The sequence below is a fragment of the Rutidosis leptorrhynchoides genome, chromosome 8 (genome assembly GCF_046630445.1).
Source record: "Rutidosis leptorrhynchoides isolate AG116_Rl617_1_P2 chromosome 8, CSIRO_AGI_Rlap_v1, whole genome shotgun sequence".
In the NCBI taxonomy this organism is placed as follows: Eukaryota; Viridiplantae; Streptophyta; class Magnoliopsida; order Asterales; family Asteraceae; genus Rutidosis; species Rutidosis leptorrhynchoides.
The window spans coordinates 364,958,580-365,030,668 of record NC_092340.1 but is presented as its reverse complement, the minus strand read 5'-3'; the positions used below and the strand labels follow the sequence as shown (position 1 = coordinate 365,030,668).

Below are 72,089 nucleotides of genomic sequence, written 5' to 3'. Positions count from 1 at the left end.
CAGCTTTATAAATGTTTTACAAAATAGATACAAGTACGCAAAATTACATTCTATGGTTGGATTATTAAACCGAATATCGACCTTTAAGTCTGGTAGCCTAAGAATTAGGAAAATGGCCCCTAATTAACGCGAATCCTAAAGATAGATCTATTAGGCTTAACAACCCCCATTCAGGTTATAGACGGTTTAGTACTTCGAGATTATTATACAGACGAGAGGTTCTGTTTTGAGGATATTCTATGCATTAAGTTAACGTCGGTTACCAGGTGTTCAACATATGAATGATTTTTATCTCTATGCAGTTTGCGAAATGCCTGATAAGAGATGTGTTATAAAAATGAAATCTTGTGGTCTATTATTATGATTTAATAATATGTAGGTTAAACCTATAACTCACCAACAATTTTGTTGACGTTTTAAGCATGTTTATTCTCAGGTGATTATTAAGAGCTTCTGCTGTTGCATACTAAATTAAGGACAAGATTTGGAGTCCATGCTTGTATAATATTGTTTAAAAAATGCATTCGAAGACTTATGTTGACGTGTAATATTATTGTAAACCATTATTTAATGGTCGTGTAAAAAACGTTATATTTTAGATTATCATTATTTGATAATCGTCGTAATATTTTAAAGGTTATGGTTTGTTTTAAAATCGAATGCAGTCTTTGAAAAACGTCTCACATAGAGGTCAAAACCTCGCGACGAAATCAATTAATATGGAACGTTTATAATCAATATGAACGGGATATTTCAGGGCTATCACCGGTGTACCTTCACGCCTTTATGCTGCCTGCTTGGCAAGATTTTGGTATACTGCTACCACTGCCACCACTCCTCAGAATGTTCCATGTATTCGTGGCATGGTAACCGAAACCCTAACTTGCTCCGTCACCGCTGAAGCCATCCGCCGTGCCCTTCACTTACCAGATGGACCGTTTGTCGATTCTCCAACCAGTGATGTATTCAGAAGGGAGGTGCTAGAAATCATTGGGTTTACTCAACCAATTGCTCATACACCTTTGAGGAAGCATATGCCACCTCTTTGGTACTACTTCTTTGGGCTGCTGACCTAGTGCATCAGCCAAAAATCTGGAAGCTTTGTCCAGTGCTCAGATTTTGAGCTTAAAATTGGTCATGGTTTGTTGTTCAATAGGAACATTGATTATGACAGGGAAATTTATTTGAGGCTAAGGGAGATGGTGCAAGCACCTAAACGAACACATTTAATCCCCTTTCCAAGGTTCTTAAGCCTGGTTTTTGAAAGTGAGCTGGGTGAAGCTTACCAGCAGATTGCTGATCAATCATACGACCTACCTCTAAAACAAGGGGGTATGCCAAAAGATGCACCTGCTGCTCCATATACTGGTTTGACACCAGGCATGCTAGAGTATCTTACTGCTCGGGGTGGATCTAACCAATCGACTGCCTCTGGTTCTGCTCTAGCTGAGGGGGAGGGTCCTCAGCGTAAGCAAACTACGCGTAGGAAGCAGCCAACTACCTCAACTAGAATAGCCACCATCTCACATACTGGTAAAGCAGTAGTTATATTAGAATCTAGTGCTCTCTGATAATAAAGAACAGCCCTAGTCTTATATACTGACTGCCCAATTCTAGTATTGGAATCCGTTGCTTATCTATTTCTTGGTAACAAGCAAATCCAAACGTGCAAAGGCTGGCTCCAAGCAAACCACAGGGGAGATTGCACCAGTCTCAACTGCTGCTCCTGCAAAGGATGTGGCTATGGAACCTGGTGCGTTTCTAGACCATACAGCAGAAAATTCTAACTTAATTGAAAACATTTTAACTGCTGACTTGAAAAATGAAAGTGGAGTTAAAGTATAACCATGGCTCCCAAGCTGACTGGTTTTAAAACTAGTGTTAAGAAGAGTAGCAACCCATACTCTTCTAGCCAGACACTTCCACATTATTCTAAATTGAACTTAATGCTATATCCTCTGATAACAGTACAACCAGCAGAGCACATAACTGACCCCCAAAGCAAACTTGAGTTGGGTCCTCAACATGTTGAACCAGCTTAGGATACTGCACAGCCAATATGTTACTTGGATCATGATAAGAGTCTCACTCCTACATCATTACCAGCCAGAACTCTTACACTATCTGGGTCAACATGTGTTGCCAATGAGTCAGCAGAGTCACAGCTGCACTTACAGACACCTAACTCTGTCTCAATCAAAGGGCTGACTAAACCACCAGTCTGTCCCCAGAGACCAACAACAGATGCAATTGTTGAGTCAAATTTATTTGGTTCTACAGTTGTTAACATAAAATGTTCTTTTGTTTCAGTTCTTAGCAGGGTAGATGAACAGGCAGAGGGGGAGCAATAAAAGGATATTAATGTTTCTACTAATGAGCTCTCTGCTTCTGCTACTGGTGTTGGTGCTACTGATTTACCTACTGGTAGTGCTAACATTAGTACTGTTGCCTCTACTGATGCTGGCTCTACTGGAGACAATGTGGTTGCAAGTTCCATTGATCTTACTGCTAATAAGGAGGTAGCTACTGCTGATATATCTGCTACTCCTCTTACTGTCTCTAGTATTGCTACTTCAACCACTAATTCTGAAGTGGTTGATGAGATGATAATGGAACCTCCTCCGGTACTTGAAAAGGTTATTGATAACATTGTTAAGGAGGTTCTTGATATTGATGATGCTGCCACTACCACTATTACTACAACTGCTGTTACTGCTGAAGTGGTTACTAGTGGTGGCTTGCATGCTGATGATGATTCCTGACCTTCGTTTCTTCAGGATGTTGGTTATGTTTCCAAAGAACCAAAGGTGGATACTGCTGCTTCTTCACGTACTGCACAGTCACCTACTGCTGCTACTGGTTCTGCGAAACCCATTATGGATGCTGGTACCTCTGCTACTGCCACTACTGACTCATCTCCGGCTACTGCTTCTGCTGAGCAGTAGCCATATGTGTGCCAGGTACCAGATCCTGATGAAGTTGTACCTAACTTCATCTATAGGGGAGAATCCATCACTCCCAGAGTTGCCTTATTGGTGGATCAGCTGACTATTGATCCCCAAAGTGCTCTGGTGCCAGCCAGTAAACTACCTAGGGAAGAGGTGACTGAAATTTTGTCTCAGCTTGATCGACCAGCAAGAGAAGAGATATGAGAGGCTGGCTACTTTAGAACAGATCAACGAGCAGCCAAACTATCACTATTTTGGTATAGCTCCAGCTGCTTCCCCATGGCCTGGTACATGGAGGCCGCTCAAGTTCATCAGAGATCCCACTACTGGTAAGTTTATCATGCAACAACTTCCTGATTCGCCAGTACCTTCTGATTCATCAGCTTCTTCCTCATCATCTTCTTCATCTGATGGTGATACTGATAAAGGTACTGGTAAGGAAGAGCCAATCATTCATGATAATGTGACTGGCTCCAAAGATAAACCAGTGGATCTCACTGATGATGCTGATAATGATGCTGACAAGGATACCAGTGGTTCTAAACCTTCAGGTGAAGGTAAAAATGGTGGTGATCATGGTGATGAGGCAGATTCTGACCTTCCACCTCCACCACCCCACGGAGGTACTCATGTGTTAGCTGTAACATCCGTGTTACATCCGTCCCACATCGGTTGGAGAGGGGAACGAAGCATGCCTTATAAGGGTGTGGAGACCTTTCCTAGCATGACGCGTTTTGGGACCACAAGCATAGCAGATCTCATGAGAACTCTGCAGTTAAGCGTGCTCAGGCGAGAGCACTACCAGGATGGGTGACCTACTGGGAAAGTGCTCGTCGTGTTTGGTCACCAAGAAAAATCCGTGAGCAACCTACGGGGGAGACAAGGGTACGTCCCTATCTCTGCAAAGCGGACAATATCATGCTACGGGGAACGTTTTACCTGGGGTGTTACAGAATGGTATCAGAGCCAGGCCCCGGACCAAACGTGCACAGCGAGGACGCTGTGTCCCATTAGGGGGGAGGATTGTAACATCCGTGTTACATCCGTCCCACATCGGTTGGAGAGGGGAACGAAGCATGCCTTATAAGGGTGTGGAGACCTTTCCTAGCATGATGCGTTTTGGGACCACAAGCGCAGCAGATCCCATGAGAACTCTGCAGTTAAGCGTGCTCAGGCGAGAGCACTACCAGGATGGGTGACCTACTGGGAAAGTGCTCGTCGTGTTTGGTCGCCAAGAAAAATCCGTGAGCAACCTACGGGGGAGACAAGGGTACGTCCCTATCTCTGCAAAGTGGACAATATCATGCTACGGGGAACGTTTTACCTGGGGTGTTACATTAGCTGCTAGTGATCGCCCCTCAACCAGCTATACTAAGTTTAATGCTGATGAGGTGGCTGCCATCTCCACTTTGGTTGTCTATAAAGCTGAAGTCACACCGGATCTACAGAACACCATTCGATCTGCTATTATTGATAAAGTGTCTGAAGCAGTATGCACAGCTGGGGAGGTTACCACTTCTTCGATTGAGAACAAGCTCAAACAAGTGTGTGCCTTTGCAGATCTAGCTGTGGAAGCCATTGTCAAACAACATGAAGAGGAGGAGGATTTAAAGAAGCGAATCATCTCTCACAATGAGTATACTGAGGACATTGCCCGTCTTCAAGCTGATTTGGATGCTGCTAATCGCAGAATTCTTTTCCTTGATGAAGAAAACAGGGTGTTAGAAGAGAGATCGAATTTGCAGGAACAACAAATGGCTACTATGATTCCTGCCTCAGCTTATGTTCAAATGGTGGAGGTAATGCAACGCATGGCTGATCTTCAAGCTGGTGTTAGGGCTGATGTCCAAAACATGGCCATGGGTGTTGCTCGAAATGAAGTTCGTACTTCTAACCTCTGCCTAAGACAATATGGCGTAGATCCTGGTGCCCATCTTTCTCCTGCTGATGATGACTGGAACAATTTTGCTTTCTCTGTTCCTCAGTCCGATAGTGACCTTGATGCACAGGTCTCCCCTGCTCACCCTTCTGCCACTGCTGATGACAAAAAGGGGGAGAAGAAGTCTAAGAAAAAGTCTAAAAAGAGAAAACAATCTGAGGGGGAGCATGAGCATGAAAAGGCTCCTAAACAGCAAAGGAGAGATGGTGATGATGGTGGTGATGGTACTGGCACTAAGCCCAGCAACGCTCATACTGAAGCTGGTGTACAGGCAACTAGTGAATCTCAACCCAGTGTGTCTACCACATCAGTGGATGATATTGGTTCTGGTAGTAAGCCCAGTGATGTTTCTGAATTAGCTGTTGCTGAATCTTTTGCTGTCTCTCAAACCATTGAACGTAAATTGAAAAGAAAAATGGAGAGACATCAGAAGAGACAGCAGGAATTAGATGCTACTTTCAACGCTAAGTTTGGGGCCTATGCTGCTCTAAGAAGACTTAAAATGGAGTGTAGGTGAACCCTCACTCCTGATAAGCGTGAAATTGATGATGATCTGATCAGCATTGAAGAACATAAAAGGGCTACACTGAAAAGAAATGCTAATTTCATGATCAAGTATGATAAAAAGAAAGTCAAGCTGTATGCTGAGCGAGCAGATAGAATAAAGAAGATGACTCCTGAAGAGATGAAAGATTACTTAGCTTCTACTGGGTCAGGAGGAGTTAGAGCTGATGTATTTATGAAATGGCTGGATGCAATGTTAGAAACCAGCTCATCTTCTCGACTAGTATCATCTACTCAGCCAGCTACACAACAACAGCCAGCAGATGTTGATATTCAGGGAGATCATCTTGCTATTGTTCCCTATCTGCCACCATAAGAACCAGTATCAACACAAGAACCATCAGCTGAACCCATGCCAATTGACAAACAAAGGGTGAAATCTGCTCCTAGGGATAACCAGCCCCTAAGAAAAGGACCCCTATTTGAGGCAGCTGATGAAGATACTGAGGCAGTTGTGCCACCTGATACTAATCAGTCAGCTGGTACTGAAGACACAGCAAGGAGTGCTGTGAATGAGGACCCAGCCAGTAGTGTGCTGATGGGTGAAACAAGTGTTGAAGACCCAGCAAAGGTGGATGTGCTGGGTGATAATCAAGATGATGATACGGTTAATCCTGCTGACTTTACAGTCTGGGGTAGTGGAGATCACTTATTTCTTCAATCACTTATCTCTCCCCGGACCCTCACTTATTTTAACAAAACACAGGATAATTGTGTTAATCAGTTTCCAGTGAGTTCATCTGGCATAGGTGAATCAATCATGTATCCTCCATCTTCCCCAAAATGTCATGGTAAACACATAACTTGGGAAGATGATTCAGTTGCCTGTGGTGAGCCAGACTTATTTAAAATGAATCCAGATGAAAGAGATGCTTACAGGCTGGAGATCACTGTCCCAGAATTGCTTGAGCAAAGACAAGCTGCTATTAATAAAAGGATACGCCAAGTTAGATTGCTGCATCATCCTCTTGATCAGCCACTCTACATCACTGCCTTGACTTATGGCATTGAAATTGGTGTATACTTAAACAACAGTGGTCAAAGGCTCTCTACTGATGAGGAGAAAGCTCAATTTCAAGATGCTCGCCAGATGGGTATGGATCTAAGGAAGTATTGTGCTGTCCTTAGAACTGAAGAGGGTAAAAAGATGATTGAAACAGCAAAGTCCCTGAAAATTACTGCCGATGATTATTTGTTGGGCTAACAAGCTGAAATTCAAAGAAGGGAGGCTGCTGATGCTGAACTCGCTGAGAGGGTAAGGCTTCAGGAGATAGAAGACAAATTGGCTGCTGATAGAAAGCGAGAGGCTGAGTCCCTCAAATTAGCTAAAGCCATTGTCAAGGAACATGATAAGGCCATTGATGAACTAGAAGCTGCTGAGAAAGCACCTGCTATTGCTCCTATGGAAACTGCCCGAACCATAGAACTATCTGATCATTATTATAGGAGCAAGTATGGGGATGTCATGAACAGAAGATCAAATCCCAGCAAGATCATCAAGGTGCACAGAGGCTCAAAAAGAGCTTTCAATATCAGCAGGGAGAATAATGTTCAAGAAAGGATAAATTATGATGAGTTGCGATCTTTAGGATTCAGTGAATGGATGAAGATATTGGAGTATTTCATTGGTAAAGCTGAAAGTGGTATTAAAAGGTCATTAAAGCCAGAACTCTAAGATCTCTTCAACAAAGCTACAAAATTTGGGAATGCACCAGTAGTAAACGTAGAAGAGGTACTTTCTCAAAAACCTAAAGGGAAGAAATCTACTGGTGAAGGCCCACAAAGAAGAGATCGCATCATTCTACCTCCTCATATTCCTGTATTTGATCCTGCTGATATACCTATCCTGTTTCCTGAAGCCTGGAGAATCAAACAAGAGGAGCTATCTGAAGAGGAATTAGATAAAGATAAAGATAGATAGCCCTCTAGTGCTTAAATTGTATCTTTTGTTTATTTTATTTTTTCATTATGATGTTCTTGTAATTACTGTATATACTTTGTTGTAATGAAAGTGAAATGAAAGTGAAATGAGTTTATCTTCAAAATCATATCAAATTATAAGATATGGATAACTCAGCAAAAGATCCCAAAAACAAACTTAAAAAGGGACAAATTTACTGCCTATTATTTAGGTCCTTCGGTGATGGCTTTAGTGTTTTCTCTATATGTCATATGTTTTGTCATCATCAAATAGGGGGAGATTTTTGAGTTCCCAAAATAATTAAGGATTTAATTATGACAAAACTGTAATTTATTTGCACTAAAATGTTATGTGCAGTCAGCACAAGTTTGTTTATGTATAGACAGCAGATATTGCTATGTCGAGTGTTTAGTTAGCTGCTCAGTCTATCAGCACAAGGTAGACAGTGTTCTTCAATCAGCACAGGATGTGTACTCATCAATTCAAGAATATCAAGTGACTCAGCAATGAAGAACCAGCACAGCTGGAATGCAGCTTACTACACATGACAGCTATGCTCCATTATAAGCATAGTAGTTTTCCCAAGTGGTCTACATCAATAGTACCATTCAACAGAATTCAAAGATAAAGTTGAACAGAAAAGGACACGCGTCGGCGGCTGACAAGTGACCTTACAAGACCACGTGGGAATGCAGAAGTTTAACGTATGTGCAGACATGGGTTATACTTTATCAACACCTAGGGAACACAACATTCTATTTGTTTAATCAAATAGTGGTGCCAAATCAAATTGGGGTGTTCCTGCAAATAGCTACCAAAGAGGAAAGAGGAGAGCATGCTCTCTGATGCAGTTGTCCCCACAAGTACAGACATCCTATGTACCAGTGGACAATAGAACCATTACACGGTTAATAGGACTACTATAAATTGTTGTATCCACTATTGTAACAACTAGTGGTGTGGGTTTATTTTTCTAGAGTCAAAACGTGTAATAGCTTTTAGTTTACCTCTTAGCTATAATCTAGGTAATCTGTATCAACCAACTATCATTCTGCCAAGGATAGTTGTGATTCTTTGTGATTCAATCAATAAAGAATAATAGTTGAAAATTACCTGTGACTCTATTTAATCTTCATGTTTGAATACTAATCGTGTTTAACTGTTAAGTTAATTAAAAGAAATTGTATTCACCCCCCTCTACAATACTCCTGTTGTTATTAAGGGACCAACAATACATGACATAAGTTTCGATACAAAACGGGCGTACACCCGGGACCCGTTTGACTTATCCAAAAGACACTAATCAATTTCCGGCAAAAGACCGAGCATGATGATTAGGAACGAACTACCCAATCCTATATATGTAACGACCCGTCAAAATCGCTATTGACGCGGCACGTTAATCATTGATTCCACAGTGAGGTTTTGACCTCTATATGATACGTTTTGATAAAATATTGCATTCATTAAAATAAGTGACTTTCTAAACATAGGAAGTTATAAACATGTGGGCGAGTGCTTAGGTATAAGCAAAATCCCGAAATACATAAGTCTTTAATTTACAGGTTGACATCACAGTCCAATTATTTATTACACAACGCAGTTTTATTTTGAATGCAATAAACTTTGTACAAAGCATGAGAGACTCCATGCAGGCAACAAGCACATCACAGCGGAAGCATTCTAAGGACCTGAGAATAAAACATGCTAAAAAGTCAACACGAATGTTGGTGAGTTATAGGTTTAATTGCTCGAGTCATAAACATGTATAAAGATAGACCACAAGATTTCATCAAAAGTTTATCAATAGATTCTACGTAACAGAGCACCCTGGTAACTAAACTTAATGCTATAGTGATAATTACCCCATTCATTTTAATACACACAAACCAACGTGTCTTAAACTCAAATAACATACGTCCGTTAAAAGGCTAGCGCTCTAGCTCGGACGGGGATGTCAAGCCCTATGGATCCATATACAATTATTCGCGCACACCAGTCCATATCCTATGTACTGGTAGCTACTAATTACCAAAGCTAAGGGATTTCCGGTTTAACTCAGTGTAGAATTTAGTATGGACTTGTGTCTTATCGCGTTTAAAATAAATTGCATGTATTCTCAGCCCAAAAATATTTAAAGTATTTAAAAAGGGATCTATAACTCACAGTTCAATATTGAGACTCAATATTGTTGGCAAATTGCGTAGACGTAATGATGGTAGACGACTGTATGGTTGGCCTTGGATTCAAGAACAATACCCCGAACAATACCCAATATTTCCTTAGCTTAAAGCGGTTTGAAACCCGAATTAAAACACCCTCGAATATACTTTATTATTATTAAACTTAAATTATAATTATAATTATAAATATAAATTAAAATTTAAGTTACAGAAATAATTATAAAAATTTCGTCGAGCAAAACTGACCTTTTATAGTACTTTTCGATTTACTGTAGCTCATGCGATCGCATGAGTTTTCAGTGTTTTTGCCATGCGATCGCATGACCGCCTTTTCTATTTTTGTTTGCTAGTTCGTCGACATCAAATAGTGTTCACTGTAGCAAATAGTGTTACTGTAGCAAATAGTGTTTTACTGTAGCAAATAGTGTTTACTGTAGCAAAATAGTGTTTCACTGTAGCAAACTCGTTTTCACTGTAGCACTGTAGCAAAATACGGTTTCACTGTAGTAAACAGTGTTTTACTGTAGCAAATTGTGTTTTACTGTAGCAAAGTAATTTTTACTGTAGCAAATAGGGTTTTACTGTAGGAAAGTCGTTTTTACTTGTACATATATATATACATACATATAATTGTTCATGAATCGTCGAGAGTAATCAAAGGTAATTGTATATATGAAACAGTTCTAAAATTTTGAGACTCAATCTAACAGACTTTGTTTAGCGTGTTAAAATAATAAATCGTATAGAGAATTGGTTTAAATAAGTCAAAAATTTTCGGGTCATCACAGTACCTCCCCCTTAAAGAAAATTTCGTCCCGAAATTTTGAGTAGTACCTGTTTCATGAGCGATATCAGTGAACAAATGTGGATACTTTTGCTTCATCTGATCTTCACGTTCCCAAGTAAACTCGAGTCCTCGTCTTGCGTTCCAACGAACCCTAACTATCGGTATTTTGCTTTGTTTTAATTGTTTGACCTCACGGTCCATGATTTCAACAGGTTCTTTGATAAAATGGAGTTTATCATTGATTCGTATTTCGTCAAGAGGAATTACGACATCCTCTTCAGCTAAACATTTCTTCAAATTTGACACGTGAAATGTGTTGTGAACACTACTAAGTTCTTGCGGTAGCTTTAATCGATAAGCAACTGTTCCAATTCTTTCGGTGATTTCAAAGGGTCCTACGTACCTAGGACTTAGCTTTCCTCGTTGACCGAATCGTACAACTCCTTTCCAGGGTGACACTTTCAACATGACTTTGTCGACCACTTGAAATTCTAGCGGTTTTCTTCTTACATCAGCATAACTCTTTTGGCGACTCATGGCCGTTTTCAATCGCTGTTGTATTTGAATGATCTTTTCGGTGGTTTCCTGAATAATTTCTGGTCCAGTAAGTTGTCTTTCTCCTACTTCACTCCAACATATAGGAGATATGCACTTTCTACCGTAAAGTGCTTCAAATGGTGCTGCGTTGATGCTCGTATGATAGTTGTTATTGTATGAAAATTCTGCCAACGGTAAGTGTCGATCCCAACTGGTTCCAAAGTCAATCACGCATGCCCGTAACATGTCTTCCAATGTTTGTATTGTTCTTTCACTTTGACCATCTGTCTGTGGGTGATAAGCGGTGCTCATATCTAATCGAGTTCCCAATGCTTTTTGTAATGACTGCCAGAAACGTGATGTGAATCGGGTGTTGCGATCAGATATGATAGAGATGGGTACACCATGCCTGGAAACTACTTCCTTCAAATATAGGCGTGCTAATTTCTCCATACTGTCTGTCTTCTTTATTGGTAGAAAGTGAGCTGATTTAGTTAGACGATCAACTATCACCCAAATAGTATCATGACTACTTGCAGTCCTTGGCAATTTCATAATGAAATCCATAGTTATTCTTTCCCATTTCCACTGCAGAATTTCTGGTTGTTGCAGTAATCCTGACGGCTTTTGGTGCTCAGCTTTGACCTTTGCACACGTCAAACATTTGCTTACATAAGTAGCAATTTCTGTCTTCATATTAGGCCACCAATAAAACTTCTTGAGATAGTGGTACATTTTCCCGTTTCCTGGGTGAATTGAGTACCTCGTTTTGTGTGCTTCATCTAGTACTAGTTGCCTTAGATTACCATGTTTTGGTACCCATATCCTATCAGCAAAATACAGGGTTCCATCGGCTTTTACTTCAAGCTGTTTTTCTAACCCTCTGCTCATTTCGCCTTTTTGTAACACCCGCGTTTTGGGTCTAGATGAAATGACCATTGTACCCTGGGAAATGGCGTAATTAGTGATTTTTATAATTATATGTTTATAATTATTTGGTTGTTTAGTTGAGACCAGTTTGTGACAAGGGTAACAGAATAGGTTCGTTTGTTTAATTTGGACTCCGTTAGGGCAGTCAAATTAAGTACGAAAGATACCAGATAACTGGTAAATACCCGTGTGTTATGGGGTATGGTTTTATAACCCAATATAAATAGCTTGAATATGGATTATTCCATTATTTTCCCCAAATTAGAAATATTACTCCCGTACCTAACTCCTTCAATCTTGAAATCCTAATTGATCTAAACTTGAAATTGGATTAAGAGACTTTAGAGACTGATTTCTAGCATCATTTTGAGCATCATCTCAGGTTTGTCTTGTTGAATCCATGCTTTGATTGTTAGAAATTGGGTTTTTGTGTTCTTGAATAAAAAGTGTGAATATGAACTTGAATCTTCATGAAATATGTTTATTATGCTTAATTGATGTTAGAAATAGGTTGTATATATGTTTAGTAACTTTCCTGTGCTTAAAATTTGGTCAAAAACACTTAGAAATCGAGTTTTTGGGGAAGAAATCACAAAATCAGCGAAATTGGTTCGAAACCCAGTTGCTACAGTACCCGAGTTGCTACAGTACCTCGAGTTGCTACAGTACCGAGTTGCTACAGTGTCACTATTTGCTACATTGTCACTATTTGCTACAGTATCACTATTTTCTACAGTGCCGAGTAGCTGCAGTACCCGAGTTGCTACAGTGTCACTATTTGCTACAATGTCACTATTGCTACAGTACCTTTTATGAAATTGAAACGGGCGTAACTTTCAAAAAGTAACTCCATTTTTGATGAATAAACTATCGTTAGAATCGTAATAAAGAATACTTTTCAATGGTGAACTTTTAAGAAACTAGATCAAACTGTTTTTGGGTCAGAAAAGGAGTTTTAGTATGTATGTCGTGTTTTGCACGCACCTGTATGCCATTATTGAATGGAGTCATGATGTAGACTCATAAAATTATGAATATATGGTGTTATGACCTAGTTTATAGTATGATTTGATTATACTATTGATTGAGATATGTATATTGACTTCGTTGTGTTGTTCTCAGGTGATAAGAACAAGGAAGAAGCTCAAAAGTAAGATAACTGAGCTGTAGCTGGTAATCGGTGAGTGGGATTATCTCCGGGTGTAGTATAGAGTAGCAAGTTGTGCTACTATGTTATACTGTTATAGTTGCTATGCTTAGTAGATATGTTGTAATAATGATCATCGTAGAGTTACCATGCTAGTCGTAGGAACAGTTGTTCATAGTGGTAGTTGCTTAACAGTTGTGTGCACAAATTGTAGTTGCCTGTTGGAACCTATTGTTGTTAGGTTCAGCTCAGGGAGGTCAACCTTGTTGTGGTTGGGTCCAGTTGGCTACTGTTTGTTGAGTATAGTGCTGAATGACGCATCACCTGCGTGTGGATTTACTATACTGGGGATTCAGTACTAAGGACTTTCGGTAGATGCTAGACTGATCAGCTAGTGTTCGTGTGCTCGTACAAGCCGCCGAGTCTCTAGTTGGAGCATAGTTGCTAGTTGATTGTTGCCAGTTGATAGTTACTAGTTATTAGTTGTCAGCTGCCTGTTATTGATTGTTGTAGTTGCTGTAGTTGTACAAGTTGGTACTGTATGCTAGATCTGTTAGATGATTCCATTCACTTAGCCTCGTGCTAACCCCCCTCACCTCCTCCCTTGCAGGTTTTGGATATTAGTGCTAGTAGGGACGGGCGTCGGGTTGACGATATGTTTGACAAGACGAACTCTGATGTCTTAACTTTTATAAATATGTAACTAGTTGTTTAACATAACACCGGTGGTTTGTAATAAGTAACTACATAATGATTTGTGATAATCATGTTTGTAATTAACTAAGGGTATTTATGTGAATTAAGTCTTCCGCTGTGTTTTAAAAAAAAAAAATCAGGGTGTTACACTTTTTCATTTTCTTCTTTTAAAGCCTCTAACTGTGCTGCTTGAATTTGCTTTGTGAGATCAGTACGAATTGTAATATTCAAAGCTCGGACCCTAAGAGGTTTTACTCTTTCTTTTCGACTTAGGGCATCAGCTACAACATTAGCCTTTCCGGGGTGGTAACGGATTTCACAATCGTAATCGTTTAACAACTCTACCCAGCGACGTTGCCTCATATTGAGTTGTTTTTGAACAAAAATATGCTGAAGACTCTTATGGTCGGTGTACACTGTACACTTGGTGCCATATAGATAGTGTCTCCATATTTTGAGTGCAAAAACTACTGCTCCAAGTTCCAAATCGTGCGTCGTATAGTTCTTTTCATGAATTTTTAGTAGTCGTGAGGCGTATGCGATGACTTTTGTGCGTTGCATTAATACACATCCTAAACCTTGGCGTGAAGCATCACAATAGATCACGAAATCATCATTTCCTTCCGGTAATGACAAAATGGGTGCAGACGTTAACTTCTTCTTTAATAACTGGAATGAGGATTCCTGTTCTGTGGACCAATCATACTTCTTTCCCTTTTGAGTCAATGCAGTTAAGGGTTTGGCGATTCTAGAGAAATCTTGAATGAATCTTCGGTAGTAACCAGCAAGACCTAAGAATTGGCGGATTTGTGTTGGAGTCTTCGGTGTTTTCCATTTACTAATGGCTTCGATCTTGGCGGGGTCAACTTTAATTCCATGTTTACTGACAACATGGCCCAAAAATTGTACTTCTTGTAACCAGAAATCACACTTCGAAAATTTTGCATACAATTCTTCTTTCTTGAGTATCTCCAGTACCAGTCTTAAGTGTTGCTCATGTTCTTCCTTGTTCTTCGAGTAAATCAATATGTCGTCGATAAAAACAATGACAAATTTGTCTAAATACGGTCTACAGATGCGATTCATTAGATCCATGAATACTGCTGGAGCATTAGTTAATCCAAAAGGCATGACTAGAAACTCATAGTGACCGTAACGGGTTCTGAACGCGGTTTTAGGAACATCTTCTTCCTTCACTCTCAGTTGATGATATCCGGAGCGTAGATCAATCTTAGAATAAACACTTGATCCTTGCAATTGATCAAACAAATCATCAATCCTCGGTAATGGGTACCGATTCTTGATCGTTAATTTGTTTAATTCTCGGTAATCTATGCACATTCTCATAGATCCATCCTTCTTCTTGACGAACAGAATAGGAGCAACCCCAAGGTGAAAAACTAGGACGAATAAATCCACGGTCCGATAATTCTTGCAACTGGTCTTGTAATTCTTGCATTTCTGAAGGTGCAAGCCTATATGGAGATCGGGCTACAGGTGCAGCTCCTGGTATGAGATCAATCTGGAATTCTACACATCTGTGTGGAGGTAGCCCCGGTAATTCTTCTGGAAATACTCCGGGATATTCTCTTACAACCGGCATGTCATTAATGCTTCTTTCTTCAGTATCGATCTTCTTTACATGTGCCAGAATAGCATAACAACCTTTTCTTATAAGTTTCTAGGCCTTCATACAGCTGATAAAGTTCAGCTTTGAGTTGCTCTTCTCCCCATAAATCATTAATGACGTTTCATCCTTACGAGGGATGCGAATTGCTTTCTCAGCGCAAACAACTTCCGCTCTTGTTTTGGACATCCAGTCCATGCCAACGATTACGTCAAAACTTCCTAATTCTACGGGTATCAAATCGATTTTGAAGGTTTCACCAGCGAGATTCATTTCGCAACCATGGCAAATTTTATCGGCTTTTATCAGTTTACCATTAGCTAATTCAATAGTATATTTATCATCTAGAGGTAATGATGCACATTTTAGTTTAAAACTAAAGTCTTTACACATATAACTTCTATCAGCACCCGTATCAAACATAATAGAAGCTAGTTGGTTATTAACGGTAAACGTACCCGTGACAAGATTAGGATCCTCACGTGCTTTACTGGCACTAACATTAAATGCCCTCCCACGTACGGTTTCTTTGTTCTTATCCTTATCAGGGCATTGATTTATAAAGTGACCAGACTTCCCGCATCCAAAACATTTCTTGACATCGGTCAGTTTTGTCTTTACTTCAGAAACGGTGGCATAACAATCTTTCGCCACATGTCCTTTCTTGTTGCACTTATCACAGAACACTTGACAATAACCTGCATGATGTGTGTAACATCTTTTGCAAAACGGATGGGGTCCCTTATAGTTTGGACTTGCAGTTGCCCCATCTTGTTTACCTTTAAAAGTTTCTTGTTTCTTCAGGTGAGTACTTTTGCCCTTATAGTCTTCCCATTTCCTCTTTCCTTCAGTTGTCTTGACTTTGGTAATTGGTGCCTTAATCGAACTCTCTGTGATCTGGTCCATGAGTTGGTGTGCCATTGTCATGGCTTCCTGCATCGTATTCGGTTTGGACGATGTAACATTTCCTTTGATATTGATCGATAAACCGTCAATATACATTTCTATCTTTCGTTTCTCGTTTGGCACCAATTCGGGACACAACAAGGCTAGTTCCATGAAACACTTTTCATAGTTATTGAGATTCGTGTCGATAACCTTCAGATTACGTAACTCAGATTCCATTTTTCTGATCTCGTTTCGAGGACAGTACTCCTCGATTAGCATCTTTTTCAGTTCTTCTCAAGAGATATCATATGCCGTATCTATTCCTTCTGCTTTAGCATAATTGTTCCACCAGGTAAGTGCACCATCTTGCAACGTGCACGAAGCATACTTTGACATGTCTCCGTTCGTACAATTACTGATTTTGAAAACGGACTCCATCTTTTCAAACCATCGGGTTAGACCGACTGGTCCCTCGGTTCCACTAAACGTCTGTGGTTTGCATCCTTGAAAAGTTTTGTATGAGCATCCGTTTCGTGAGTTTGTGTTTACGGCAGCTGCTTTGGCTGCTGCTTCGGCTGTTGCTTTTGCTGCTTCGGTTGCAGCAATTCTTTCATTCACACATTTCTCGACTAGTTGCTCAAACTCAGCATCCGACATTTGAGACATGTTTCTTCAATAAACACAAAAGATATAATTTAATCATATAGAATATTATAGGTAAAATGAGTTGTCAATAGTTAATCGTAGCATATTAATAATATGAACCAATTATTATAAAAGCCTTTTCTTCTTATTAGCATTTTATAATTATTTCTAGGGTATTACCTACCCGTTAAGTTCATACATAATAGCTAGTACAAGGAATTAACTACTAAAATCCTAATAATATTCCACTATGAAAAATTATAGCGAGTTACTACATTATTATGTAATAATAATAATAAGAAGTAGTAATAATACAAATAATCATTCCATGCATTTATTATTAATAAACCAAAATAATACAATACCATACAATACTGATATTTTACATATGCTTATTTTACATAACAAGATAGAGTAGCACACATAAGCAATAAAATAGCGCATGGAAGATTTATGGTTGTGAGGTCGTTTATTCAGAACTATCAGAAACTTCTTCCCATTTGGTTCTCTCTGCCAATTGTTTGTGTGCACATGGTCCGACAGACATTCTGGCAGTGTATTTTATTTTTAGTTGGGGTTTTGAGGTACCCGTTGCCTCAGTGGGTTTAATACAATAAGGGTGGTTACGGATCGAGTGGTCCTGTTCTTTTTTAATAATTAAGGACATTTTATTATTGTGGTTGTTTTTATTATCTATAGCAAGTTGGAATTTCTCCTTAGTGATCTCTTTTATTTCATTAGCGAAATCCTCCTCTTTACTGATCTCGTCTGATGACGAACTGTCTGAGTCATGTGTAGGAGAATATGATGACGAACTGCAAGAATATGTACCGGTGGTCATGAACCGAAATCTGCCAGGCGTAATCGGCACAACCCGCCCGTCGGCGGTATATCTGGACCAATGTCCATATTTGTTTAGAAATGGACGATCCTCGTTTACTCCAGAGATCATGGGTCCATGCCAACGATACTGTGGCTCCGGAAAACTAAAGCTGGGTGGAGCTGGAACCTCCTCTGGGTTTACCGGGAGTTGAGATTCCCCGGCTAACACAATTTCTTCTTTAATAGGTATTGAAACGCCCTTTTCAGTTGTGGATAGAATAGATTCAGTGTCCGATTCCGAGTCGTACAAAATGATAGGATTAGAGGAAGTCATCTATCACATAATTGAAACAACAATTACGTTAGCATATAAATATATCACATATAATGTTTTTGACCAAATAATAAGCAAAAATCAGTAAAAACAGATATGGTCATAGTCCAGACTCACTAATGCATCATAACAATTACCAGTTAAACACACTAATATAATTTCTGGTTCCCTATGACCTCAAGCTCGGATACCAACTGTAACGACCCGTCAAAATCGCTATTGACGCGGCACGTTAATCATTGATTCCACAGTGAGGTTTTGACCTCTATATGATACGTTTTGATAAAATATTGCATTCATTAAAATAAGTGACTTTCTAAACATAGAAAGTTATAAACATGTGGGCGAGTGCTTAGGTATAAGCAAAATCCCGAAATACATAAGTCTTTAATTTACAGGTTGACATCACAGTCCAATTATTTATTACACAACGCAGTTTTATTTTGAATGCAATAAACTTTGTACAAAGCATGAGAGACTCCATGCAGGCAACAAGCACATCACAGCGGAAGCATTCTAAGGACCTGAGAATAAAACATGCTAAAAAGTCAACACGAATGTTGGTGAGTTATAGGTTTAATTGCTCGAGTCATAAACATGTATAAAGATAGACCACAAGATTTCATCAAAAGTTTATCAATAGATTCTACGTAACAGAGCACCCTGGTAACTAAACTTAACGCTATAGTGATAATTACCCCATTCGTTTTAATACACGCAAACCAACGTGTCTTAAACTCAAATAACATACGTCCGTTAAAAGGCTAGCGCTCTAGCTCGGACGGGGATGTCAAGCCCTATGGATCCATATACAATTATTCGCGCCCACCAGTCCATATCCTATGTACTGGCAGCTACTAATTACCAAAGCTAAGGGATTTCCGGTTTAACTCAGTGTAGAATTTAGTATGGAGTTGTGTCTTATCGCGTTTAAAATAAATTGCATGTATTCTCAGCCCAAAAATATTTAAAGTATTTAAAAAGGGATCTATAACTCATAGTTCAATATTGAGACTCAATATTGTTGGCAAATTGCGTAGACGTAATGATGGTAGACGACTGTATGGTTGACCTTGGATTCAAGAACAATACCCCGAACAATACCCAATATTTCCTTAGCTTAAAGCGGTTTGAAACCCGAATTAAAACACCCTCGAATATACTTTATTATTATTAAACTTAAATTATAATTATAATTATAAATTAAAATTTAAGTTACAGAAATAATTATAAAAATTTCGTCGAGCAAAACTGACCTTTTATAGTACTTTTCGATTTACTGTAGCTCATGCGATCGCATGAGTTTTCAGTGTTTTTGCCATGCGGTCGCATGGCCGCCTTTTCTGTTTTTGTTTGCTAGTTCGTTGACATCAAATAGTGTCACTGTAGCAAATAGTGTTTTACTGTAGCAAATAGTGTTTTACTGTAGCAAACTCGTTTTCACTGTAGCACTGTAGCAAAATACGGTTTCACTGTAGTAAACAGTGTTTTACTGTAACAAATTGTGTTTTACTGTAGCAAAGTAATTTTTACTGTAGCAAATAGGGTTTTACTGTAGGAAAGTCGTTTTTACTTGTACATATATATATACATACATATAATTGTTCATGAATCGTCGAGAGTAATCAAAGGTAATTGTATATATGAAACAGTTCTAAAATTTTGAGACTCAATCTAACAGACTTTGTTTAGCGTGTTAAAATAATAAATCGTATAGAGAATTGGTTTAAATAAGTCAAAAATTTTCGGGTCATCACAATATAACTCAAAAGCCAAGTCTTCTAAGCATCACAAGCTAGTTCACTAGTCCCCACGCTTACCCTTGCCACGTCCGCCTTGCAAATCTATAAAAATGTAAACAACGAGAGGGTAAGCTAACGCTTAGTGAGTGAAAGTATACTACATACATATATATGCATAAAATGGACACGCCACACGATAATAAACAAATAGCACATACCGGAGCATCCAAGCATAAAGGCAAGCTAATCTAAGCATACCGCATAATTGCTATACAACAAGCTAATAAAATCAACAATATAAGTACACCAACGACGACGTGTACAACGCCAATAAGCTACACCCGGAGGGTTAGCTACATCACCACAATACATCAATATATACATATATATAACAAAGCGTAAACCGCCCAAGGTTAACCCCTTAACCCAATACCGAAAGTCAATTACCAAAATGAAGATTGGCCGAACTACACGAGCCTTAGTAAATCCGCATCCACACGCGACTACTATCTTCATTACCAACAACGCATCGAGGTTGGCCGAACTACACGAGCCTTAGTGAATCCGCACCACACGAGACCACTACCTCAATAAGATGACCGAAACTACACGCGTCATAGTGAATCCGCATTCACACGTGATTCGCTTCCCAAATCAAAACCCACATCATCGGGGTTACACAACCATAACTCAATACCAATCCCACTACATCGGGATTATATAACTCCACATCACAAGTCCATGTGATAACGTACACACGAAGTGTGCACCTCGCCAAAGGTGGTCAACCAAAATGCACAACCGTGCTCATTGGACCTATACACAAGTCCATCAAATCCACCTATATGTGAAGTGAGCTCTATAGCCGAGAATCACTTCACTTGACCCGCACCCATCCTATACATACATATGCACATAGTATATTAACACTCACCTTGAAGTCTTGATGGATGCCAAACCAAAATCCGCAAACGCCAATGGAACGTACCTATTCCATTATCACATAACAAATAACACAATTAGGGTGGATTACAAATCAACCCATATTGACAACTAGTGCAAATTCGACCCAAATGCACTTCCAAGCTCAAACCACGCCCAAACTAACCAATAATCACTAACACAAGTGAGAATGATCCTAATACACCAATCAAACCTAATTATAAGTGTTAAACACCTATCTCGCCCAAATTGATACATAAACCCTAATTGTGTCCCATTTCAAAAGTAATCAACCCAAATACACCCAAATGGTTTCCAATACTTCCATAATCACTAACACTAGTGATTATACACCAATTACAAGCCTTAAATATGGTTAAATCAACAACTAACCCAAAACCCGCCAAGTATCAAAAATAACAAGTTTCCATAAACCCTCTTCATCATCTAAACGGGTTTTACAACTAACAAGCTCAAAACCCTAACATTGAACCTCAAATCAAATAATGAAACTCGGAGTTAGAACTTACCAATACCGCCAAAATGATGCCGTTGACGAGTGGAACAACTTTAACACTTGAGGTTTGACCCGAAACACCCTTCTTCTTCTCCAAATGGAGCTCTCTCTTTCTAAACTCTCTCCCCTCTCTCTCTAGGGTTTGAAGGTGAGAGTGTTGGTGGGTGAAAATGGGGATAAGATAAGCCTTGAATCAGTCTTATGACTCTAAAACTGGCCATAGGTGAAATTACTAAAATACCCCCAAAAGATTCCATTAAAATGGGTTAAAATGTCATTACAGCGACTTTTGTCGCGTTTCGCGACACCATGTCGCGTTTCGCGACACCAATATGCGATATCCATTTTTTAAACGCGATAAAAGAAGAGAAGTCAGGTTTCAGAAGCTGTCACGTTTTGGCTCATCCTGTCGTGATCCGCGACAGTCCCAGACTCGATATTCACCACTTAAATGCGATACAGTACCTGATGTACTCCAATTTCACTTTTAATAACCTCCAAGGTCGAACATGGTCAATTCATTACATCCAAACTATCAAGTACTCATTCTTGAACTCCGTATGACGCCCCGAGCATCATGTTTAGAAAAACGGGGCGTTACGTTACGTTTTTCATCATTTGCACTTGAAAACGCCTTAACAAATGATGCCCACCAGGGATATATACTGTCGGCTAGATAATATCGTCTTTTTTACTCAACCCCATTTACAGTAAAAGGAATGTCTTCTATTTCTTCATTAAGCATTGAGTTGAAGAGATTACTAGCGTTCAAGACGTTTAAGTCGTTGTTTGAACCCGCAACCCCAAAGAAAGCATGCCAAATCCAGTTATCATATGAGGCTATAGCTTCTAGCATAACAGTTGGAACTTTGTGATTGCCTCGAGTAAATTGACTTTTCCATGCAACGGGACATTTTCCCCATGTCCATTGCATACAATCTATGCTTTCCATCATTCCAGGTAAATGTGAAGATCTTCGTGAGCTTCATACAATCGTTTGATATCATCCGTGGTAGGCTCTCACATATATTCATCTTTATATAAATCAATAATACACTTACAAAAGTTCATTAGAGATTCACGACATGTTCATTCCGACAATTGCAAGTACTCGTCAAAAAGATCGGGTGTATCACCATAAGCTAATTGTCGTAGAGCGGTAATTATTTTTAAGTATGTACAAATACTCAACTTGCCGCGCGCATCAACTCGTAAATAAAAAAACCTAAAATATTCAGGTAGCGGATATTTATGGTAGTTGAGAATATCTTCCATAATTCAGAGAAATACGCGACGCCGCATCCGAAACCTCCTTTTAAAATTTTCGTCGGAGTATTTGCAACCTTCAACAAAATAGTCGGTAATAAGACGTACATGTACGGCTTCATGTTCACGGTCTATGTAACGACGTGTGTTTGAACTTTCCGCCTCACTTTCACTTTCTAATGCCTCGCTATTGATTATACCGAGCACTTGCATCAAAAACTCTTCGTTATACGATGATGTTGAAGACATTTTATGAAAGAAATAAGTTTATTTGGAAAAGGGAAGTTAATTTGGAGAAGTATGAAGAAATATTGTTGTTGTTGTGAAAATGAGTATACAATGTAGAAGTATATATAGAAGGAAAAAAATAATATTTAATGAATATATCCGTTGAATAACGGATATATTTCAAACAAACACACCGTTACCAGAGCAATGGTGGTGCCCGACTGAAATGACCCAAATCCGTTTACCAAAAACGAAGCACAATTTTTTTTTTTTATAAGTTAGGTCCAGTTAATACATAATATTTCAAACTCTGTTTTAACCCATTACATAATAACATAATGACACGTTTAACAATTTATAACGACCCTTGGTACACAAATGACACATTACAAAAGAATTTGTAATAATGAACCAATCATACGAATTATGGGTTAATACTCAATAACCCAACCCGATACCAAGAGCATAATCCCGAGGACTACCAAATCTCCCAATCCGCGTCCAAATATTCAAAAGCTACCACATCGAGCCCAAGCGCTCCTACGCAACTAGTCTAACAACTAGCTAGCTTCACAAACACAATACCTGTAAAAAGGTAAACAACGAGAGGGGTAAGCATAAAGCTTAGTGAATGCACTAATTATATATATATATATATATATATATAATCTACTTATTTGCAAACACTTACACAAATACCGCATACGAGCTAGCAATTCAACAACCATGCAATCACAATGCATAAATTAAATATCCGCAATTCACAATAAGCTAGCACCGTCAATAGCATATAGTTCACAATTTAATATGCTAAAACTACAACACATAACCATGGTTAACCAATCATACAAGGGAATGGTACTCGCGAAGGACCATCGGAGTTCACAACATCCATTAGTGTACTTAAAACTGCGTATCACTAACCCCAGGGTGGCATATTAACACCTCGATACTTCACCCCCGGGTGGCATCTTAACACATCGATACTTCACCCATCAAACTTCCCGGAATGGTGTCTTAACACTTCGGCACTTCACTGGTCATGCATTCCAAAGTGGTGTCTTAACGCTTCGACACTTCACTCGTCACGTTAAATGTGGTGTCTTAACACTTTGACACTTCACATCTCACGCTACACAAATAATACATCACATACATACACATATAATTATTACACTCACCTCATGAACTCGAGCATTACAAACCATGCGCGAAAACTCCACTAAACACAACCGAGCAAGATTTTACCTATAATACGCATATAGGTATACGCATAATCAACATACATTCTCTACAAGAGAATTCGACGCCAACACCCTTAACCAAGGGTTTATACCTACCTCCACAATCCGCCCATTTAGACACCTAAAGTGTACTTCACAATTACCACTATGGGTGGTAATTTCGACCCATTCAAAAAGGTAAAAACTAACACTTATTGCACTTGACCTTACAAAACCAACCCATAAGTGCAACTTGACCCAAATTGTACTTAACCACCAAAACAAGTCAAGTTTGACCCAATATCACCATTACTAGTGATTACGTCATAAATTCACCAATTTAACACTTAACACTTAACACAAAAGTTAACTTCCAATTGAACAAATTAGGTTTAACTCACTTCGACTTGTCGATTTACACCCAAAATCACAACACGTGCAATGTTGACTCATATTGCGTTTTACCACGTTTGACTTGTGTTTAAATATCACTTTGACTCAAAATCACTTCTCATGAGCGGTTACTTCCAAAATCGTCATTTAACACTTAACATAAGTGTTTAAACATCCATTTGACCAAAACTAGTGTCATTACCAATTTGACCCATTTCAATTTACCCGTTTTGACACAATTTACAAAAACATCCTTAACCACTAACGATTAGTGATTAACTTCCTAAAACACCATTTAACACTTGAATCAAACATTTATATGTTTGGTTCATCACATCTTGACCCATAACTTAGTTTGACACCAAATCAATGTTAACACCCATTTTGACCAACAACATGTTCTTATGAACATCTAAATCACCAACACACTTACAATCTAGTGATTAACACCCAAACCCATGACAAATCTAGTCAATTTCATCATTAAACCCTAAACCCACAATAATCGGGTTCACTTACACTAACAATACAATAAAACCCCCAATTTCATGAGAAATTAGGTTTATAACCCTAACTAGCACAAACTCTAACATACTTCAAATTAAACAATGAAATTCGGAGTTAGAACTCACCACCACTACCAAAATGTAGCTAGGAACGAGATGAACAACTTTAACACTAGCACTTGGTGAGATTTCCACTTTTTCTTCTCCAAACCAAGCTTTCTTACTCTAAAAGTCACCCTCTCTCTTTGAAATAAGTTTTGAGTATTTTGTGTGGGTGAAAATGAGGCTTGAAAGAGCCTTGGATCAGTTTTAATGATCCCAAACAGACCCCAAAGTGAAAAGACACAATTGCCCCCAATTTAAACTCAAAACGAGTTCAAAATGGTCATTCAGCACTTCTGTCACGTTTCGCGACATCCTGTCGCGTCTCGCGACACCCCAAACGCGATACACCTGACCAAATCGCGATGAATTGACCAGGACCAGGTTTTTAAGGCTGTCGCATTTTGACCATGTTTGTCGCGTTCCGCGACGTACCAGGACGCGACACATGTGCTCCAAACGCGATACCTGCAGCTCTTCAACCGAATTTCAGTTTTCAGCTTCAATTTAAAAGTTCATGGAGCGAGGTTGACAGATTCTGATTCTGATGTGATTCTGACTTTTAGTGGCGCTTTCTGGTGCACACATTTACTGACACTTTCAGGAACATTTTCTGATGCACAAAATTTAGGGTGTTACACCGACGGTGGGATTTAACGGTGGGAGGGAGTGAGATTTTCCACCGTTCCCACCGTTAACATTGGATAACGGCGAAAATTTTTGTCAACTGCTGGTGCTCTAATCCTTAAGGATCTTCATCGATTCTTTACGTTGTCCCTATTTCTCCGTATTAATATTACTCCGTATTATTTACCGTATCTAATATTTAATTTCTTTTTTTTTCTTTAAAAAAAGCAACCCTTAACACACCTTTGCTATTAACCCTAACTATGACGTTAGAAGTAAATAATGTACCTTTTGGTGAAATAGTGAGTTTTTGACTGCGACTTTATATGACATTCAATAACTCAAAAGGTCATTTCTATTTATCAAATATTCGCAGGGTGATGTGATATAATCCAATTGAAAATTGTGCTAGAAAAATATATTAATAATGAAATATATTAATATTAAATCAGTGGTTTTTGTGTGACATACTGTCTTTCCATCAGTTCTGACGCCGCTTTAAAGGCGTTTTATTCCGTCAGAAATTGTCCACCTCACCTGACGCGATTTGTTGACGCGGATTTAATAAATGTCTAACTCACATCACGAATTTATGAGCTATAACCATTTTTTGGGCGAAAAAAAGAAATATATTAATTAAACCTTCATCGGAACGATGAAGAAACAACATATTACATTGCAAGAGGCTTTTGAGCCTAAAAGAAATGACATAAAGTTGAACGAACAACGAAAAACTAAAGAAAAGCCCAAGTTAAGTGGGCTTAAAGCCCACTCGATATAGCCTCCCTTGAAAGCTTTAAATCAACATCTATCTTGAAAGTAATCCCAACGTTTATTGGGCTCAGGAGCCCAAAACAAAAACATAGAAACAAACGTATCATCCGAACTTGCTGCAGACACGTCTTCACCAAAAAGAATTGAGATTAAACCTAAGGACTCAACAATTGCGAGAAAGAAACAACAACTATCATCCGTAACACTCCAATTCAATCGAAACCCTTCACTTGAGAAAGAAAGTAGATGTTTTCGTTGATTAGATGAAAAACACCAAGAGAATGGAAAGGAAACAAAAGTGGTGGCTGAAGGAACACGACAAGAACCCAAGCAAACAACTTGAAAAATTGATTGAGGGCATGGAATTGGAAACGACTTCTTGTAAACACCAAGTTTTGAAGTGGAAGGTTTGTTTTGATTAGCCTCTTTAACATTGAAGGAGAAATCCGTCTGATTCTGAACACGAATTCTGTTACGAATTTTGTCACATGAAGATTTGTACGAAGCCTCATTGTTTGGGTGAATTGACGAGAAGCTCGTCATCCGCCATGTTGGACATTAAAACATCAAAGTTTTGCAATTCCTCTTTATAAGTGAGTTTTTTAGCTCCAAATATTTTTCCATTGATTTTGCTCTTCTTGGAATTTGCTTCTTGTCCGACTACATGATTAATTTTACTCTCCGTGTCAAAACAATCTGAAAGTGCAGGGGCCTGCTCGACCCATTTGCTGTGTGACTATTTAGATTTAGTATCTTTGATATCAGTTTTGTGGTTGTGCACATGAACTTGTGCTGCTTCTTTGCCAAGGCATTGAGCTTTTATTTTCTCACAAGAAGCCTTGCACCTATCATTTAAACATTGCTCAAAATCAAGGTTAAGGTTGGCAGTTGTTAACTTTAAAGCAAAGGTATCACCATTGTTTTTGTTAAAGGAAAAGGTGTGTGCAATTTTCACTCCCTTCGACGAATTGGAATGGTTTTTTGGGGATGATTGACTAAGGGTATGGCAGTCTTTTACATTTAGATTAAAAGGCAAGTGTTGGGGTGTGGATTGGCTTGTAGAAGCCGACTTTTGTCCAAATACAACTTTCAGTTGTACTTTAACCTTATTTTTTGGAGAAAATAAAGATCTTTTTATATCCTCTGCAGCTTTAGCCTTTTCACTTAAGAATGCCTTTGTAACTTTTTCCACTGAGTTGTGGACCACCCTTGATTCCATTACCTTATCAAGTTTTTCTAGTTTGGTTGGAGTCTTAAACCTGGTTTCCAAACCGTCATCTGTAACGGCTATTTCCCCATCCTCCGGCCAAAATTTCGGTGAAGATTCCGGCACCAAATTCACATAAACAGTAGGATTTTCTTCTTTTTCTGTTGTTTGTAGCATGAGTCTAATAGCATCATTATATTCTTCAATGAGTGCATCGCTAACAGTCACAATAAGTTCATCGTGACCCACTTCTTCTACCCATATGTTACTTGTTGATAAATTAGCAACATTACATTTAGAGTAACCTTTAATAGGCCCCGGATCATAAACTTCGATTAAGGCTTGCATAACATCGGATCATAAACGTAGCACTCTACCAAAGCTCTTTGCAACTTTAATTTTACAATTTGAAGAAACACAATCGAAAGGGATCCCTTCTATCCTTCCTTTTTTTATTCTAAAAAAAAGAGTTTTCCTTTTGAACCATTGGTATGACCTCCGTGAATTCTACCTCGTTCATAATAGGTCCCAATGTCATTATTTGAAAGCTTTGTTTGTCACTACATTCAACAATATAGCCGTAAGGGCCCTAAGCAGAGATCGATACGATGGAGATGAACCTGCTTTTCAACCACTTAAATAACTTAAAGGTATCGATTGGATCTTTGTTAAGAATGAATGCGGTTAAATCTAGACGATCACATGTTTCTTGATTGGGTGAAAGATTAATTTTCACAAAAGGTGGATTTGGTTTTTTGATATTGTTCATGTGTTGATTTTTTGAGGATTGTGAAGTATTTACCTTGTTTTTCGCATATCTACCATTGATCACCTTGTCGTTATCTTTGTTATAACATTGTTAGCTTGGGATGCATTCTCAAATCTGATGAAGGCAAATGAACGATTTTGTTTCCATGAAATGCCTTTGATCGAGCCGAATCTTTGAAATAAGTTGTAAATAGTTGCTTGATCGGTGAACCTTGATAACCCACCCAAATATAAGGTCGATTTTTTGGGGAATGAAGGGTGTTGTCGATTTTGAGAGAATTGTTGTTTAATCGGTATCGAATTAGGGTAAGTTGGTTTGAATTTTTGTTGAAAGTTGTTTTGTGTTGAAGGAATGGTTTTTTGAAAAAAGTTGGGAGGATTCATGTTTTTTGGAGAGTTTTTCTAGTTTAGAACAGTTATAACCATTTTTTACTTTTTATTTTTCAATTTTTTTACCACCTATATCTATCTCTCTTGAGCCTTTTTAATTACCACTTAATGCACTTTTTAGGAAAGACTTATATATATATATATATATATATATATATATATATATATATATATATATATATATATATATATATATATATATATATATATATATATATATATATATATATATATATATATATATATAAGTTTTTAACATTTTTTATACATTTTTCTTTTAATAAAGTCATTATAAGTTTTTAACATCGAATAGTTACATTTATTATTAGATTTTTTTTCTCTCTCTTTATTTCGTTTCTTCCTAGTCATTTAATAAAATACCACATAAAATTAAAAAAAACTAAATTTTTAGTTACTAGTCCGTCACGATCACCTTTTCTTTACATAAAATACACATTTTGAAAGTTTATTACCTACAATGAAATTATATTTATTTTTAAGGTTATAAACTTTCATTTAATATTCATGTCATATGTGAAGAAAAATACAAAAATATCACATAAGTATTTTAAATGGTCCATCCATATAGTGTTTTGTTTACATAGTTATATGATTTCAAAGTTCAATGACATATATTATCTTTTTAGGTAAATAATCTATAATAGAACAAAAATAAAAGTATATATACTATTTGTAGCTTTAACTCGACTTAAAGATCCAACTTATATACAATCTGTCAATTCACATGATGTCATAAAACAGACATGCCAAATTCTAAGACCACTTGTATCGGGGTCAAGTGACGGGGTCACTTGCCCATGTGAACGGGGGCGGAAGATTGAAGGGACAAAGGAGGGCAATAGCCCTCCCAAATATTTGGGGTATTAGTGTAATTAGTTAGTATTTTAGAGGTAATTATATGCTTGTACGTGTGATTGTTTTACTCCGTATGTTCCAGCTCATATGCCACCACTTTACGTTTTAATTCCTTATACTATTTCTATTTCTATAATTTCTTATATTTTGTCTAATGATTTTCTTTCTTCTAAGGATTTTTCTATCACGATTTTCTACACATTAAAATATTGTTTTTTTAAGCAAGGAAACTCTCCTATGAACGAGCGCATTGGCTCCTCCATATAAGGTAAAACCTCGGGTAATCAAGCCCCCGAGCGCGAGACCTGGTACCGGGTAAATTACACATTATGCACACCCTCTATTCACACTCCTTTTTGTGAACAATTTGGCATAGCCAGGAATTAAACCCGGAAGGTGTGCTTCATTGGACAACTCGGTGGCCACTCAGGCAAGTCTGCGTGGTTACATTAAAATATTGTTTCGGCCCTCCTAAATTTTTTTTCCAATTTCCGCCACTGCATGTGAACACCAAGAAACGCCTCCCTCCTCCCGTATTTGTGTGTCACTTTAGGCGTTTCTTAGGCGTCAGTTAGAAAGTGACACCAAAAGAAACGTGTGTCACTTGTTTATTTTATTTTTTATTAATTGAAAAATATTATTTTTTATCCTCTTTTAATACTTAACCCAATTATATTTTAACACATCATCACAATACTCCTAACTAACACCAAAAAGAAACACCACCACTACTCCACTCAAAAAATAAACACGTCATACTCATCCAGAAAGTGCAAAAAAACAAGTGACACGAACAAGAAACGCCTTAACCAATATAAGTGGTCTAAGGTAGCGAATGTGCCCGTGTGCCAATTTTGTATGTATGTGGGTGACATCATGAGGTTAATGACACTGGGAAATTTGTACTCCGTATTAAAATAATGAAAATGGGAAAACGAATTTGACCTATCTCATAAATCAAGTTTCACTTTTCTTCTTCTTCATTTCTATTACTAATAACAACACAAGGCAGTGTTGTTTATTTTTCAAAGAAATTGGGGCTTTTTGACGTTTGACGTTGGGCTGGGTTAATGGGCCAATTGGCCTCTTCCACTTTCTGATTTGTTTAGTGGGGCACGTGTATGCTTAGGGTTTAATTACGTGTTATTTTTGTTAATTGTATTTGTTAATCGACTTCTAAATCAAGTAAATCATAGAAATTGGGCATGCAGATTACCTTTATCTCTTCTTCTTCATCAAGGAGAATTTGGTGTCTTTCTGGTGTGTTTGCAGTTTACTTTTAAAAGAAATTGGGGCTTTTTGTCGTTTGGCATTAGGCCGGGTTAATGAGTCAATAAGTAGGATTTTTTTTTTTTTGAAAAAATAGTAAATTAAAATTAAAAATAAAATTGAAACTTTATGAAAAAGGTAGAATAAATTTTCATGGTTTTTAAATCATGAATGAAATTTAATTTAGGCTCTAAACGGCAGTCAATACGTAAATTGACAGTTGCTGTTGAATAAAAAATAGAGCCGAGTTGAATTAGAAGATAGAGTTCTATGAAAAAAGTTCAGGGTAGAGAGTGAAACGTATCACAATGGATATAGAGGACTTACAGTACGTATTGCCACTTACATACTAGCCAGGAAAGTGTTAATAACTCTTCTAACAACAAGAAGTTTGGTGAATTAGAGATTGAAAAGTCTACTTTTACATAAATAGTACATCGAAGATGAGTTAATTCTACGTAATGTAAATAATTTTTTTTTTTTTTTTTTTTTTTTTTTTTTTTTTTTTTTTTGCAGAAAACATAGAATCTTAAATAATGTAAATAATTGTAATTTGTAATTGTAATGATAGTAAATCTTTTGAGATTGATAAATTCTGGCATACGGGTCTTACTTTTATACACAGGTACCCGAGTACTATAGTACGGTATATATATATATATATATATATATATATATATATATATATATATATATATATATATATACACTCTCTACTATGTACATCGGAAATCGGAAATCGAAAATATACATAAAAATGTAAATCTTGTTTTTACACACAATGTAAAAATCTATCTAAAGTAACATAGAACATGAGTCCAACAGTTGGTGGCCTGCTCTTTTAGAAGAGGTCAGAAGTTCGACCTCCGTTGACTACATACTTAAAAACACAATTTTATCCATGTCATGAAGTATCAACTCATGACACCTTTCCCATGTCGTTTGGGGTTAAAGGGGAGGGGGGTTTTACTTTGCTCTGCCCTTGAATCGATTTCAAAGTTTCCTCCCGGGCAGCAATGTGGGCGGGGTTATTATCGTTGCATCGGCATAGTCGAAACGGGAGATGATCGCAACTGGTGGTTTAGTCCCCCTCGGGTGATCACAATCACTTAAAAAAAAAAAAACGTAGCACATGATTACATTACAATAATTAGAATTATTTGAACCGAGTCTATTTATTTATAACGTGTGAAAATGGCCCTTTAATGACATCACAATAAATGAAAAATCTATTTTTTAAATACATAATAAAAAAAAGTATCAATCACAAAATATAAAAAAATGATGATACCGATTTTTTGCAACCAGTGAGTGGTGGTGACATGGTAAGACCCGACCTTTCAATGTGGAGGTCAATGGTTCAATTTCATGAAATTACATAGATATTCTTCCTCATGGTCATAGATGTGTTGCCTACAGTGACTCTGGGGTACTTGAGATTAGTCAGTTTTAAAAAAAAAATTGGATAAACAAGTTTAGAAAGATACAAATATTTTGCCTTGGTATAGTAATACTAAAAAAAAAAAATGGATAAACAAGTTTAAAAAGATACAAATATTTTGCCTTGGTATAGTAATACTAAAAGTAATGTAAATGTAAATATAATTGTATACTCCCTCCGTCCCACCACAAGTGTCCACATTTCTATTTTGGGATGTTCCATTACAAGTGTCCATATTGTACTTTCAACCAATGAGAAGAGGTTATTCTGGAGAGAGAAAATTTCTGATTGGTGGAGAATGAAGTTAGTGGGATTTCCTAAAACTGTGTGCAAAAAGTAAGTGGACACTTATAATGGGACGAAGGGAGTAATAGGGAGTAGTATTGTAATGATAGTAAATCTTTTGAGATAGGGTGATGATATGTACACAACCAATTTTTACACATACACAACCAAACATGCTTTACAGTATTGTACAGTGCAACACTATAAAGCATATTTGGTTGTGTATGTGTAAAAGTTGGTTGTGTACATATTACTCCCCTTTGAGATACGGTAATTCTGAAAACACCCCTAGCTTTGCATATCTGACACTTGATTCTTTTCATTATGACCCCATTGCCGTGATGTTTTTATTTTTTTTTCCATTTATATTTACGATTTCGATTCTTTTCATTATTACCCCGTGAAAGTCAAGAGTTCGATTCCTTGCACTCACAAAGTTATTCTCCTCATGACCATAAAGTTTCGCCTGCAATGACTTCGGGTTGCTCGTAGTTATAACGACCCTCATTTTTCCATTCTATATTTTTTCAATATTAAATGCCCAAACAATATAATTAAAACTTAATGATCAAACTTTAATCAACAATTGTTAAGTGTTAAGAGTTAGAAAACATATTAATTAACTTTGTGCAATAATTGACAAGTTAATAAAAGATGAAAATAATAAACTGTTAGTCGACACTCACTGCTAATTAAAATTTATGCATTTATGTAATATTATAACTAATAACCTATAAGTAATAAATAAAAATTGACATTTATATAAATAATAAAACAATTGGGAACTAAATATATACAAGTCATGAATTAGTAAAAAGAAATAATACTTATCATGTAGTAAATGTAAAAATAATAATAGTAATAATAGTAATAATAATGAGACTAAAGAATCTTAAACAATTACATCCTTATGTTGACTAAAAATTAAAATAAAATATATATATAAACTAGTACCACCTATTGTTGACTAAAAATTATAAAACAAAATAAAATCATTAATTAGAACATCCTTATGTTGACTAACACTCTAATACTTGCACTATATAAACTCCTAGTTTCTCATTCACAAATCACACCAAAATCCTCTCAAAAACAATCTCTCCCTCTCCCTCTCTTGTGGTATTCGGATCTTCAAGCTTGTTCTTCGTGTTCTTCAAGAATCTTCAAGGAGTTCTTCAAGATTTTTAAGGCTTTGATCTTCCATCTTCATCGTGTTCATCTTTTCTTTGTTAATTATCTTGAATCTTCAAAGGTATAACATAAACCCTAAACTATTTACATAAACTTTAATCTTTGTTAATTCATATTTATATTATAAACTTGTTATTCATAAGTATATACATAAACACTCCTAGATTTATATATACATATATACATGTAAAAAAATATATATTTTTATGTATATATACGAATTATATATACATATACATATTAAAACCTTAAACCCTAATACTACTTATACTAGTACTTAACATGTATACACTATTACTATTACTATTACTAGCACCTATAACCTACTACTTATATTGTAGCACAAAAACATTTTGGGATATGTATTAGAGATGTATAGATCTTCGAACTTTCTTGACGAATGGTTTCTACGAGATTCTAGGCAGAGGGTTTGGATTTCCGATTTAAAGGGTCCTATGGCTCAAGCCCCTAGATCTAAATTAGCCATTCGAAGGGAAAGGGGTGATTGGAAGCTTATCTAATACGGCAAGTATCCTAAAATGAAAAACACTTATAAAAGTAGAAACTCTCTAGTCATAGAAACTTAGTAAAATAAGAAACTTTCTAAAAATGGAAACTTTATAAAAATAGTAACTTACTAGGAATAGAAACTTAGTAAAACAAACTATACTTAAACACATACTTAAACTTAAACATGGGCAAAACACTTAACTACTCTTAAATGTCAATAGGTTGACTTTCCTGCTCACTCGTTCAACTCTTTATTCTGAGGAATAGCTCTCTCTCTACTTACTAAGGTGATTTTTATAGCCCCACTTTACTTGAGCTCAATTTACTTTTTATACTTATTGGGGTGAGACACATGCTGCTTTTACTATTTACAATTTAGACACAAGTACCAACTAAAACTATGCTATACCCGGCTATGTCCGACTAAGTCCCTACAGTGATATTTTTAGGTGCTGCGGCATGCTTAGTTATTGGGGGTAGGCCTATCGGGAGTAACGTCCCCGATACATTTGATGTTATCTTTGTATTGCTTGATAATGAAATTAAACCGACAAGTAGAACTAACTTGTCATGGGGCAAACTTGAACGTTTAGTCTAAATATCACGCACTGGCATAACTTTTTGATCCTGCGGGAGATCAACCTTACAAATTAAATCTTGTGGTCTAAAACAAACGGTCAAAGTTATTTGTTAAACCTATGAACTTCACTCAACCTTTTGGTTGACACTTTAGCATGTTTTGTCTCAGGTGCTGTTTGATTCAAGCTCTTATACTTACTGCTTATGTGATGCTACTTGGACATAGGATCAAGAGATATCGCATTTATTACTTCTGCATGTGAACATTTCCATTATTGTTACTCCTATCATTGTAACTACGTTTCATTTTCCGCTGCGTGCTCAATAAAGTTTGTTTTATCATTTAGTATTGTTCTCGTATATTATAATATGTTGGTTGATTTGATATTAAGTCACATTTCACCCAGGCCCTAACTGGGGGTGTGACAGATTGGTATCAGAGCAAACCAGGCTGTTATAGAGAACCAGGATTGCATTTTTATGTGTGCCTTACTTGTTAGCTAGGGTGCCTTAGCAATCTAGGAAACTATAACCTTTCCTGCCTTAGACTTAAAGCACTTAGGATTGTCGTATAATCTTAACAATTATGCTTTAATAAACTTGACTCAAAGATTCTAATCAAGGTCTCTTTCCTAATGATAGGATGTCAAGCTCAAGCGTTAACAAGCCCAACAAAGCAACTCACAACCCTACCACCGAAGTAGGTGTTGGACACTCTTCAACTTCGAGACCAGTTCGAAGTCCTCTTTATAGTCCTGCTTCACCACCGCTGAATTATAGCCCGAATACTATTTTAGATTCACATGGGTCTCCTCAATACTACCCAACTCCGAGAACCCAAGATAAGGGAAAACGGCATGAAGAAGTTGGTCCATCAAGGAAGAGAGCCCGATCTCCTTTTTATGATGGTCCTAAGTATGAAATCATGAGATTACGAAACGATACCGAGAGAAACATTGGAGGTCTACTTCGCCACATGGAAAGAGTGGATCGTCGAATGAAGAAACTTATGAAAGAAAACGTCGAGCTAAGAAAGGAGTTGCTGATGCTAAAGTGCGAGGAAGAACGCAACACTCGCTGGGGAAAGCAATCACTTGCTTACCTCAAGGAGGATGTTGATGTCCAAATGAAAATGGAGAAAGGTCGAGTCGACGAACAACTTGCCATAAGAGAGTACAACACTAATGCCGTAAACAGTCGTGTTACCAACCTTTATGATAACTTCGAGTATCTCTATGAGAAACAAAAGACGAAAAATGAGAAAGTTGAGGAGTTTATGAAGAAGGTTGGAGACGAAATATGAAGACTACTTCAATCTTAATATTTCCTAGTTATTTTTCCTATTTTCCATCTATGTAAAGGCTGTGCCTTAAACAATTTCTATTTCTGAATCGTGTAATAAAGGCTTATTTAATGCCTCGTTCTAATAATATAAAGTGTTTTATTAATATCATGCGATATCAATACTTTAGTTTATTCATACTTGTGATTACTCAAACTTATAACTTGTTAAACTTATCAAACATATGTTCACTTTTATGTAGTGACATCATGGTTCGTTCAGCTGCACCTACCGTTAACAACGTTGTGTTAACTACTGAGCAATTCCAACAGTTACTCGCTGCTGCCCAAGGCAACGCCCAAGCTAATCATGCTAATACTCAACCAAAACCTTGTTCCTACAAGGACTTTACAAACTGTCACCCTCCCGCTTTTAAGGGAAACGAAGAAGCTGTCGAACTAGTTCGTTGGTTCGAAAAGATGGAATCTATTTTCCGTATTTGCAACTGTGGTGATGATGATCGAGTAAAGTATGCCACTAGCTCGTTGGGTGGTAATGCTTTAACTTGGTGGACTGCTTATGCCAAGTCCGTAGGAATTGATAATGCTAATGCAATTCCATGGGACGAACTCAAAAGTATGATGGTCAACAAATTCTGCCCAAGGAGTCAAGTTCAGAAGCTTGAAGCTGAGTTCTGGGAACTCAGGGTCAAGGGTACTGACATTGAGAATTATACCAATCGTTATCTGGAGCTTTCTACTCTATGTCCTGAAATGTTTCCTACTGAAGCTAGAAGAATTGAGCGGTATATTGAAGGTCTTCCCGAGGATGTTCAAGGGAATGTTATTGCTGCTGAGAAGGTTACTTTGGATGCTGTGATTCTCATGGCACAAAATCTCATGTTGGCCAAGAGAAGAAGGGCGTCGGCCAATAAGCAAGTTGAAACCAAGGGTAATGATGGTAAGAGGAAGTTTGAGCCGTCTCAAGGTTCAACTCAGAATGTTAGTAAAAAGCTTATGGATAGTACAAGGACGAATTATAGGGGCACTTATCCTTTTTGTGTTCGTTGTGAAAGGCATCACCCGGGGCAGTGCACTGCCACTTGTTCGTTGTGTAAGAAAGTGGGACACGTAGCTAAGACGTGTAGGACTCCTCCAAAGAATAAATCTATTGTTCCTGCCAAAGCTCCTCCTACTTGTTATACTTGTGGGGAAAAGGGACACATTAGTCCAAATTGCCCTAAGAAGAGAGATAATCCTGCTACTGGAGCCAATACTACTGCTGCAAAGGGTCGTGCATTTGTTATTACTGCTGCTGAAGCCCGAGATGAAGATGAGGTCATCACGGGTACGTATCTCGTCAATAATTGCTACGCAACTATTTTATTCGATACTGGTGCCGACCGAAGTTACGTATCTAATGAATTTTGTACCCTATTTACTGAAAAGCCTCAACCCTTAGAAACTAAACGATTAGTAGAAGTAGCCAATGGAAAGATCATGAAAGTTGATAAAATTTATAAAAACTGCAACCTAATCTTAGCCAGCAAAGAATTTAAGATAGACCTTTTGCCGGTCGAGCTAGGAAGTTTCGATGTCGTAGTTGGAATGGATTGGTTACGTCCATTAAGAGCTGCGATCATGTGTTACGATAAAACCGTTCATGTTCCATTAGGAAATGGAGAGACTCTTATTATCCAAGGTGAAAAGAGTGGTTCCAATCTCAATATTATCTCCTGTATTAAAACCCGCAAATACCTTATGAAAGGTTATCCAGCTATTCTAGCCCACATTAATCTGATTGAATCGAAAGAGAAGCGAATTGAAGATGTACCAGTAGTTAAAGACTTTCCCGATGTGTTTCCCGAAGATCTTCCGGGTATTCCACCTCCTCGACAAGTTGAATTCCAAATTGATTTAACTCCTGGTGCTGCTCCTGTTGCTAAAGCACCATACCGTTTAGCACCTTCCGAAATGAAGGAATTATCCAATCAACTCCAAGAACTATTGGATAAAGGTTTCATTCGTCCAAGCTCGTCCCCTTGGGGAGCTCCTATTCTGTTTGTTAAAAAGAAGGATGGTACATTAAGGATGTGCATTGATTACCGCGAACTTAACAAGCTTACTATCAAGAACCGTTATCCGTTGCCACGTATTGATGATCTATTTGACCAACTTCAAGGGTCAAGTGTTTATTCAAAGATTGATTTAAGATCCGGTTATCACCAACTCAAGGTCAAGGAATCCGATATTCCTAAGACTGCTTTTCGCACTCGTTATGGGCACTATGAATTCTGTGTCATGCCTTTTGGTTTAACTAATGCTCCTGCCGTGTTCATGGACCTCATGAATCGTGTTTGTAAACCGTATCTTGACAAATTTGTCATCGTATTCATTGACGACATCTTGATCTATTCGAAGAATGAGAAAGAGCATGAGCAACATTTGCGCATGATTCTTGAACTCTTACGAAAGGAACAACTTTATGCTAAATTTTCTAAGTGCGAGTTTTGGCTCAAAACCGTACAATTTCTCGGACATGTTGTTGATAGAAATGGAATACATGTCGATCCAGCTAAGATTACTGCTATTCAGAACTGGGAGATACCAAAGACTGCAAAGCATATTCGTCAATTTTTGGGACTTGCCGGTTACTATCGAAGGTTTATAAAAGATTTTTCTCTCATTGCCAAACCTCTTACAAAGCTGACTCAAAAAGGGAAGAAATTTGAGTGGTCCGAAGAACAGGAATCTGCTTTCAAGATTCTGAAGGAGAAGTTGACCACAACCCCGATTCTTTCTTTACCTGAAGGTACCGACGACTTTGTTGTTTACTGCGATGCCTCAAAGCATGGCTTTGGTTGTGTTTTAATGCAACGAGAGAAGGTTATCGCCTATGCATCTAGACAGTTGAAGAAACATGAAGTAAACTATACCACACATGACCTAGAGTTAGGTGCCGTGGTATTTGCATTAAAGATATGGAGACATTATCTCTATGGTAATCACTTTACGGTGTACACTGACCATAAAAGTCTTCGACACATCTTTGATCAAAAACAGCTGAATATGAGGCAAAGTCGATGGCTCGAGACATTGAACGATTATTATTGTGAGCTGAAATATCATCCTGGCAAGGCGAATGTAGTTGCCGATGCCCTTAGTCGAAAAGACGATATTAAACGTGTTCGTGCTTTAAACCTAAAAATCAAATCGAATCTTATTTCACGAATCTGTGAAGCTCAATTGGAAGCTATTAGACCGACACTTATCGAAGGTGAAGGACCTATTGGTTTTGAGAACCAACTTCAAGTGAAAGCTAATTGTACACGGTACTTTGGCAATAGAATCTGGGTTCCTCGTTTTGGTAATCTTCGCGAACTAGTCTTGGATGAAGCACATAAGACTAGATATTCTATCCATCCCGGTTCCAGTAAGATGTATCACGATGTGAAGGAATTCTACTGGTGGCCTAACATGAAAGCCGATATTGCTACTTATGTTAGTAAGTGTCTCACTTGTTTGAAAGTCAAGGCCGAACATCAAAAGCCTTCTGGTCTGTTGACACAACCCGACATTCCGCAGTGGAAGTGGGAAGGTATCACTATGGACTTCGTTACTAAGTTACCTAAGACTTCGAACGGTAACGATACTATTTGGGTCGTAGTTGATCGTCTTACTAAATCTGCACATTTCATACCGATCAAGGAAACCGACAAGATGGAGAGATTAGCACAGCTTTATATTAAAGAAATCGTCTCACGTCATGGTGTTCCTATCTCGATCATTTCTGATCGCGATAGTCGATTTGTTTCTAGATTTTGGAAAACTTTACAATCTGCTCTTGGAACTCAACTCGACATGAGTACAGCTTATCATCCGCAAACCGATGGTCAAAGTGAACGAACCATTCAAACTATGGAGGATATGCTACGTGCTTGTGCAATCGATTTCGGCAAAGGATGGGATAGACATCTACCTTTGGTTGAATTTTCTTATAATAACAGTTATCACTCCAGCATTAAGGCTGCACCTTTTGAAGCTTTATATGGACGGAAGTGTAGATCCCCTTTGTGTTGGGATGAACTTGAGGACAGACATTTAACTGGTCCTGAAATTATTCACGAAACTACCGAAAAGATCGTTCAAATCAAGCAACGTTTAGAAACTGCCCGTAGCCGACAGAAAAGCTATGCCAATAAGAAACGAAAAGACATCGAATACCAAGTTGGAGATAAAGTCATGTTGAAAGTATCCCCTTGGAAAGGTGTTGTCCGCTTCGGTAAGCGAAGTAAACTCAGTCCACGATATGTTGGACCATTCACAATCACTGAAAGAGTCGGTCCCGTGGCATACCGATTAGAACTGCCAACCGAACTTAGTCAAGTACATGATGTGTTTCATGTCTCAAATCTTAAACGGTGTCTTGCCGATGACACACTCGTTATTCCTCTGGATGATGTCCGCATTGATGAGCAAATGCACTTCGTTGAAGAACCTATAGAAATCATGGAAGGAGAGGTCAAACAAACGCGTAAAAGCAATATACCTATCGTTAAAGTCCGGTGGAATTCGCGTAGAGGCCCCGAATATACCTGGGAACGCAAAGACCATATGAAACGGAAATATCCCCATCTCTTCTCAACTGCTGATGCAAACGAGAAAACTACCTAAAAACTTCGGGACGAAGTTTTCAATAACGGGGAGGTACTATAACGACCCTCATTTTTCCATTCTATATTTTTTCAATATTAAATGCCCAAACAATATAATTAAAACTTAATGATCAAACTTTAATCAACAATTGTTAAGTGTTAAGAGTTAGAAAACATATTAATTAACTTTGTGCAATAATTGACAAGTTAATAAAAGATGAAAATAATAAACTGTTAGTCGACACTCACTGCTAATTAAAATTTATGCATTTATGTAATATTATAACTAATAACCTATAAGTAATAAATAAAAATTGACATTTATATAAATAATAAAACAATTGGGAACTAAATATATACAAGTCATGAATTAGTAAAAAGAAATAATACTTATCATGTAGTAAATGTAAAAATAATAATAGTAATAATAGTAATAATAATGAGACTAAAGAATCTTAAACAATTACATCCTTATGTTGACTAAAAATTAAAATAAAATATATATATAAACTAGTACCACCTATTGTTGACTAAAAATTATAAAACAAAATAAAATCATTAATTAGAACATCCTTATGTTGACTAACACTCTAATACTTGCACTATATAAACTCCTAGTTTCTCATTCACAAATCACACCAAAATCCTCTCAAAAACAATCTCTCCCTCTCCCTCTCTTGTGGTATTCGGATCTTCAAGCTTGTTCTTCGTGTTCTTCAAGAATCTTCAAGGAGTTCTTCAAGATTTTTAAGGCTTTGATCTTCCATCTTCATCGTGTTCATCTTTTCTTTGTTAATTATCTTGAATCTTCAAAGGTATAACATAAACCCTAAACTATTTACATAAACTTTAATCTTTGTTAATTCATATTTATATTATAAACTTGTTATTCATAAGTATATACATAAACACTCCTAGATTTATATATACATATATACATGTAAAAAAAAATATATTTTTATGTATATATACGAATTATATATACATATACATATTAAAACCTTAAACCCTAATACTACTTATACTAGTACTTAACATGTATACACTATTACTATTACTATTACTAGCACCTATAACCTACTACTTATATTGTAGCACAAAAACATTTTGGGATATGTATTAGAGATGTATAGATCTTCGAACTTTCTTGACGAATGGTTTCTACGAGATTCTAGGCAGAGGGTTTGGATTTCCGATTTAAAGGGTCCTATGGCTCAAGCCCCTAGATCTAAATTAGCCATTCGAAGGGAAAGGGGTGATTGGAAGCTTATCTAATACGGCAAGTATCCTAAAATGAAAAACACTTATAAAAGTAGAAACTCTCTAGTCATAGAAACTTAGTAAAATAAGAAACTTTCTAAAAATGGAAACTTTATAAAAATAGTAACTTACTAGGAATAGAAACTTAGTAAAACAAACTATACTTAAACACATACTTAAACTTAAACATGGGCAAAACACTTAACTACTCTTAAATGTCAATAGGTTGACTTTCCTGCTCACTCGTTCAACTCTTTATTCTGAGGAATAACTCTCTCTCTACTTACTAAGGTGATTTTTATAGCCCCACTTTACTTGAGCTCAATTTACTTTTTATACTTATTGGGGTGAGACACATGCTGCTTTTACTATTTACAATTTAGACACAAGTACCAACTAAAACTATGCTATACCCGGCTATGTCCGACTAAGTCCCTACAGTGATATTTTTAGGTGCTGCGGCATGCTTAGTTATTGGGGGTAGGCCTATCGGGAGTAACGTCCCCGATACATTTGATGTTATCTTTGTATTGCTTGATAATGAAATTAAACCGACAAGTAGAACTAACTTGTCATGGGGCAAACTTGAACGTTTAGTCTAAATATCACGCACTGGCATAACTTTTTGATCCTGCGGGAGATCAACCTTACAAATTAAATCTTGTGGTCTAAAACAAACGGTCAAAGTTATTTGTTAAACCTATGAACTTCACTCAACCTTTTGGTTGACACTTTAGCATGTTTTGTCTCAGGTGCTGTTTGATTCAAGCTCTTATACTTACTGCTTATGTGATGCTACTTGGACATAGGATCAAGAGATATCGCATTTATTACTTCTGCATGTGAACATTTCCATTATTGTTACTCCTATCATTGTAACTACGTTTCATTTTCCGCTGCGTGCTCAATAAAGTTTGTTTTATCATTTAGTATTGTTCTCGTATATTATAATATGTTGGTTGATTTGATATTAAGTCACATTTCACCCAGGCCCTAACTGGGGGTGTGACAGTAGTCATCCTGGAATTAGTCAGTTAAAAAATTATGGATACCCAGATTATATATATATATATATATATATATATATATATATATATATATATATATATATATATATATATATATATATATATATTCAATCATCACCCCTTTTTAAATAATTTTTGTTATTATAAATGATGCAAAACATTTAATTTTATTCAGTTTTAAAATGTTTTACCCAAATGTCTCTTTTTCTTTGTTAATTTTTCTATGCATAAATTTAAATTCTTTTTTAATTAATCACTTAAAAAAAAAACGTAGCACATGATTACATTACAATAATTAGAATTATTTGAACCGAGTCTATTTATTTATAACGTGTGAAAATGGCCCTTTAATGACATCACAATAAATGAAAAATCTATTTTTTAAATACATAATAAAAAAAAGTATCAATCACAAAATATAAAAAAAATGAGGGATCAAGAGGGAGGTAACCAATCGGGGGGAAGCGGGGGGAAGCAAATACTTTTTTTTTTCGTTTTTTAGTGGTAGGATCAAGAGGGAGGTAACCAATCGGGGGGAAGCGGGGGGAAGCAAATACTTTTTTTTCGTTTTTTGAAAAAACTTTGTTCACGAACATTATAGATGAGATGAAAATATGAACATTTAGTAGAGACACTTTGTGATAAATGTTTTTATTTTGGCGGAAAAACGCTCGAAGAAGTAATATATAACAATTATCGTGTTTTTCGAGCGTATTTTGAGGTTTTAGCTATTGGGGTTTAGACATTAGGGTTTAGATATTAGGGTTTATAGGGTTTAGATATTAGGGTTTAGAAATTTAGGGTTTAGGGTTTAGACTTAGGGTTTAGATTTAGGATTTAGATTGAGTTTTTAACATGAACGGTTTAGAGTTTAGGGTTTGGTGTTTTGGGTTTATGGAATAAACCCAAAACACCAAACTCTAAACTCTAAATCGGGCTAAATTTTACTTCACAAAACATGAAAAAAAAAACGTTCATATTCTTCACGAACAATATTATCTTGAATGTTATTTTTGTCGATCGTTTTCCCGCCTAAATAATAACATTCATCACGAAGTGTCTCTTCTAAATGTTCATATTTTCGTGTGATCTTGATGCCGGAAAAAAAAAAATTTCAAAAAAAACGAAAAAAATAAATAAATTTTGCTTCCCCCGATTGGTTACTTCCCCATTGATCATGCCCCTATATATATATATATATATATATATATATATATATATATATATATATATATATATATATATATATATATATATATATATATATATATATATATATATATATATATATATATATATATATACAACAACAACAACAATACCTAATCCCGCGCCTGCGAGGTATGGGGAGGTAAGATGTAGACAATCCTTCCTCTACCCTAAACTAGAAGAGAAGTCGTTTCTGTTACCACGAGTCGAGAGAATTCTCCTCCCACGGGAAAGGAAATTCATCCCCCTCTCTACTCCAGAGTAGAGAGATTGCTTCCGTGAGGACCTCCGGCTAAAAAAGGCTTTTTTTTTTTTTTTAAATTTAAAACTAAAAAATAGAAATTAAAAAATAAATTAAAAGATACAAAGATAAATAAAAAATAATAATACAAAAAAAAAAAAAAAGGGACGCCATGAAAATGGTAGTATCAGATTTTCATGGGGTTTAAAGCATGCCTAAGAATCAATTTAGGCTCTAAGCGGCAGTCAAGACGCCACTAAAACGACGCTTGTCGTTGCCTCAATAAATAAAGCCAAAAGACCTTGTGGACAGCAACTCGAGGGCATGCCGGGTGGAAGTTGTTGCGCAAGCAAAGAGCCAACCACCCTTAGCAAACCAAAAACCACTCATGCACCTTTACGGTAGACACCCCCGAAACCACTCAACTAAAAGGAACCAACCAAGCTCTAGAGCAAGGGAAGTCGTCCTCAGCCATAATGGTCCCAGGATGCACCGAGCGATGCGAATCACCTGATCATACATACATGCATACCTACGTACATACATACACACATACCTAAACCTACATACACACCAGACATACCTACGTATATACATGAGACATACCTACGTACAAGCATGAAACATACCTACGTACATACATACATGCATAAAGCCACACATACAACCATACATACATAGCATAAACACCAAGTCCTACATAAACCTATTAGCAAAACATACATACATGAGTGAATATACCACACCTGCAGACAAGTAAAAAACAAGCATACATACATACCTACCTACAAATAAACATACATAAAAAACAAACTCACATACAAAAACGTGTGTAACTGCATCACACCTTCATTACAAAACCTACATGCATGCATACATACATACATACATACAAACATACAAGAACCTACGTGCATACGTACAAACAACCAAGCAAGCATGCATACATCCAAAACCAAAGATACCAAAAACATACTCATTTAATAATATTAGTATCAGTACATAAAACTAATAAAAACGATAGTAATAGTAATACAAATAATAGTAATAATAATAGTTCATATAAATATTAATAGTAATAAATATTTGTAATACAAATACTAATACACTAATAGTTAAAAATAGTGATACAAAAAATAATAATAATAATAATAACAATAACAATACTAATAATTGTAATAGTAAGAATAATAACAGTACTAGCAGTAATAACAGTAATAGCAGTAATATCAGTAATAACAATAACAATAACAATAACAATAACAATAACAATAATAATAATAAAAGTAGCCCTACTCAACTATTCTTATTCTAGCTCTCCACGCATCCCTATCAGAAGTCATGTCCTCGGTCAACGAAAGCTCCCTCATGTCGAGTCTTAGTCTATCCATCCACCTACGAGTAGGTCTACCCCTTCTCCTTACACCATCTACCGTGAGTGCCTCAACTCTCCTAACCGGGGCAATACGTGGTCGTCTCATCACATGCCCAAACTAACGAAGTCGTTCTTCTCTTAGCTTGTCGATGATGCTACTGACTCCAAGTTTTTCCCTAAACACACCATTTGGGATCATATCTAGCATGGTTTTACCACACGTCCACCTAAGCATCCTCATTTCTGCCACCTCCATCCTTCTCTCTTGGGCCTTCGTCATTGGCCAACATTCTGATCCGTACAACATGGCAGGTCTGATTGCCACCTTGAGGAATTTTTCTTTCAATTTGAGTGGTATCTTCTTGTCGCACAAGACCCCTTTCGCTGCTCTCCACTTCAACCAACCTACCTTAATACGATGAGTCACGTCCTCATCTATCCTCCCTGATTTGTGGAGGACCGAGCCTAGATATCTAAACGACTCTTGTGGGTTTAAGATCTGGTCCCCAATGCTGATGTTCCCTCCAACATTTAGTTCATCATCAGTCCTACCGAATTCGCAACTAAGATATTCCGTCTGTTGTCTACTGATCCGTAGCCCATTTTGTTCTAAGGCTTCCCTCCATTGTTCCAGCCTTCTATTAAGCTCATCCTTTGTTTCCGATACAAGCACGATATCATCGGCAAAAATCAGACACCAAGGGATGTTCTCTTGTATTCCTCGATACAGCTCGTCGAGGATCAAAGCAAAAAGGAAAGGACTAAGGGCCGATCCCTGGTGCAACCCTACTTCTATCGGGAAATACTCTGTGTTTCCCACTGGCGTCCGAACGCAGGCCTTCGCCCCATCGTACATATCCATAATAGCTCTAATATATCTACTTGGGATACCCCTAACGTTAAGGGTCTTCCAAATCAACTTTCGCGGTACGCAATCATAGGCCTTTTCCAAGTCTAAGAAGACCATCTCTAGACCCTTTTGTTTCTCCCTATACTTCTCCATAACGCTTCTTAAAATATGAATTGCCTCCATCGAAGAGCGCCCTGGCATGAAACCAAATTGGTTTTCGGAAACCGTAGTTTCGCGTCGGAGTCTAGTCTCAATCACTCTCTCCCAAAGCTTCATAGTATGGCTAAGTAATTTTATGCCTCTATAATTACCACAGATTTGGGCATCCCCTTTATTTTTGTAAATGGGGATAATCTCGCTGAGTCTCCATTCCGTAGGCATTTTATAACTTCTAAGCGTCTTATTGTAAAGACACGTCAACCACCTGACACCATCCTCGCCTAGGCACCGCCACGGAAGCAATCTCTCTACTCTGGAGTAAAAATAGCGCATGTATTCTCAGTCCCAAAAATATAAAGAGTAAAAGGGAATCAAATGAACTCACTGTTTAATATTGATATACAATATTGCAGGAAAGCACGTAGACGCATCGAAGATGATAAACACGAGGTTTGATTCAGAAAAAAAATACCCCCGAACATTACCCATAACCTCCTTGGCAATAACCCATAATTTCCTTAGCTCTAGCTTGCTCGAAAACTCATTTTGAAAATTACTTGGACAGCACTCCGTCGTAATATTTGATGTACATTATTATTTTTGTATCGCAAAAATAATAATACTAATAATAAGATTAATAAGATTAATAATAATCTTAATAATAATAATAATAATAATAATAATAATAATAATAATAATAATAATAATAAATATTATACGGAGTAATATATATTTGATTTTTCATTCGAGCAAAACACCTGAATTTATAGTACCTGGCCTGGAATCTGGAGTCATGCGACTCGCATGGAAATGGCCTTCTGGCCATGCGACTCGCATGAGGACCAGGGACAGCTCACATTGTTTTGGCTCCTAGCTTGTCGACATAATATAAAATAAATATAAATATATAAATAATTAATATAATTATTTATATATTATATTTTATTCTTGTGCATAGTAGACTAGATATTTTTGGTCCGATAAGTCGTACGTCATCACTCGACTTATGTCCCGGTTCCGGTTTCTCGAACGCATTTTCGTACGCTTAGAAAACTTGCATTTTACATTTCGTGACACGTACCTTTGTCAAAATATAGCCTTAAATTATCCCTTAATTATATCACTCAAAGTGTATCTTAAACTTTCGAGTGTTTTGGTCATTTACTTCTATAAATCATCGTCTCGCTATTTGTTAAAACACATTTTTATAATAGTGTTTTACTGTAGCAAAGTTACTGTAGCAAAGTCAAATTTTAATGTAGCAATTCACTGTAGCAAAGTCAATTTCACTGTAGCAAATAGTGATTTTCGAAAACACTGTAGCATTTTGAGTAATGTGGCAATTTGAAAACACTGTAACAAATTAGTGTTTAACTGGTTCATCTTAAACGCCTTAGTTAACTTAACTAAATATCAATTGAATCAATAAACGAATGTTACTATCGTTTATTATATATATGTATATATCTTTTTAATATACATAAATCAGTTTTTAAATACACATTGGAAGTTATTTATAAATAAATTTTAATAATAAATATTTCAACTTATCATATACATTCGAATAGATATTTAAACCAATAAGTTTAATGTACGGTATCAAACAATTAATACATTGTTACCTTTTCATGTTATAGTATATATGTATCTATTTACATATAATTGTTCGCGAATCGTCGAAAACAACCGAAGGGTATTTAAATATATAAAAGTAATTCAAAAATTTTGAGATTCAGTTTTACAGACTTTGCTTATCGTGTCGGAAATGTTAATCATACAAAGATTAAGTTTAAATTTAGTCGAAATTTCTGGGTCATCACATCCACTGTGGAAGGTTGCTAGCTGAGCTTCCGTCTTCCTAAAGAAAGAGTTTGCAACAACCAAATCGTGGGCAACAGCGAATTCGAGAATGGAGCGTCCTTCTTCATTTCGAACTCCGTACCCAAAGCCCCCATGGACACCCGCATATCCGTCTGAAATCGTTCCTATATGTCCATTAAGGTCTCCCCCAATAAGTAATCGATGATCAGCGGGGCAACTCCTCACAACTTCATCTAATGATTCCCAAAAGCGACTTTTTTCTTCTTCGCCTAAACCAGCATGAGGTGCGTAAGCGCAAATAACCATGTAAGACTCCTCCTGGATAACTAACCTAACCGACATAATCCTATCGTTACACCTACCCACACCCACAATATTATCCTTATGACGGGGCCCTATAAAGATCCCTACCCCGTTTCTAGCTACTCTGGAACCCGAAAACCACAACTTGTAGTCACCAATGTCAACCGCCTCTTCACCCTTCCATCTGGTCTCTTGAACACACAATATGTCCACTTTACTCTTAAGTAACGCCTCTACAAGTTCACGGGATTTGCTCGTCAAACTTCCTACATTCCAACTACCTACTCTAATCCTAACACGAAAATCTCTAACCCTTCTAGACCTAGCCGCCCCTAAGCTCGAAGGACATGACCTCACGTGACCATCACTACGACTAGAGTCTATCTTACCCTATATAATAAACAAAAGGGAAAAGGTAGAAGTGGCAATATAATATAAAAATAAAAATATAATATAATAATACCAATCACAATAATAATAATAATAATAATAATAATAATAATAATAATAATAATAATAATAATAATAATAATAATAATAATAATAATAATAATAATAATCACTAATATAATAGTATAATAATAATAGTCAAGGATATAATTAATAAACACAACTTGAAAACCTCAAGGATATGAATACGCAAATACAGCGAAAAAGTAAAGCAGAAATATCACAGAGTATGGACTTAAGGAAAAGGGATCAGAGAACCAAACACAGCCTTGTAAAGACAAGGAGTTTCCGGCAGGAGAGATTTCCGGCAGCAGTGATTTCCGGCAGCTCCAAGGCAGCAGACGGCGAAAATGGCGAGGTTTCTCGTTTACTACAAACCCTCGCTAGTAGATCCGTTATGTTACCTGCAAAAAAAGAACAGAAAAAGTAACCGGGAAAAATTTTCCGGCGACCTGAGTAGGCGGCGCGTGGCGTCGCGTTTCGAGACAGTTGCCGGCGAAATTCGTACTCTCAGGTTCGGAAAAATTCTGCGAGGTCGATTTTATAGGTGGTTGCCTCTAACTCTATCGAAAATAAGAGCAATTTCCGACTTGAATTTTGGGGCTGATGTTAGCTTTTGGGGTGGAAAAGTTAGTCAGAGAGAGGAAAAGTTATGTCTGCAAAGAGTAACAATATCAGTTATGTCAGAGAGAGGAAAAGTTATGTCTGGAAAAGTTATGTCTGCATCAAAAATATTCCACCTGCCAAAAACAATATCAGAATATATATATATATATATATATATATATATATATATATATATATATATATATATATATATATATATTCTGATATTGTTTTTGGCAGGTGGAATATTTTAAAAAAGTGATTGAAACTATGGCTGCTGGAAGTTTGCGTTGTGTTGCTATTGCCTACTGTCCATTTAATTGGGAAATTTTTCTGACAAGTGACGAGGAATTAGAGCATTGGCTAATGCCTGAGGATGATCTTGTTTTGTTAGCAATTATTGGTTTAAAGGTACTTGTAAAAATTCATTGTTATGTTTGCTATTATTCTTTTATGTTATATGTAACTATATTATGTCGCCCTTTTAATGCATATGATATGACTAAGCCCTTGGCAAACGGGTCGGGTCGGATTGGGTCGAGACCCAAATGGGTTTGGGTTAAAATGGGTCATGGGTTGAACGCCTCTCAAAATTTAAACGGGTGGAACGGTTTGGGTCGGGCCGAGACCCATGTTTTCTTAAAAAAAATTATTTTTTAAAAAAAAAAATTATTATTATTTTTAAAAAAATTGTTATTTTTTTTTGTTACCTTTATAAACAAAAATTGGAACTTAAAAAAATTAGTTTCTTTTTTCATTGTCATATTGAAATGGGTTTCAACGGGTCTAGATGGATCTAATATATTAATGGACTAAAGATGGGTCCATATTGGACCCATTTCATTTGTTTTCTCAAGAGCCAGTGGACCCAATATTTGGTGTATGTGTCTTGATTGCCAGGTATAGATATGACCTTATTAATTTGGTTCAAATATATGCAGGATCCTTGTAGGCGTGATGTGAAAGATGCAGTTCGACTGTGCATAAAGGCTGGTGTGAAGGTAAGAATGGTGACCGGTGACAATCTTCAAACAGCAAAAGCAGTTGCACTTGAATGTGGGATACTAAAGTCAGATGCAGATGCAAAAGAACCGAATTTAATTGAAGGGAAAACGTTCAGGGGATATTCAGAAAAACAAAGGCTGCAAGTTGCTAACAAAATATCTGTATGTTGTATAACTCGATAACATTATCATCTTATCTTATTATATTTATATTAACCTATAAAAGAGAGAATCTTATAGGGGCATTGATGTAATTTGTGACACAGGTGATGGGACGTTCTTCCCCTAATGATAAATTACTACTTGTGCAAGCACTAAGGAAAAACGGACATGTTGTCGCTGTTACTGGACATGGTACTAATGATGCACCTGCGTTACACGAGGTTAGGAACCTTTGAGATTTTTTTCTTTTTTAGTGTTTGGTATTTTATATATATTTTGTCACTTGATATTATTTTTGGAATTCTTTGTGGGTAGGCTGATATTGGGCTAGCTATGGGTATCCAAGGAACTCAAGTGGCGAAAGAGAGCAGTGATATCGTTATATTAGATGACAATTTTGCTTCAGTTGTCAAGGTATGTTTTATTGATTAGCTTTTTTTTTTTTTGTTATATAATATCAAGTAATGTTGTTATGAGTTTATTGTTTACATATGTATACAACAGGTTGTTCGATGGGGAAGATCCGTATATGCCAATATCCAGAAAATTATCCAGTTTCAGCTTACTGTAAATGTTTCTGCCCTTGTAATTAATGTCGTGCCAGCTGTTTCTTCTGGTGATGTCCCACTAAATGCAGTGCAGGTCTCTCTCTCTCTCTCTCTCTCTCTCTCTTTCTCTCTCTCTCTCTATATATATATATATATATATATATATATATATATATATATATATATATATATATATATATATGTATATGTGTGTGTGTGTGCGCGTGCATGCGTGACACGGACACATATGAATCAAAGCACTGAGTTTTACCTTTGCTTCTGTGCAGCTCCTTTGGGTGAATGTTATAATGGACACTCTTGGTGCACTTGCTCTAGCTACTGAACCACCAACAGATGACCTCATGGACCGAACACCGATCGGTCGAAGGTTGGACTTTGTAATCTTTGCAAAATGGGTGGGTCGAGTAACAGATCGAAATGTGTTTGGGTCAAACCATTTGTTTATTTTTATTGTTGTTTGGTTAAACGCTTTTTTTCCCAAAAATTTCAATCTTATTATATTGCTTCGTGTTAAATATTATTTCTTTTTTGTTAATTAAACGATTCACTACTTTGAGCAATATTTGGTAATACTATTGGTTTAACCAAACAGAGGTAAAAAGGACCCGAATTTGTTAGTGGATTGAACTCGCTATCTATATCTGACTGGCGTAAAAAGTTGTTTGATTTAAAAGAAGTTTTTTTGTTTTTATGTTTTGTCAGGGAACCTCTTATAACAAACATTATGTGGAGAAATTTGTTAATCCAGGTATAAGTTTGTTAAAAATATGGTTGAAGTAGTTTAAGTCATATATGAGTGGTTAAATAACAATTTGTGGTTTTTATTGTTGCAATTAAACTCCTACAGGCGATGTACCAAGTGACGGTCCTCCTTGTACTCCACTTTGATGGGAAAAGGATTCTTCATTTAGAAAATGAGAGTCAAGAGTATGCCCTCAAAATGAAGAATACACTTATTTTCAATGCTTTTGTTATTTCTCAGGTAATTATTATTATTAAGTATTTAAATATCACTCATTTGACCCGTTCTACTCATTAATAGTTAATGGGTTGAAATTGCCAAGTGATTAATGTGCTGCTGCTGGAAGTTGCTAACCAATTTAACTGCAGATATTCAATGAATTTAACGCTCGGAAGCTTGAGGAGTTCAATGTTTTTAAAGGAGTTGCCAAAAATCGCTTATTTATTGGAATTATATCATTCACTGTTGTACTTCAAGTGAGACCCTGTCACCTATGCACACACACTCACACACACACACACACTCACACACACACACACACACACACACACACACAAAGATAGGACTTTCTGACTGTATCGGGTTCCAGGTCATCATTATCATGTTCTTTGGCAAATTTACGACAACGGTCAGGCTGAGTTGGCAATTGTGGCTAGTCTCTATTGTAATTGGTCTTGTTAGGTTGGTTCTATTGTGTGTCCATTGCTTTAATTATTCAACATATTTTTGTCAAATACACATTAATTATTTTGGTTCCTTTTTTTTTATTTCCTTCATCATTATTTTTGTAATATGCCAACAGTTGGCCACTTGCTATGGTTGGGAAATTGATACCTGTTTCTGAGCGGCCCTTTAGCGAATACTTCACTACCATTTGCAACTCATGCAAGCCATCTCGACTGAGAAATATAGGTGCATCTTTGATACATTTTTTAATATTTTATATTAGTGAGAAATTGCCAAACTACTATATGACAAATGATCTATATGCTTACAACTTTTATTGTCTAATTGTTGCAGGTTCATCAAGTGAAAATGAGGGTAACTGAACATTAAAATGAAGTTTTAGTCGAGTTTCCATGTGTTTTGACTACAAAGGTGTACATGGATAAACTAGCGATTCGCTGTTAACTTTTTGAACCTACTATATAACTTTTTAGCAGGAGCTTAACTATATATTTTAAGCATACAAAGGGCCTGATTAGCACACCTTTTGTTTTTGGTATGTTGTGTGTTCTTAAAAAAAGTTGGCCTTTTGTATATTGGATTTGTACATAACCTTTTATAAAATGATCTTTTGCGACATTGTTAAGGAATCTCAACTTTGATTTTAGATATATTTGTGTATGTTCTATACTTATTAAATTTATTTTGAATATACTAGATTTTAAATGTGCTTTCATTGGTATAATTATATCAAAATAATAATAAAAAAAAAGATCTTAAAAGTCAATATGTGACGTAATTTAGTACTGTTGTAAGTAGTTAGTAACTACTTTCATGACATATATTATATAAGATTAGAAACTTCTGTACTATATAAATCTTAGAAAATGAATGGAGAATAAGAGTAACACTTGTGTTTGAGAACTAATGCTACATTGTTTGCTTACACTCGATGGATATTTATACTACAATACAAATGTTATATGCGTTCAATTTTCAATGAGGAATAGTAAAAGATATGGAGTGATATAATTGATCATTCAAATCTTGGACTTTAGATGACACATATCTTGACTTTTAAGATACTTGTATATTCAAGATATTATAACACTCCCCCTTGAATGACAATTTTATTATAGAGTAACCATTAATGCCTCGTTAAAAACCTTGCTAAAGAAAACTCAATGGGAAAAAACTTTAGCTAAGGGAAAAAGAGTGCAGCATAGAGTTGGCTCACCCTCATGTAGACATTGCTGAGCTGTTACATCTTTTGAACATGCCTCATGCCAATATTGTGAGTATGCGTTCTGAAAATAGCAGTTGGAAGTGCTTTGGTGAAAAGATCAGCAGAGTTTTTGCTGGATTGAACAGATCTCATTTCAATCTGGTTGTCCTTAATGAGATCTTGAGTGTATGAGAAGAATTTAGGAGGTATGTGTTTTGTTCGGTCACTTTTGATATACCATTCTTTCATCTGTGCTATGCAAGCTGCATTATCTTCATAGATAGTTATTGGGCTTTTATTGCGTTCTAGTCCACAAGAATCATTAATGATTTGTGTAATTGATCTCAACCAAAAACATTCCCGAGTAGCTTCATGTAATGCAATCACTTCGGCATGATTTGATGATGTTGCAACAAGTATTTGTTTTTGAGAACGCCATGATATTGCAGTACCTCCATTTAGAAATACATATCCATTTTGAGATTTAGCTTTATGTGGATCAGATAAATAACCCGCATTTGCATAACCAACCAAATCTTGTTTTGATTCGTTAGAATAAAATAATCCTAAATCAGTAGTTCCTTGAAGGTATCGAAATATGTGTTTGATCCCATTCCAGTGTCTTTTGGTAGGAGCTGAGTTGAACCTTACCAACAAATTAACTGCAAAAGAAATGTCAGGTCTTGTACAATTTGTAAGATACATAAGAGCTCCAACTGCACTAAGATATGGCACTTCTGGTCCCAGAATATCTTCATGATCTTCACAGGGACGAAATGGATCAGTGTCAACATTAAGTGATCTAACAACCATAGGAGTACTTAATGGTTTTGCCTTGTCCATTTTGAAACGTTTTAAAATCTTTTATGTATACGTTGTTTGATGTACAAGTAAACCATTAGACATATGCTCAATCTGCAAACCAAGACAATACTTGGTTTTTCCGAGATCTTTCATTTCAAATTCTTTCTTTAGAAGTTGAATGACTTCATGGATCTCTTTATTTGTACCTATGATGTGATGACCCGAAAATTTCTGACCAAATTTAAACTTAATCTTTAACGTTTCCGACACGATAAGCAAAGTCTGTAAAACTGAGTCTCAAAACTTTTGAACTATTCAATTACCTTTCGATGGTTCTCAACGATTCGCGAACAATTATATGTAAATAGATACATATACTATAACTTGAAAACGTAACAAAGTGTTGAGTATATGATACTGTGCATTAAACTTATTGGTTTGATTATCTGATTGATATATTTAACTACGAAGTTAAAAGATAATGCCAAACGATTGAATTAAAAGATATTTATTAAGTCTCTTAATGATTATGATATTGTTACGGGTCTCTGTTGTGAGGACCACACTGATTTGAGAAATTATTCCTTTTTAACGGTATTCGGAATAAATGATAAAGTGTTTGTTTAAATAACGTAATTTGGACACATACAATAATTAGAATATTAATTGTTAAGAATTAATTATATGAATAACTTGCGATATGTATTTTAAAACGTGTTTATAAATATTGAGAATAGATATTAACTTGGTTATGAAACGTTTGATAAATATTATTATATTAATAAATAACGAGACAATGATTTATAGAAGTAAATGACCAAAACACTCGAAAGATTAAGATATACTTTGAGTGGTATAGTTTATGGATAATTTAAGGCTATATTTTGACAAAAGTACGAGTCACAAAACGTAAATTGCGAGTTTTCTAAGCGTACGAAAATGCGTTCGAGAAACCGGAACCGGGACATAAGTCGAGTGACAACGTACGAGTCATCGGAACGAAAATTACAAGTCAACTATGCACATGAATTTAATATAATATATAATTAATTATTTAAATTATATATATTATATTTAATTATGTCGACAAACAAGAAAACAAAAAATATGTGAGCTGGATCTGACGGCCATGCGATCTCATGGGAAATAGGCATAAAACTCATGCAAGTGCATGAGCTCATGCAAGTTCATGAGAATTGCACTAAAATCCCATGCACTCGCCTGGGGTACTTTTTTCAGGCCAAGTCCTATAAATTGAACGATTTCGGGTTCTGTGATGCACTCCATTCACTTCTCTCTCGATATATTTATATATATTATTATTATTATTATTATTATTATTATTATTATTATTATTATTATTATTATTATTATTATTATTATTATTATTATTAAGATTAATATTATTATTAATATTATTATTTTTAGTATTATTAATTAGTATTATACATAAAATACTACGACGAGGTTATGAGCGTGTCACTTTCAAAATGGGTTTTTCAAGCGGGATAGAGCTAAGGAAAATATGGGTTATAGCTATGGAGGTTATGGGTAATGTACGTGGGTATTATTGGCAAATCAAACCTAGTGTTTATCGTCTCCGTTACGTCTACGTACTTTCCTACAATATTGAATCTCAATATTGATACGTAAGCACTCATATTTTATCTTTTATATATTAATAGCGTATCCATGTCTAGTGCTCGAGTATATATGTTTATGCATGCTTGTATGCTAAATTTCGTCGTTAAACAGTTTATGATGAATCACGAATTAAATACATATATTACTGGTAAAAGGTATATGATATACATGTTTTTGGAAAGCTGGCGAAAAATCAATGACTTTTCATTTAGATATCGAAGAGTTTCGATGAACGGATTAAAAGATATGATCAACTGAATTATGATTGACGTTAATTGAAATTACTTTTGAATCTGCAATTAAGATTTAAACAACTTGTTTACGAGATTGATAAATTGGATTTTTGAATATTACCAACCGAGTAAATGAATCCTTATATAAGGTACGACTCGTTTTGCTAAACTATTGTCAAAAATTGGCTTTTTGAAACGACTTTTGATAACTTTTGTATGTCGATCTCGAGCATTAGGATTGTGATACACTATGACCAGACCTAGCTTGATAGACATTTATTGACCAACATATGTTCTCTAGGTTGAGATCTACGATTATTTGATATTCCAAGTTTTGGTCACATTACGATGAACAACTTTATATGCTGCTAAGGTGAGTTTCATTTGCTCCCTTTTTAATTGCTTTTGCAATCTATATTTTTGGGCTGAGAATACATGCACTTTATTTTAAACGCAATGGATACAAGTACATACTAAATTCTACACTGAGTTTGAACCGAAAATCCCTTAGCTTTGGTAACTAGTAACTGCCAGTTATAAGAACTGGTGGGCGCGAGTAGTTGTATATGGATCCATAGGGCTTGATATCCCCGTCCGAGCTAGAGCGCTAGCCTTTTAACGGACGTATGTTATTTGAGAAGCGTACACGTTCGTTTGCGTGTATTATTAAGATGATTATACAAAGGGTACAAATTATATATACGTTAAGTTTAGTTACCAGGGTGCTCAATCTTGTAGAATCTTTTGATAAAAATCATCTGATGAAACAACTGAAATCTTGTGATCCACTTTTATATACAGATTATGCGAAACACTAAAACTATGAACTCACCAACCTTTGTGTTGACACTTGTTAGAATGTTTATTCTCAGGTTTCCTAGAAGTCTTCCGCTGTTTGCTTATATGTTAGACAAGCTATGTGCATGGAGTCGTACATGGCATATTTTTCAAGGAAACGTTGCATTCACCAAATCATCGCCATGTATCTTATTTTGACTGCATTGTCAACGGAAGTACTATTGTAAACTATTATTTACAGTGATTGTCTATATGTAGAAATCATCAGATGTCGAAAACCTTTGATTTAAATATTCATTTATGGTGTGCCTTTTCAAAAGAATGCAATGTTTACAAAACGTATCATATAGAGGTCAAATACCTCGCAATGAAATTGATGAATGACGTGTTCGTCCATATGGATTTGGAGCGATCGTCACATATGATGTTAAGATCATCGACATAAACGGCTATGATCCATATCCGGATGTTGTTTTCTTAATGAATACACATGGGCAAATAAGATTATTTGTATACCCTTTGCTTATCAAGTAATCACTTAATCGTTTATACCACATGCGACCCGATTGTTTTAACCCATATAAAGACCTTTGTAACTTAATTGAGTACATTTCTTTAGGTTTTGCATTGGATGCTTCTGATACCTTAAATCCTTTATGTATCTTCATACATATATATATATATATATATATATATATATATATATATATATATATATATATATATATATATATATACTATCAAGTGATTCAGATAGATAAGCATTCACAACATCCATGAGATGCATATCTAAATTTTTATAAACTGCCAGGCTGATTAAGTATCTAATAGTAATTGCATCCATAACAGGAGAATAATTTTCCTCATAATCAATTCCTGGTTTTTGAGAAAAACCTTGAGCTACAAGTCTAGCTTTATATCTTGTAACATCATTTTTCTCATTTCTTTTTCGCACAAAAACCCATCTATATCCCACAGGTTTCACATATTTAGGTGTCAGAATGATAGATCCGAAAACTTTTCTTTTATTGAGCGATTCTAATTCAGCTCATATTGCTCTTTTCCAATGATCCCAATCATGTCTATTTTGACATTCCATAACAGATTTTGGTTCTGGATCATCATCATCATCATTCATGATGTCATATGCAACATTATATGAAAATATTTCATCAATATTTTTCATTTCATTTCGATTCCATAATATTTTTGAATGTGCATAATTGATTGAAAATTCCGTATTGACATCATCAATCTCCTCTGCAGAAGGAGTATTGATTTGCGGTTCTTCTTGAACACTTTCTTTTACCTCATTATCAGCTGATTTTCTTTTTCGAGGATTTTTATCTTTTGAACCAATTGGTCTCCCACGTTTCTTGCGTGGCAAAGACTCAAGAGTGACATTATTGCCAGCTTTTGGAATTTCAATTCGAGCTAGAGCATTTGCTGCTGGTATATATGATTTAGTCACTCTTTTTGTATCCGTAAATGCATCAGGAAATTTATTCGCAAGTTCTTGCATATGCATTATTAATTTTTTTTTTTTTGAACTTCGGTCTCGCATTCTTTTGTGCGAGGATCAAGATACATTAATTGAGGTTAACACCATGAAATATCATTTTCTTTATTTTTTATTTCTCCCCTAATCTAAGAAACAATATTTCATTAAAGTGACAATCAGTAAAACGTGCTGTAAAAACATCACCCGTCATGGGTTCAATATATCTTATGATTAAAGATGTTTCATATCCAACATATATTCTCATCCTTCTTTGAGGAACCATTTGTTGTGGTGGTGCAATTAAAAATACACTGCACAACCAAATGTTCTAAGATGGAAAATATTTGGCTCTCGACCAAAATTAAGTTGGTAATTGAAATGTCCCGTTCATATTGATTATAAATGTTCCATATTAATTGATTTCGTTGCGAGGTTTTGACCTCTATATGAGACGTTTTTCAAAGACTGCATTCGTTTTTTAAAACAAACCATAACCTTTATTTTATCGACAAGGTTAAAAAGACATCACCTAGATTATCCAGAAATAATAATCTAAAAATATCACACTTACACACTACCAATACATATTGGTTTACAATATTAATATGTTACAACAAAATAAATCCCGAATGCAGTTTTAAACAGTATTATACAAGCATGTTGACACCAAATCTTGTCCATATATTAGCATGCAACAGCGGAAGCTCTTAATAATCACCTGAGAATAAACATGCTTTAAACATCAACAAAAATGTTGGTGAGTTATAGGTTTAACCTATATGTTTATCAAATCGTAATAATAGACCACAAGATTTCATATTTCAATATACATCCCATACATAGAGATAAAAATCATTCATACGGTGAACACCTGGCAACCGACCTTAACAAGATGCATATAGAATATCCCCTATCATTCCGGGACTCCCTTCGGACATGATAAATTCGAAGTACTAAAGCATCTGGTACTTTAGATGAGGCTCGTTGGGCCCAATAGATCTATCTTTAGGATTCGCGTCAATTAGGGTGTCTGTTCCCTAATTCTTAGATTACCAGACTAAAAAGGGGCATATTCGGTTTAATAATCCAACCATAGAATGTAGTTTCATTTACTTGTGTCTATTTTGTAAAACATTTATAAAACTGCATGTATTCTCATCCCAAAATATTAGATTTTAAAAGTGGGACTATAACTCACTTTCACAGATTTTTACTTCGTTGGGAAGTAAGACTTGGCCACTGGTCGATTCACGAACCTATAACAAATATGTACATATATATCAAAGTAAGTTCAAAATATATTTACAAGATTTTTAATACATTTTAATGTTTTAAGTTTATTAAGTCAGCTGTCCTCGTTAGTAACCTACAACTAGTTGTCCACAGTTAGATGTACAGAAATAAAGCAATATATATTATCTCGAATCAATCCACGACCTCGTGTATACAAGCCTCAGGCTAGATCACAACTCAAAGTATATATAATATTTTGGAATCAACCTCAACCCTGTATAGCTAACTCCAACATTACTGCATATAGAGTGTCTATGGTTGTTCCGAAATATATATATAGATGGGTCGATATGATATGTCAAAACATTGTATTCGTGTCTATCGTATCCCAAGATTACATAATATATTAGAATACATGTATAATACAATATGAGTTAGCTAGGATATGATTAACATAGATTTGTTACTAATTTTCACGTGGCTACAACAAGCAAAAATATCCAATCTTGTTTTACCCATAACTTCTTCGTTTTAAATCCGTTTTGAGTGATTCAAGTTGCTGTGGTTTCATATTGAACTTAAGTTTATGAATCTAAACAGAAAAAGTATAAGTTTATAGTCAAAAATACTGGTTACAAGTCGTTTTTATAAAGGTAGTCATTTCAGTCGAAAGAACGACGTCTAGATGACCATTTTGGAAAACATACTTTCACTTTGAGTTTAACCATGATTTTTGGATATAGTTTCATGTTCATAAGAAAAAAATAATTTTCCTAGAAGAACAACTTTTAAATCAAAGTTTATCATAGTTTTTAATTAACTAACCCAAAACAGCCCGCGGTGTTACTACGACGGCGTATATCCGGTTTTACGGTATTTTTCGTGTTTTCAGGTTTTAAATCATTAAGTTAGCATATCATATAGATATAGAACATGTGTTTAGTTGATTTTAAAAGTCAAGCTAGAAGGATTAACTTTTGTTTGCGAACAAGTTTAGAATTAACTAAACTATGTTCTAGTGATTACAAGTTTAAACCTTCGAATAAGGTAGCTTTATATATATGAATCGAATGATGTTATGAACATCATTACTACCTCAGGTTTTGTGGATAAACCTACTGAAAATGAGAAAAATAGATCTAGCTTCAAAGGATCCTTGGATGGCTTGAAAGTTCTTGAAGCAAAATCATGACACGAAAACAAGTTCAAGTAAGATTTCCACTCAAAATAAGATTGTTAAAGTTATAGAAATTGAATCAAAGTTTGAATATGAGTATTACCTTATATTAGAAAGATATCTTACTATAAATAAGAAAGATTTCTTGAGGTTGGATGATCACTCGAAGTGGATTTGCAAGATTGAAAGTAAGCTAGTAAACTTGGAAGTGTTGTTGGTATGTTCTTGAGTAGTTGTTTTATAACTTGGTTTATCGATGGATTTATGAACTAGATTGAGCTAGATTTTGATGAAGATGATGAAGAATACTTAGAACAATGGAAGAACACTTGAGAGAGAGTAGTTTGATGCATGTAAGTTGCAAAATGAAAGTGTTTGTGTACCTCCCCATTCACGTGAACTTTGCTCTATCATATAGGCTCCATTAGTTTGTTATTTTGTAAGATATTTCATGCTAGATGTTAAATGATGGTTCTCACATGGTTAGGTGACTCGCATGGGCTGCTAAGAGCAGATCATTGGAGTGTATATACCAATAGTAAGTACATTTAGAAGCTGTGTATTGTACGAGTACAAATACGAGTGTATACGAGTAGAATTGTTGATGAAAATGAATGAGGATGTAATTGTAAGCATTTTTGTTAAGTAGAAGTACTTTGATAAGTGTCTTGAAGTCTTTCAAAAGTGTATAAATACATATTAAAATACTACATGTATATACATTTTAACTGAGTCGTTAAGTCATCGTTAGTCGTTACATGTAAGTGTTGTTTTGAAACCTTTAAGTTAACGATCTTGTTAAATGCTGTTAACCCATTGTTTATTATATCTAATTAGATATTAAATAATTACATTATCATGATATAATGATGTATTAATATATCTTAATATGATATATATACATTAAAATGTTGTTACAACGATAATCGTTACATGTATGTCTCGTTTCGAAATCCTTAAGTTAGTAGTCTTGTTTTTACATATGTAGTTCATTGTTAATATACATAATGAGATACATACTTATCATAATATCATGTTAACTATATATATTCATATATATGTCATCATATAGTTTTTACAAGTTTTAACGTTCGCGAATCGCCGGTCAACTTGGGTGGTCAATTGTCTATATGAAACCTATTTCAATTAATCAAGTCTTAACAAGTTTGATTGCTTAATATGTTGGAAACACTTAATCATATAAATATAAATTTCATTTAATATATATAAATATGGAAAAGTTCGGGTCACTACAGTACCTACCTGTTAAATAAATTTCGTCCCGAAATTTTTAAGCAGTTGGAGGTGTTGACGTATCTTCTGGAAATAAGTGCGGGTATTTCTTCTTCATCTGATCTTCTCGTTCCTAGGTGAACTCAGGTCCTCTACGAGCATTCCATCGAACCTTAACAATTGGTATCTTGTTTTGCTTAAGTCTTTTAACCTCAAGATCCATTATTTCGACGGGTTCTTCGATGAATTGAAGTTTTTCGTTGATTTGGATTTCGTCTAACGGAATAGTGAGATCTTCTTTAGCAAAACACTTCTTCAAATTCGAGATATGAAAAGTGTTATGTACAGCCGCGAGTTGTTGAGGTAACTCAAGTCGGTAAGCTACTGGTCCGACACGATTAATAATCTTGAATGGTCCAATATACCTTGAATTTAATTTCCCTCGTTTACCAAATCGAACAACGCCTTTCCAAGGTGCAACTTCAAGAATGACCATTTATCCAATTTCAAATTCTATATCTTTTCTTTTAATGTCAGCGTAGCTCTTTTGTCGACTTTGGGCGGTTTTCAACCGTTGTTGAATTTGAATGATCTTCTCGGTAGTTTCTTGTATTATCTCCGGACCCGTAATCTGTCTATCCCCCACTTCACTCCAACAAATCAAAGACCTGCACTTTCTACCATAAAGTGCTTCAAACGGAGCCATCTCAATGCTTGAATGGTAGCTGTTGTTGTAGGAAAATTCTGCTAACGGTAGATGTCGATCCCAACTGTTTCCGAAATCAATAACACATGCTCGTAGCATGTCTTCAAGCGTTTGTATCGTCCTTTCGTTCTGCCCATCAGTTTGTGGAGGATAGGCAGTACTCATGTCTAGACGAGTTCCTAATGCTTGCTGTAATGTCTGCCAGAATCTTGAAATAAATCTGCCATCCCTATCAGAGATAATAGAGATTGGTATTCCATGTCTGGAGACGACTTCCTTCAAATACAGTCATGCTAACTTCTCCATCTTGTCATCTTCTCTTATTGGCAGGAAGTGTGCTGATTTGGTGAGACGATCAACTATTATCCAAATAGTATCAAAACCACTTGCAGTCCTTGGAAATTTAGTGATGAAATCCATGGTAATATTTTCCCATTTCCATTCTGGGATTTCGGGTTGTTGAAGTAGACCTGATGGTTTTTGATGCTCAGCATTGACCTTAGAACACGTCAAACATTCTCCTACGTATTTAGCAACATCGGCTTTCATACCCGGCCACCAAAAATGTTTCTTGAGATCTTTGTACATCTTCCCCGTTCCAGGATGTATTGAGTATATGGTTTTATGAGCTTCTCTAAGTACCATTTCTCACATATCTCCAAATTTTGGTACCTAAATTCTTTCCGCCCTATACCGGGTTCCGTCTTCTCGAATATTAAGATGCTTCTCCGATCCTTTGGGTATTTCATCCTTTAAGTTTTCCTCTTTTAAAACTCCTTGTTGCGCCTCCTTTATTTGAGTAGTAAGGTTAGTGTGAATCATTATATTCATAGCTTTTACTCGAATGGGTTCTCTGTCCTTTCTGCTCAAAGCGTCGGCTACCACATTGAAATGTCCCGTTCTTATTGATTAAAAACGTTCCATATTAATTGATTTCGTTGCGAGGTTTTGACCTCTATATGAGACATTTTTCAAAGACTGCATTCATTTTTAAAACAAACCATAACCTTTATTTCATAAATAAAGGTTTAAAAAGCTTTACGTAGATTAAATGATAATCTAAAATATCCTGTTTACACACGACCATTACATAATGGTTTACAATACAAATATGTTACATCGAAATCAGTTTCTTTAATGCAGTTTTTACACAATATCATACAAACATGGACTCCAAATCTTGTCCTTATTTTAGTATGCAACAGCGGAAGCTCTTAGTATTCACCTGAGAATAAACATGCTTTAAACGTTAACAAAAATGTTGGTGAGTTATAGGTTTAACCTATATATATCAAATCGTAACAATAGACCACAAGATTTCATATTTCAATACACATCCCATACATAGAGATAAAAATCATTCATATGGTGAATACCTGGTAACCGACATTAACAAGATGCATATATAAGAATATCCCCATCATTCCGGGACACCCTTCGAATATGATATAAATTTCGAAGTACTAAAGCATCCGGTACTTTGGATGGGGTTTGTTAGGCCCAATAGATCTATCTTTAGGATTCGCGTCAATTAGGGTGTCTGTTCCCTAATTCTTAGATTACCAGACTTAATAAAAAGGGGAATATTCGATTTCGATAATTCAACCATAGAATGTAGTTTCACGTACTTGTGTCTATTTTGTAAATCATTTATAAAACCTGCATGTATTCTCATCCCAAAAATATTAGATTTTAAAAGTGGGACTATAACTCACTTTCACAGATTTTTACTTCGTCGGGAAGTAAGACTTGGCCACTGGTTGATTCACGAACCTATAACAATATATACATATATATCAAAGTATGTTCAAAATATATTTACAACACTTTTAATATATTTTGATGTTTTAAGTTTATTAAGTCAGCTGTCCTCGTTAGTAACCTACAACTAGTTGTCCACAGTTAGATGTACAGAAATAAATCGATAAATATTATCTTGAATCAATCCATGACCCAGTGTATACATATCTCAGTATTGATCACAACTCAAACTATATATATTTTGGAATCAACCTCAACCCTGTATAGCTAACTCCAACATTCACATATAGAGTGTCTATGGTTGTTCCGAAATATATATAGATGTGTCGACATGATAGGTCGAAACATTGTATACGTGTCTATGGTATCTCAAGATTACATAATATACAATACAAGTTGATTAAGTTATGGTTGGAATAGATTTGTTACCAATTTTCACGTAGCTAAAATGAGAAAAATTATCCAATCTTATTTTACCCATAACTTTTTCATTTTAAATCCGTTTTGAGTGAATCAAATTGCTATGGTTTTATATTGAACTCTATTTTATGAATCTAAATAGAAAAATTATAGGTTTATAGTTGGAAAAATAAGTTACAAGTCGTTTTTGTAAAGGTAGTCATTTCAGTCGAAAGAACGACGTCTAGATGACCATTTTAGAAAACATACTTCCACTTTGAGTTTAACCATAATTTTTGGATATAGTTTCATGTTCATAATAAAAATCATTTTCTCAGAATAACAACTTTTAAATCAAAGTTTATCATAGTTTTTAATTAACTAACCCAAAACAGCCCGCGGTGTTACTACGACGGCGTAAATCCGGTTTTACGGTGTTTTTCGTGTTTCCAGGTTTTAAATCATTAAGTTAGCATATAATATAGATATAGAACATGTGTTTAGTTTATTTTAAAAGTCAAGTTAGAAGGATTAACTTTTATTTGCGAACAAGTTTAGAATTAACTAAACTATGTTCTAGTGATTACAAGTTTAAACCTTCGAATAAGATAGCTTTATATGTATGAATCGAATGATATTATGAACATCATTACTACCTCAAGTTCCTTGGATAAACCTACTGGAAATGAGAAAAATAGATCTAGCTTCAAAGGATCCTTGGATGGCTTGAAAGTTCTTGAAGCAGAATCATGACACGAAAACAATTTCAAGTAAGATTTCCACTCGAAATAAGATTGTTATAGTTATAGAAATTGAATTAAAGTTTGAATATGATTATTACCTTGTATTAGAAAGATAACCTACTGTAAGTAACAAAGGTTTCTTGATCTTGGATGATTACTTGGAATGGATTTAGAAAACTTGGAAGTAACCTTGCAATCTTGGAAGTATTCTTGATTTTATGAAACTAGAACTTTTGGAATTTATGAAGAACACTTAGAACTTGAAGATAGAACTTGAGAGAGATCAATTAGATGAAGAAAACTGAATAATGAAAGTGTTTGTAGGTGTTTTTGGTCATTGGTGTATGGATTAGATATAAAGGATATGTAATTTTGTTTTCATGTAAATAAGTCATGAATGATTACTCATATTTTTGTAATTTTATGAGATATTTCATGCTAGTTACCAAATGATGGTTCCTGCATGTGTTAGGTGACTCACATGGGCTGCTAAGAGCTGATCATTGAAGTGTATATACCAATAGTACATACATCTAAAAGCTGTGTATTGTACGAGTACGAATACGGGTGTATACGAGTAGAATTGTTGATGAAACTGAACGAGGATGTAATTGTAAGCATTTTTGTTAAGTAGAAGTATTTTGATAAGTGTCTTGAAGTCTTTCAAAAGTGTATGAATACATATTAAAACACTACATGTATATACATTTTAACCGAGTCGTTAAGTCATCGTTAGTCGTTACATGTAAATGTTGTTTTAAAACCTTTAGGTTAACGATCTTGTTGAATGTTGTTAACCCATTGTTTATTATAACAAATGAGATGTTAAATTGTTATATTATCATGATATTATGATATATAATATATCTTAGTATGATATATATACAGTTAAATGTCGTTACAACGATAATCGTTACATATATGTCTCGTTTCGAAATCATTAAGTTAGTAGTCTTATTTTTACATATGTATTTCATTGTTAATACACTTAATAATATATTTACTTATCATTTAACATAATTAACCAAGTGTATCAATATCTTAATATGATTCATATGTACCTAGTAAGACGTTGTTATAACGATAATCGTTATATATATCGTTTTCGAGTTTCTTAAATTAATAGTCTCATTTTTATGTATATAACTCATTGTTAAAATACCTAATGAGATACATACTTATAATAAAATCATGTTAACTATATATATAACCATATATATGTCATCGTATAGTTTTTACAAGTTTTAACGTTCGTGAATCACCGGTCAACTTGGGTGGTCAATTGTCTATATGAAATCTATTTCAATTAATCAAGTCTTAACAAGTTTGATTGCTTAAAATGTTGGAAACACTTAATCATGTAAATAACAATTTCATTTAATATATATATAAACATGGAAAAGTTCGGGTCACTACAGTACCTACCAGTTAAATAAATTTCGTCCCGAAATTTTAAGCAGTTGGAGGTGTTGACGTATCTTCTGGAAATAAATGCGGGTATTTATTCTTCATCTGATCTTCACGCTCCCAGGTGAACTCGGGTCCTCTACGAGCATTCCATTGAACCTTAACAATCGGTATCTTGTTTTGTTTAAGTCTCTTAACCTCACGATCCGTTATTTCGACGGGTTCTTCAATGAATTGAAGTTTTTCATTGATTTGGATTTCGTCCAACGGAATAGTGAGATCTTATTTAGCAAAACATTTCTTCAAATTTGAGACGTGGAAAGTGTTATGTACAGCCGCGAGTTGTTGAGGTAGCTCCAGTTGGTAAGCTACTAGTCCGACACGATCTATAATCTTGAATGGTCCAATGTACCTCGGATTTAGTTTCCCCCGTTTACCAAATCGAACAACGCCTTTCCAAGGTGAAACCTTAAGCATGACCATTTCTCCAATTTCAAACTCTATATCTTTTCTTTTACTGTCCGCGTAGCTCTTTTGTCGACTCTGGGCGGTTTTCAATCTTTGTTGAATTTGGATGATTTTCTTGGTAGTTTCTTGTATTATCTCCGGACCCGTAATATGTCTATCCCCCACTTCACTCCAACAAATCGGAGACCTGCACTTTCTACCATAAAGTGCTTCAAACGGCGCCATCTCAATGCTTGAATGGTAGCTGTTGTTGTAGGAAAATTCTGCTAACGGTAGATGTCGATCCCAACTGTTTCCGAAATCAATAACACAAGCTCGTAGCATGTCTTAAAGCGTTTGTATCGTCCTTTCGCTCTGCCCATCAGTTTGTGGATGATAGGTAGTACTCATGTCTAGACGAGTTCCCAATGCTTGCTGTAATGTCTGCCAGAATCTTGAAATAAATCTGCCATCCCTATCAGAGATAATAGAGATTGGTATTCCATGTCTGGAGACGACTTCCTTCAAATACAGTCGTGCTAACTTCTCCATCTTGTCATCTTCTCTTATTGGCAGAAAGTGTGCTGACTTGGTGAGACGATCAACTATTACCCAAATAGTATCATAACCACTTGCAGTCCTTGGCAATTTAGTAATGAAATCCATGGTAATATTTTCCCATTTCCATTCCGGGATTTCAGGTTGTTGTAGTAGACCTGATGGTTTCTGATGTTCAGCTTTGACCTTAGAACACGTCAAACATTCTCCTACATATTTAGCAATATCGGCTTTCATACCTGGCCACCAAAAATGTTTCTTAAGATCCTTGTACATCTTCCCCGTTCCAGGATGTATTGAGTATCTGGTTTTATGAGCTTCTCTAAGTACCATTTCTCTCATATCTCCAAATTTTGGTACCCAAATTCTTTCAGCCCTATACCGAGTTCCGTCTTCCCGAATATTAAGATGCTTCTCCGATCCTTTGGGTATTTCATCCTTTAAATTTCCCTCTTTTAAAACTCCTTTTTGCGCCTCCTTTATTTGAGTAGTAAGGTTAGTGTGAATCATTATATTCATAGATTTTACTCGAATGGGTTCTCTGTCCTTTCTGCTCAAGGTGTCGGCTACCACATTTGCCTTCCCCGGGTGGTAACGAATCTCAAAGTCGTAATCATTCAACAATTCAATCCACCTACGCTGCCTCATATTCAGTTGTTTCTGATTAAATATGTGTTGAAGACTTTTGTGGTCGGTATATATAATTCTTTTGACCCCATATAAGTAGTGCCTCCAAGTCTTTAATGCAAAAACAACCGCGCCTAATTCCAAATCATGCGTCGTATAATTTTGCTCGTGAATCTTCAATTGTCTAGACGCATAAGCAATCACCTTCGTCCGTTGCATTAATACACAACCGAGACCTTGCTTTGATGCGTCACAACAATAAATCACAAAATCATTATTCCCTTCAGGCAATGACAATATAGGTTCCGTAGTTAGCTTTTTCTTCAATAATTGAAACGCCTTCTCTTGTTCATCCTTCCATTCAAATTTCTTCCCTTTATGCGTTAATGCAGTCAAGGGTTTTGCTATTTTGGAGAAATCTTGGATGAATCTTCTGTAGTAACTAGCCAATCCTAAAAATTGACGTATATGCTTCGGAGTTTTTGGGGTTTCCCACTTTTCAACGGTTTCGATCTTTGCCGGGTCCACCTGGATACCTTCTTTGTTCACTATGTGACTGAGGAATTGAACTTCTTCCAACCAAAATGCACACTTTGAAAACTTAGCGTACAGTTTTTCTTTCCTCAATACTTCTAGCACTTTTCTCAAATGTTCTTCGTGCTCTTGATCATTCTTTGAGTAAATAAGTATGTCATCGATGAAAACAATGACAAACTTGTCAATATATAGCCCACACACTCGGTTCATAAGGTCCATGAACACAGCTGGTGCGTTAGTCAATCCAAACGGCATAACCATAAACTCGTAATGACCATAACGCGTCCTAAAAGCAGTTTTTGGAATATCATCCTCCTTTACTCGCATTTGATGATATCCAGAACGTAAATCGATCTTCGAATAAACCGACGAGCCTTGTAGTTGATCAAATAAGTCGTCAATTCTCGGCAGTGGATAACGGTTTTTGATGGTAAGTTTGTTCAACTCTCTGTAGTCAATACACAACCTAAATGTACCATACTTCTTCTTGACAAACAAAACAGGAGCTCCCCATGGTGATGTGCTTGGTCGAATGAAACCACGTTCTAATAGTTCTTGCAGTTGGCTTTGCAGTTCTTTCATCTCGCTGGGTGCGAGTCTATAAGGAGCACGAGCTATTGGTGCAGCTCCTGGTACAAGATCTATTTGAAATTCAACAGATCAATGTGGAGGTAGTCCCGGTAATTCTTTCGGAAATACATCAGGAAATTCTTTTGCGACGGGAACATCATTGATGCTCTTTTCTTCAGTTTGTACTTTCTCGACGTGTGTTAGAACAGCATAGCAACCTTTTCTTATTAGTTTTTGTGCCTTCAAATTACTAATAAGATGTAGCTTCATGTTGCCCTTTTCTCCGTACACCATTAAGGGTTCTCCTTCTTCTCGTACAATGCGAATTGCATTTTTATAACATACGATCTCTACTTTCACCTTCTTCAGCCAGTCCATGCCAACTATTACATCAAAACTCCCTAACTCTACTGGTATCAAATCAATCTTAAATATTTTGCTACCCAGTTTAATTTCTCGATTCCGGCATATATTATCTGCTGAAATTAATTTACCGTTTGCTAATTCGAGTAAAAATTTACTATCCAATGGCGTCAATGGACAACTTAATTTAGTACAAAAATCTCTACTCATATAGCTTCTATCCGCACCCGAATCAAATAAAACGTAAGCAGATTTATTGTCAATAAGAAACGTACCCGTAACAAGCTCCGGGTCTTCCTGTGCCTCTGCCGCATTAATATTGAAAACTCTTCCGCGGCCTTGTCCATTCGTGTTCTCCTGGTTCGGGCAATTTCTAATAATGTGGCCCGGTTTTCCACATTTATAACAAACTACATTGGCATAACTTGCTCCGACACTACTTGCTCCGCCATTACTCGTTCCGACACCATTTGTTCCTTTCGTTCTGTTAACCCCTGGTCTGTAGACCTCTCACTTCGCCGCGCTATGACCATTTATTTTACACTTGTTGCAAAATTTGGTGCAGAACCCCAAGTGATACTTTTCACACCTTTGGCATAGCTGCTTCTGATTGTTGTTGTTGTTGTTGTTGCGGTTGTTATTGTTGTTGGGATGATTGTTGTAGTTGCTGTTGTTGTTGTTGTTGTTGTTGGGCCGTTTGTTATAGTTGCGATTGATGTTGCGATTGTTGGGATAATTGTTGCGATTATTATTGTAATTGTTGTTGTTGTTGTATTGGTGATTCTTATCACCGTTTTCCTCCCACTTTCTTTTGACTTGCTTCACATTGGCCTCTTCAGCCGTCTGTTCTTTAATTCTTTCCTCAATCTGGTTCACTAGTTTGTGAGCCATTCTACATGCCTGTTGTATGGAGGCGGGCTCGTGTGAACTTATATCTT

At 36.0% G+C, this 72,089-nt stretch overlaps 3 protein-coding genes across 3 annotated transcripts; 1 reads left to right on the top strand and 2 right to left on the bottom strand.

The window, feature by feature from the left end:
• Positions 1–21,860: 21,860 nt before the first annotated feature.
• Positions 21,861–22,684, bottom strand: LOC139864703 (uncharacterized). The gene is made up of 2 exons (XM_071853274.1): positions 22,479–22,684; positions 21,861–22,152 (listed from the first exon to the last, which is right to left on the bottom strand). The coding sequence occupies exons 1-2, from the start codon at positions 22,682–22,684 to the stop codon at positions 21,861–21,863; spliced, it is 498 nt and encodes a 165-aa protein (XP_071709375.1).
• Positions 22,685–28,032: 5,348 nt separating this feature from the next.
• LOC139864702 (uncharacterized) lies at positions 28,033–49,025 on the bottom strand. Its single transcript, XM_071853273.1, has 2 exons — positions 48,683–49,025; positions 28,033–28,115 (listed from the first exon to the last, which is right to left on the bottom strand). The coding sequence occupies exons 1-2, from the start codon at positions 49,023–49,025 to the stop codon at positions 28,033–28,035; spliced, it is 426 nt and encodes a 141-aa protein (XP_071709374.1).
• A 640-nt stretch (positions 49,026–49,665) lies between these two features.
• LOC139864701 (calcium-transporting ATPase 9, plasma membrane-type-like) lies at positions 49,666–53,788 on the top strand. The gene is made up of 13 exons (XM_071853272.1): positions 49,666–49,794; positions 50,283–50,453; positions 50,984–51,208; positions 51,313–51,429; positions 51,524–51,622; positions 51,713–51,850; positions 52,044–52,144; positions 52,480–52,525; positions 52,625–52,759; positions 52,888–52,995; positions 53,109–53,200; positions 53,322–53,431; positions 53,540–53,788. Exons 1-13 carry the CDS (start codon positions 49,666–49,668, stop codon positions 53,566–53,568), a joined length of 1,500 nt encoding a protein of 499 aa, XP_071709373.1. The 3' UTR covers positions 53,569–53,788.
• The last annotated feature ends 18,301 nt before the right edge of the window (positions 53,789–72,089 follow it).

What these genes read in the sequence shown, in the direction of transcription:
- LOC139864703 (XM_071853274.1), bottom strand. Translation starts at nt 22,684, where the DNA reads ATGTCTTCAACATCATCGTATAACGAAGAGTTTTTGATGCAAGTGCTC. An exon ending in GACGAAAATTTTAAAAGGAG is followed by an intron (nt 22,153 to 22,478) that starts GTTTCGGATGCG and finishes GATTGTATGAAG; the next exon opens with CTCACGAAGATCTTCACATT.
- LOC139864702 (XM_071853273.1), bottom strand. Translation starts at nt 49,025, where the DNA reads ATGTCGGTTAGGTTAGTTATCCAGGAGGAGTCTTACATGGTTATTTGC. An exon ending in AGCAACCTTCCACAGTGGAT is followed by an intron (nt 28,116 to 48,682) that starts GTGATGACCCAG and finishes GTTGAAAAGCAG; the next exon opens with GTTCATCTCCATCGTATCGA.
- LOC139864701 (XM_071853272.1), top strand. Translation starts at nt 49,666, where the DNA reads ATGGACTTAAGGAAAAGGGATCAGAGAACCAAACACAGCCTTGTAAAG. An exon ending in TCCCACTAAATGCAGTGCAG is followed by an intron (nt 51,851 to 52,043) that starts GTCTCTCTCTCT and finishes GCTTCTGTGCAG; the next exon opens with CTCCTTTGGGTGAATGTTAT. An exon ending in ATGCTTTTGTTATTTCTCAG is followed by an intron (nt 52,760 to 52,887) that starts GTAATTATTATT and finishes ATTTAACTGCAG; the next exon opens with ATATTCAATGAATTTAACGC.